The sequence below is a fragment of the Brachycentrus maculatus genome, unplaced genomic scaffold (genome assembly GCF_059751285.1).
Source record: "Brachycentrus maculatus isolate JH-2025_06_01 unplaced genomic scaffold, ASM5975128v1 h1tg000766l, whole genome shotgun sequence".
NCBI lineage: Eukaryota > Metazoa > Arthropoda > Insecta > Trichoptera > Brachycentridae > Brachycentrus > Brachycentrus maculatus.
The window spans coordinates 103,511-175,599 of NW_028281495.1; the positions used below are offsets into that span (position 1 = coordinate 103,511).

Below are 72,089 nucleotides of genomic sequence, written 5' to 3' on the forward strand. Positions count from 1 at the left end.
GTTCTGCATAACTTGTTTAAACGCTTCAAGCTGACAAATCTTCTCGGAAAAATATTCCCCTATTATTTTATCCTTCTTTGTTTAAAGTTCAGAAATAATTAAAGCGTTATCTGGTAAAGCTACGTCTTGAGGAAATTTAACGAACTGTTTTGCGGAGATGGAGAACGTTTTATCTTTCCGAACAAAAAGTTCGCGAGCTGGTGAGTTATTGTAGCGAGCACAGAAAATGGAGGTTTCAAGTACTCGTTTGGTGTGCAAAGAAACCATTGCTACAAAAAAATATGTACTAATTTGTAATTACCTTTTTTTACAAAACAGAAGGTATTGTTTTATTCATTAATTATCAGCCTCCGTAGTGTAATGGTCAGCACGCTCGGCTACCGTACTGGAGGTCCCGGTTTTGATTCCCAGATAGGGGTCGAATAAATGTAAGTGATTTTTTGCCTCTTATATTAATTTAATATTACCCTGGACTGGTACCTGAAGCGGAGGGCTGATCACCTTTCTTTCATGTGTTAACGATCAAGAAAACATGATGCAGTGCCCTCTGCACCATTAGGGTGCGCTTAGGCGCACTCAAATGGTACAAAGGGCACTGTAAATCCTTGAGGATTAAAAAAAAATGGTAGTCACTTTATGGTAATATCTATATATTTTAAATTTTACTAGTTGTTTACCACTATTTAGAACTTCTTTAGTGTATCAAAATACTTGTCCACAAATCTAGGTCTCTCAATAAATTGTTATTTTACATTTTTTTTTATATATAGTAGATATAGATGAAGAAGAATATGGAAGTCTCGGTATTTATTTATTTATTTATTTATTTAAACTTTATGTACAAAAAATAAATAAGCACATTGACGGGCTTATTGCTAAAAAGCAATATCTTCCAACCAATCAAATACAGTGGTGACGACCTGTCATAGGCTAGTTAAGTGATCACTTTGTGTAACGTTCACCATTTTCTGCCATGATTGACAACCACACTACTCAAATCTTAGAAGTAATACATTTATGACGTTCCATGACGATCCGTGATTACGGAATTTCGAATTATTGACAAACTGATATTACGATTATGTATCATTGTATTTTTGGCATCTCAACATAGATCAAGAGTCTATAGAGTCTATAATTGATTTATCAAAAATTTAAAATAATTGCTAATTGAAAATAATTATTAGCTATTTAAATTTAACTATTTAAATTTAACAAAAAAATTATCATCGAGATTCTCGAACGATTTTTCTACTCCAAAATGCAACACCAAGCAATTTCAGCAAAACTTCAAATATTTGGCAATCAAACATTTCAATAAGCTCCCTAAAGAAATTTAAAAAAAAAGATGATATAAAAATACTTAAGAAAAAAATTAAAGCTCTATACATTTAAATCTTGAAAAAATACACAAAAAAAAAACTATTATATCTTTTATTATACAATATTAAACTACGCGTGTAAGTCCCTCTCCAAGCACAACAGCACAGTCTCTTTTATGGAGAGGTACAGCGAATCGAAATAGAAAAGTTCTCCATATGTATAAATGATTCAAATGTATTATGTTATAAATAAAAACGTGAATTTATTAAATGAATAAAAAATTTAAAAAATCGGGATAAGTGAACAAATATTTGGACACACTCAAAATATAGGAAATTTTTCAATAAAAATTAATAGGCAGAGTTTATTTTTTCGTTTTCCCTTTAAGTGACGCGCGTCTTAGTGAAATTTGTTTTAATGTGTATAGGGAATTTAAATTACCTTTCTGAAAACAAATACAATTCATTAGACTTAATTTACGCGTACTAAATAACGCGGAAGCGGTTGAAGGCTTAAATTACCAAGTTTTCTGAGCTGTTATTTTGCGAATCACAAGGTGACATGGGCAAAATTTCCCACACACAATCGTTAGGTTATACTTTTATTTATTTGTTTTATCTTTGTTTCAAACCGTATGTGAGGTTGTCAAACCTGTAAGGATGAAATAAAAGTAGAAAAAAACATGTTTTTTTTTTATAAAATAAATAAAGACGTTACATTTAACATCTTTTATTTTTGGTACTTTCCTCCAACCGGTTTTGACAAGAATCTTGTCATTTTCAAGAATATGAGTCATTTTCAAGAGTATTTTTTTCCTGAAGATGACAAGTTTCTCGTGGGAACCGGTTAGAAAAAGGTACTTAAAATAATAGTGGTTAAAAACAAAGTGATAGTTTTATTTTTATAAAATGTGCCACAAAGCATCTTGGAGAGTGCTATATAGTTTTCCACATACTTATATGTGAAAAATCTAATTAGTTGCTATTTATTATATTAATTTATTTGTATATTAAACAAAGTTTTTGAATATAGGTTTTGTAATTCTGGTATCATATAAAATGGATCTAAAATTTATCTACTACTTATTTAGTTATTTATTATATTTATGTTTATAAAAAAATATGTTTGTGTTTGTGTCTATGTGTGTATATGGGTGTGTCTATGTGTTTTTGTGTGTGGGTATGTGTATATTTATAAAAAAGGTATCAAGATTTTTTTTTAAGAATCCCTATACAATTTTTCGAACAATGTTTCTACTCTGTTCAACAAAGGCATTATTTGAAAGTAATGTACCAAAAAAGGTATTGTTACACTCTGAATGGAAAGTACAGTGATATTCTAAAATAAACGCATCAGCAATATATGAGTTTAAAAAAAGCAGGGTTATGTTTCGGGGGTATTAGTTGCAAGTACGAGCTTTCGGAGCTTTCATCAAACTCCCGCAAGAACTAAGTTTCAGCCGAAAGCCGAGCTTCAAACTTTGCGTTCAAAGCTTGTTTTTCGAGCGTATGATTGAAATGTCTATGCGAAATGAATTATTCAGCGTCATTCAAGCATGATAATGCTATAAAGGTAACTTTGTAGATTGACATTTAGTGGCTCCCGGACTGGAATTAAAGAGAAAAGATAACTACGCTGTGTGGATAACTATAATTTTATTTCTATCCGACTTTACACACTTTTTTTTTGGTTGTTAAGTATTACTTTCCTGAATATTTACAACATTTTGAGTGTGTCCAAATACTTGTTCACAAATCTTAAGTATCTCCAATTGTAGGAAATATTTTTTTCATTATTTTTTGACATCTCATCAAAGATGGAGAATCAAGATTCGGACTTCACATACTATAAGAGTTTCTGCTTAGTAAAAAAGCTTCTTTACATCTCACCAATAAATGTCTCTAGTGAAGTTCTAGTGATTAAGGAACAAGGTTTCTGAATTGGTTTATATACATAGAACATCCAAGAATTTGAGAATTGTGATTGTCAATAATGGGTAGAATTGGTGAATGTTACACGTGTGTAAATGATCACTTAAACCAGCTTATGACGGTTGTCAACCCCGTAAATGCCTATGCTTCCATATTCTTCTTCATCTTTCATGAGATGTCAAAAAATAATATTTTTCATATTATTTATTGACATCTCATCAAAGATGAAGAAGAATATGGAATTAATGGCATTTACGGGGCTGACGACCATCATAGGCTGGTTTAAGTGATCACTCACACACGTGTAACATTCAATAATTCTTCCCATCTTAGTATAGATGTAGAAGAATATGGAAGTCTCGGTTTTTACAGCGGTTACGACCTGTCGTGGGCTGGTTAAGGGATCATTTTGTGTAACATTCACCTTCCCTGCCATGATTAACACCCACACCACTCAAATTCTTGGAAGTTCTTTATATATGAACCAATTTAGAAACCTTGTTTCTAAATCACTAGAACTTCACTAAAGACTTTTATTGGTGAGATGAATACTTCCATATTTTTCTTCATCTTTTATGAGATGTCAAAAAATAATATGTAAAATAATTCCTATAATTGGAAATAAAACAGATTTGTGAACAAGTATTTGCAAACACTCAGAATGTTTTAAGCATTACTTAGTAAATACCACTATTTCTTAAAATCTACTGTAAGCAGAATGCATCGAAACACGTGTCACAGTAGATTTTAAGATAAAGTGATATTTATTAAGTAAAAATAAATAAATAAAATAAGGGATGTATAATAAACAACCCCGAATGCCAGTTTGAGTCAGAACCATGAATATTGTCTTTGTTTTTGAAATATCTCGGAGGATAATCGGAAAGTTTATTGCGTCTCCTGCTAATGCCTCGCGCGAGGCAGAATGAAATATTGCCCTCGCTGAATCGAGATTGTGGAGGAATATGATCATAATAATTGTAATTACGTTTTTATTGAACGGGGGATGTTGAGATTCGGGGATGAAATTACATTATGTTTAATGAAGGAAATCTTCTTTTCCTGAAGAAACGTAAAAATTAAGGGAAGTTCTTATAGTGAGACGACTCAATTTAAATTGAGTGAATGGTAACATTAAGTTTTGTTTTATTTATATATATATATATATATATATATATATATATATATATATATATATATATATATATATATATATATATATATATATATATATATATATATATATACATATATATATATATATAAATGTATATATATATATAAGAAAAATATAGTAGTTGGATATTTACAATGCTTATGACGTGTCAAAGGCTGGTTTAATTTATACTTATAATAATATATGGAAGAAAAAATTTCGTTTAAAATAAAAAAAATCTTCGGTCATGATTATCTACGTTTCGATTCAGTCAAAATTTTAATTCTTAAAACGAGAAAACATTTTTTACAAAATACTATGAAATAAAGAGAAAAATTATTTTCAACATTTTAAGTGTGTCTTAAATCTGTACTTGTTCACGAAATCTGGATTATCTCCAATTATAGGGGTTATTTTCATATAATTTTTTGACATCTCATAAAAGATGAAAAAGAACAATAATGGGTAGAATTGGTGAATGTTACACGTGTGTAAAGTGATCACTTAAACCAGCATATAACGGTCGTCAGCCTGGCAAATGCTTAGACTTCCATGTTTTTCTTCATCTTTGATGAGATGTCAAAAAATAGTAGAAAAATTATTAATGTAAATAAATAATTAATATCAAACAAAGTAAATTGTAAGTCAGTTTTATTGTAGTTTATAGTCTGTCATTGTTAATTCAAATTTAAACATGTATGTTATGAATAGATATTGAGTATTTAGTATCGAAATTGATTTATTGAATTCGGAATGCCTGGAGCGGTACATAAATTACCAATGTGTATGAGAAAATACCTTCCAAATATTATAATTAATTACATATTACTTAAGACGCGAATAAATTGTTATCGGTTTAGATAATTATATATGTTTTTTCTTTTAAACGTTGTTCAATAATTCCGTAAAATGGTGTTTTGATATATTAAGTCAGCATAGTTTAAAAATTTAATTTTTTAAAAGTAGATTAGCATTAATTAATTCAGAATTATTTTTAAAAAAATTAAAAAATTGTACGACTTTGAACCGAAAAATAAACAACGTGCGAAGGGGTAAATTGAGAATTATGCATGTAGAGAATTATGAGAAGTATATATGAAATGTAGAGGTAACAATCGTACATCGGATGCGGTATTCCTGCGGAGCAAGCTTGTCAGGATGACCGAGATAAATATTATAGATAAGATTAATGGCCCGAAGAAGAAAACTTGTCAGGGTAGACTTTTCGTGACAAACAACTAGGTGTAGATTAAAAAAAAATACGTTTTTCTGGTTTGAACGGTGTTCAAAGTGAATTTATATATATATTTATTATTTTCACCTTTAACCGCATGAAATGGTGCATTGGGCACCGCATAGAAAAAACTCAGTTAACATCAATCGTTAATTACTTGTAGGCTAGATGATAAATTCTGCGCTAGTTTGGAATGAAGACAGGAAAGAGAGCGGGGTTCGATTCGAGGGAGGGGAGTTAAATAAATTAAAGTGATTTTTTGCTCTTATATTTATTCAATATTACCCTGGACTGGTATCTGAAGCGGAGGGCTGAATATTTTTCCTTCATGTGTTAACGATCAAGATAATACTGTGTTTATACAATGCAGTGCTCTGTGCACCATTGGGGTGCGGATAAGGGTTTGAAGAAGATATTAAAACATTTTTTTAGTTACAACTTATCAAACGGCCCTCGTTTTTTGAATTATTTTAACAATACATTTGTAGTCGCTTTCTTTTTATTTTCGCTCAAGTATATCTCACGTAAGCGAATTAGGCTTCACGGGAATAATTCGGTAAGGGTTGCTACCCCTCTCGAGTATGCCATAAATATTCTTAAATGTAATATGTGCCAAGCGAATGTGTAAACCATACTTTAAGAGATGGCTGCTACTTGTGTCGAGTGTAAACTTACCCTTATTACTCACGTATAAAACGATCGTATTTGTCTTCAAATTTTTTATTAAAACTGTCCGCCGCTATAAATTATGTGAATCATGCATAATGCGATATATTCAGTAGATTTACGCAAGTCGGGCATAAATTCTAACTAAGTCGCTTAAGGATTATTTTCAACAACAAAAAATTATTAAGTTACAAATGTTTTTTCAGGTTAAGAGTCAATTTTCCTTAAAAAAATTTTAGTGTGCAAATTTTTTGTGCACAAATATCAGATTTTACCCTACATTGAGAATTTTATTGATATTTTAACATGAAAAAGATAAAAATAAACTAGATATTTTTAATCAGACTTGTCATATGATTATCAAGGATGAAAATGTTCCAAATTTTTCACCACATTTCTGAGATAATTAATTTTGAAACGTGTTTTGTTTTCCATTATCATGCGAAATGTTGATAACATATTGTAGTCTTATGGATTTTTTTAATTTGCAGCATTTTGATTGTGTCCAAATAATTGTTCACAAATCTGGATAATACTGCTGAGCAGTTATTTTTTACATTTTTTTGACATCTCAACAAAGATGAAGAAGAATGTTTCGTCAATTTTTCTAAATAATTGATTTTTAATTAATTTAAATAACTTTAGATTATTAACCCTAATTGTCTTTAAGTTCTGAAAATTATTTTAAAAAATAATAAAAATTTACTCACAGGTTATTTTCTTTTTTAAAAAGTTTTTAAACAAATGCTTTATTTAAGCTAATTAATTAAAATTATTTATCTTAAATTAAGTCCAATACGAATAAAAAATTAAACGGAAAATTCAACTGGGCATTGAAAAGGATTACGACCATCATAGGCTTGATTAAGTGACACACGTGTGATATTCATCAATACTACCCATGATTGACAAACACACTACAAAATTTTTGGAACTCCTAAGAGTTATCTACAATAAATATATTGATAAAACTCGTAGTTAATCTTGAAGTTTTAATCTTATTTATTTTTCATTCGTCTTAGTTTGTTCAAAAAAGGTTTTCATCTTCTTACATTACTTTTTAAAAATAAATTTTCCACTTTTTCTTTATATAGGATTATATGTATCGCTCACTCCTTTCAAGAACGTCATAAATAAAAAATCGTTAATATTCAGTTGTGTATGTTTTCGGAATGCCCAAAAAATGTACTATATCCCAGCAAAACAGGCATATTTTTAGCTTAATATTTACCCGCTGCAGGGCAGAAAGTGTTGTTTTTGCATTTTGTAGAAAAGGTCTTGTTTAATTATTTTTTTAAATAAACTAAATATTTTTCAAATAGAGAAAAAACCTTCAGGTTTTACCTAAAAAGATCTGTTGCACAGTAAAAAGTTCAAAAAGTGGCTTGATATTTATTTTTAATACATTTCATTATATTCTTAAACCTTAAAATCGATCTCCTGAAAAATCAAGTATTTTGAAACATGACGTTCTTGAAAGGAGTGAGCGGTATGTGTAGAATACTTTGTATTAATTTATTCTGTTTATATTTGTTTCCAGTTCTTGATTTCAAATATTAAAATATTTGAAAAATGGAAACATGCAATAAAATGCATTGACTGATTTGGTTGATTACATTTAAAAGTAACAACTTGTTGTAAAAGGGTATTTTTTAAATTTGATTGCCCGTGTCGAATTTGTAATGAGTGAAAAATCTGAAAATGCATTTTTAATTTTTTTCAGGAAATGAGCCTTGAAATTACAACACCATGGATCCTTCCGAGAGCGAAGAGCTACCCCAAGAAGATATTTTTTCACTTTCAAAAGAAATCTCTGATTTTGAAGACAACTATTACAATAACCCTCATCACCAACCAGTGCTACAAGACAACCAGAAGCTCCCAGAAGAAACCATCTTCAACCACGAAGACACAGTTTACAACCCCGAAGACATCGTTTACAACCCTAAAGAAGTCAATTTCGCTTACACCCTATTCAACCTGTCAACGTCGACAGCGTACAGCACCAAAGTAGAGATCTTGGACAACACTACAAGGGATTTTGGACTCAATGTGAATTTTACAAGGGTCGATGAAGAGTTCGAATCTTTGGCTATACGCGATGTGAGTCTCGTCGGGTTATTTTGTATACTGATTGTGGTCACCGTGATTGGAAACACTTTGGTCATCCTGGCAGTTTTAACCACTCGGAGGCTGAGGACTGTGACGAATTGCTTCGTCACCAGTTTGGCGGTCGCTGATTGGCTCGTGGGGATATGCGTCATGCCGCCTGCAGTTGCCCTGCACTTGATGGGTAAGACTATTTTCTATTTTCAATATTTCAGTTTTCAGTAATGGCTGAGTGGAATATGCGAAAGCTGAACATTTTCTACAAATGCCTTGTCACTGTCCCGTGTTTATCTGCTGTCTTGGTCGTTATTGACTTTTGGTTCGCAACTTAGTCCATTAAAAAATACTTTGAAAGAGAGGTATGTTAGAAAACTTTGATGTTTCTGTATCGGATCCAAGAATTCAGTTTGGACAGCTTTCAATATCAATATCAGCTTTCATGCTTTATTTCCATTTACTATTATGCATATTTCAGACTTACAAAATTACGCATCTCAAATCATTATCAAATGTTGTTCCACGTCTTATAGTATATAAAATGCAACTTTTCCCACTACTAAGCTCTCTTTTATGTCCTACACAATATCGCGGTGATTGAAATAACGCAGTGTCGAAGGAGCTGAAGGAAATCGTAAAAGAAACGTTCAAGGACTGTTTCATAAAGTGGAAACACCGTTTAGATAAGTGTGTGCGTGTTTTTTTTTTAAAGATGGGAATTGCATTTATTATTTACCTTGATTTTTATAAACAAGGTTTGAAGATCATTTAATGGATTTTAGTTTTGTTTTTGTCTTACTAGAAAAATATGTTAAATTTTAATCTGTATTGGGAACAGGAAGGATAGTCTATTGTGAACTAATCAGGTACTTCTCAGTATTTGCTCATTGACTGTTGACTGTCGTCAACAGACCTTCCGTTCCACTAGAAGAGGGTTCAGCATTTTTTATCTAAGCTTGGCTTATGGTACAAATGTCTTTCACTATTTTTACCATGTATCTACCAGTGACTACTTTGAAAAGGACCGAGATGTGTAAAAAAATATAAATAAAGTACATTTTGTTTTATGTCGTCAGTCTACGTATTAATTAAACAGACCAAGTATAATTTTTTTAGTGAGCTAAATATTCATTCGTCCCCTTGTAGTTTAGTGATCAGCGCGTTTGGCTACCATGCTGGAGGTCCTGCATTCAATTCCTAGGTGGGTTAGAATAAATATGGGTGTTTTCACTCTCATATTTATTTAATATCACCCTGACCTGGTACAAATAGCGCAGGGCTGATCACCTTGCCTTTATACAATTAACGATCAAGATAACACTGCGTCTCTAATATGCAGTGCCCTATACACTATTGGGTGCAGATAAGAAAAATAATAGAAGAAATATTCACTTCTACCAACAAAAATTTGGGCATTTTTAAAAATCCTAGACATCCGGCTTTGGATGGGTATATTTTTTTGAGTATTAATTTTTAATATATTATTTATAATTTTTCGAGTCCCGGTTCATGGAAGAATTATAGTTACCCTAGTCGTGGGCTTCTAGACTTGGTGATTTGCCCAATTTTACGCATTTGTACTTAGCCTCTGTTGTCAAACAGACGGTCGGAAGCTTCTGAAGTCGAACGGAAACAACCGAAGAGTGCGTACTCTAGCAAACATCTAAACTTAGTATAAATCAGTGAATTTCCAGATCTTGTTAATAACATTAGTCATTTTCTGATTAAAGGTACATATTTTATAGGGTTCGATAATTCTAATTTTCGTATTCAATGATCAAATTGAGAAAGGTGTGTTGAGATGGTTGGGACACATGGAACGTATGAGTGAGATAAAAACGGTTTAAAAAAATGAGGCAAATTCAGTTGGAAAATGAAGCACAGGAAGACCGAGGAAAACTTAACACAATCAAGAATGTCAAATACTTGAAAGCGGCTGAGTCAGGAGTCGAAATATATTTTATATTTATTTTATTATATTTTTGAAATTATATTTTCATATGGTGTACGGAGTGTGTGGAAGTTTTTGGTATCGTAAGGGAAGGGTCATTAATTATAACCTAACTATGAGTATTTCAATGTTTTAGAATTGGTACATAAGCCCTGAGAATGACAAAGTTCTTGTCGAAACCATTTGGAAAAGGAGTATCAATAAAAAGTGGTTAAAACAAAATTGTTTTATTTTGTAAAGTTTATAAAATGTGCCACAAAGTATCTGCGAAAAACATTCAAGAAATACTTTTATTTATTTTGACCTCGAAGCTAGGTCACATGCATGGTAAACAAACGAGCCAACCACAGTAAAAATAAAATATTTAATTCCACCCCGTTTTTTCAAAAAAATATATATTTCACGTTGTGTACGTAAATAATCCTCCCCCACCCTTCTGTTTGTTTTGCGGTTATATTAAACGAGGGTGCGAACAGACCCTTAAAATAGATTTGAGACTTTTACCCTTACCCGAAAAAGGCTAAGTCTCTGATATGTCACAAACCTTTTCGAAAACGTAGAATATTTCCAGATATTACAACCCTAATGGGACGAGGAAGTGCAAAAACGTAAATCTCCATTTTTTTAAAACACATTTTTTCTTATTTTATTTAAGAACTTTTGGAGATATTTTTAAAAGATTAGTTCTTCATAAATACTCGTAAAAGCAACGTAGTTCAGTGAATAGTATATTTTCCTACAGTGATGGAGGAATCGGGATTGATTACCTTAGGGATTAAAATAACAGAGGTGAAACATTTTGAGGATGTCCAAATACTTGTTTAAAAATCTGGATTAGAAGTTATATATATATATACATATATTTATATATATATATATATATATATATATATATATATATATATATATATATATATATATATATATATATATATATATATATATATATATATATATATATATATATATATATATATATATATATATATATATATATATATATAAAAATATGTATATATATATATATATATATATATATATATATATAAAAATATATATATATATATATTTATATATATATATATATATATATATATATATATATATATATATATATATATATATATATATATATATATATATATATATATATATATATATATATATATATATATATATATATTTATTTATATATATATATTTATTTATATATTTATGTATATATATATATATATTCATATATATATATATATATACTTATATATATATATATATATATATATATATATATATATATATATATATATATATATATATATATATTTATATATGTATATTGAATTGGTGAATGTTACACGTCTGTAAAGTGATCACTTGACTAAGGTTGTGACAGTCGTAAGCCCTGTGAATTCCCAGACTTCTATATTTTTCTTAATTTTTTTTGAGATGTCAAAAAAACAGAAGAGATTTATGCATCCAATATTCATTTAATATTATTTAATTTATGGGAACTTAAAGTAATAATTAATTGAGAAAGGTGTGTTGAGATGATTTGATGAACGTGTGGAATGAGTGAGTGAGGAAAGAAAGGTTAAACAAATGTATGAGGCGAGTGTTAGTGGGAAAAGAAGCAGAGGAAGACCGAGAAAAACATGGCACGATCAGGTATGCTAAATACTTGAAAGTGGTCAGGTAAGGAGTCGTAACAATCGGCGGGTATGTATGAGGAGATGCATGAACGTTGAAGAGGCGAAGAATATCTGCAAGGACAGAGTGGTGTGGCGCTCTATTCTCTCTGCCTACCCCTGCGGGGAAGCGGCGTGACGGTTAGTTAGTTAAAGATTTTTTTACATAGTTTTCAGAAATATATTTTAATTTAAAATTGAGTGAAACATGATACATATAAAATCGGTGTTTAAATGTTTAATTTTTGATGATTATTTGACCTTTTTATAAAATTAAAAATATAAACATTTGATTATTTTTTATACTGGAATCACATGGTAAAAGGGATGACTTTCACAAACAAAGCTTCACTCAAAGTATAAAAAATAGAATGAAATCTAACGTGTGTCGTTTTACACCCTTAATAAAACCAGGGGTATTTGTTAGTAGATAAATCGCTGATTCTTTATCTTATGGGAACGTTTTTTCCGACCGTTTGAAGTCAAAGTTACCCCTTGCGATTATTCAATTTGACAGCTTATCAGAAAGAGGCATACTGACACTAACACTTATTGAATTGGGTGCTTCAAATGATAAGTGATATAATTTCCTGCTACATACTGCGGATACTGCGGAGATCAGAACTGTTTACTAAAGAGGAAAGAAAAACATATAGCTCATGGGAAAACTAGCACCACACATTTAATAACATGCTTTTAAATAATTAGAAATTCACATCTCAACATGGATAAAAAGAGTTCTTCACCTTTTTTGATATGACTAAAAAAATGTTAAAATAACTCGTAAAAGGAGAAACTCCTAATTAGTCAACAAGTATTTGGACACACTCAAAATTTTGTGACATGTTTTTATTGTTAAATTAAAATTTATATGCCAAATTTCACTAATGCAATGGCATGAACCAAGTAAAATTTCAATTTAACATTAATAGCTATTACCACAAAGTGACTGCCGAATAAGTAAATGACATTACATATTTTTATTTGATTTTTGAAAGTAAGATTCTTACCTTTATTTTTATATACAACGCGTTTTGCTATAGTAGCGGGGGTATTGGATTTAATTACCGTGGGGTTTAAAAATAATATGAGTTTATATAATATATGTATTGAATTATTTTAAAAGTTGTACCAGTATTATTGGCTCTTGGAATCATATGAGCATTATAAAAACAAATACAGAAGTGTCCACCTAGAGTTGGAGTAAATTTAAAAATTTTAGTTAATATTTTAATTTTAAGAAAAATGTTTATTATAATTATATATAAACATTCTTATATATCGTGGTGAAATTACAAAAATATTTTCTCAAAATCGTGGCACGAAATTCACAAAATATTAACCCGTAAGCTGCGGATCGCATTTATTGTCGTTTTTTTTTAGAAGTACCGTTGACTGCAGATCGCATGCATTGTCGTTTTTAAACTTTACGTACTTATATCAACACCTATGGATAATTTTTTGCACAAGTTTGACACTCGAAATCGAGCAGCTTAGAGGTTAAATTAAATCGTATCAAAACACATTTTTTTAATCAGGTAGTTTATGCAGTATGTAAATGATACATTTCTACAAAATGAACTGTGGAGCTTTGTTTCCTCAACCCCTAGTTTATGTGTTATAATAAGTAATGCTAGAAAATTTAATAATACACTAGCAATATAATATCTCAATTTCGTGTGGTTTTCACTTAGTTAGAAGGTAAATGTGAGTCATACATGATATTTACTAAGGCGTTTTAATTTACATATTACTTGAAGTTAAGGTCTGCCTCTGTGGCGTAGTGGTTTGTAGTGTTTGGCTTCTTTGTTTGATTGTTCGGGATTGATTCAAACATAAAATGACGGTGAAATAATGAATGTCTAAAACTAGATTTCTTTAATTACATACGGTTATATATAAATAACAGGATAAGAGCACCAATAATTTATTAGAAAATGGAGAAAAAATATTGACAAACGAATCTGTTATCAAAAATATTTGATGTTCTACGCATTTCGATCAAAGGAACCTTCCTCCTTGAGAATTCGTTTATTTTCTTTCTTGAAATTGATAATAATAACACGTAGGTAGATATTCTACCTTGCTCTGCGAAGGTAATCAGTTATTGAGGATTTATAGGTACGATTTGCCTAATATCCCAGGATCACAGGTGTTTTAGGGGTTAAATTGACTATTAGCTCGAGATTCTGCTTAATATACGAGTATAATACTCTAAGACCCTTCACGCACGATCTTTACGAGAGATTAAACAATACTAGCTAATGCCGAAAATGCTTTGTCATTCCACAAAGTTAATGCCGAATCAATAAATAATATAATACTTGCTACATTCGTGATTTATATAATAATAAATAATAATAAAACCCTTATCCGCACCCCAATGGTGCATAGGGCACTGCGTCATATAAACGCAGTGTTATCTTGATCGCTTACACATGAAGGAAAGGTGATCAGCCCTCCGCTTCAGGTACCAGTCCAGGGTAATATTGAATAAACTTGACAGTGAAAAAATCACTTATATTTATTTTACCCCCCTTGGGAATCGAACCCGGGACCTCCAGAACGGTAGCCGAGCGTGCGGACCATTACACTACGGAGGCGGACGATTTATATTGTTGTTCAATATCATTAGATTATTTTAAATGAATTATCTTTATATTAGGTTGAGGAAAATGTAATTTCGTGTTTTTCGCTTTATTTCAATGCTTTTTAAGAAGTGTTACAATCACTTGATTTAAATCAAATGTGCACCGTTCTATTTGATAACTTGTTGCCAACGAGAATCTATATTAACTATATGATGCCATTTTTGTAGAAGCCCTTATCCCTAATGGCAAAAACTCGGACAATCAATTTTCGCAGGCCTCTATTGAGGCTAAAATTTGTACCCCCAAGCGCGTTGGCCATAACCAGGAACAGGTGGTAGTTACTTGGTGGATGCACAAAAATTTCCACGTTCATGCAACTCCCCATACATAACCGTTAATTATTCCAATTCCTTACTTGACCACTTTTAAGTACTTGAAATACTTGAATATCCCAAGTTTCATCCTACCACATTGTAGTGCTTACCACGCTAGGCTACCGTGCTGGAGGTCCCAAGCTCAATTTCCAAGGTCAAAATAAATATAAGTGATATTTTAGTCTTATATTTATTTAATATCACCCTGGAATGGTACCCGAAGCGGAAGGCTGATCACCTTTCCTTCGTGTATTTAACAATCAAGATAACACTGTTTCTATACGAGGCAGTACCCTGTTAATAAGGGCTAGAAGAAGATAAAAATACAGTGTCTGATATAAAATTATTTTTGAAAACTGGTAAAAGCAGTAGTGTCCTCAACCCCGAAGGATCACATGCGTGAAAAAAATCACTTCCAGATCAAAGAATTAAGAAAAGGTAGGAGTGATCTTTATATCTTCATGCACTTGTTAATCAAATGAATACCCTAATTTTTATAATTTAGCAAAAATTTCTGATTCCTAGTTATCAAAATATTTACCACCCAGTTTAACAGTATTTTAATCAACGTTTAAGGCCGTATCTCGAATAACGTATTAATTTAGTTTATGCATGTCTCGTGGGATCTGCCCTACATTTTGACTTTTCACTAATAGTAAATTAAACTTTATTCATGCGAAGTATGTTTCACATGTGTAAACTAAACAGTATAAAGTAGTATTTTATTATAAAACGTTTGAGATAATACGGAACGTGAAAATAAAGTCATGAATTAAAGTACCTATACAGTTTTGATCTTCAATTAAGAGGTAGGTGTAAGTCAGTCGCGGTTTATTATACGTACATGGTATTCGGATATTTTTATAGATATATCTAAACATAGATGAAGAAGAATATGGAAGTCTGGGCATTAAACCAGCCTTTTACAAAAGCCCCGCAAATGCCCAGGCTTCCATTTTCTTTTTCATCTAAATTGAGATGTCAAAAAATAATAAGGTAATAACTCCTTTAATTGGAGATAATCCAGATTTGTGAACAAGTATTTGGGCACACTCAAAATGTTGCTAAAACATATTTTTTAGCAAATTGCCTTATTACACATGTGTGTAGTAATTTAATACATTTAAAAGTATGGCTAATTGTAGCGTATGTGTGAGTATATATTCCATGTATTTCTGTCGTCCAACGACTTATATGGCGACAAAAAATCGATCGTGTACGATGTGCCTCAGTGATTGTTTAGCTGACGTGGAAATGGATTGGTTCCTTGGCAATATCCTGGGTAACCCACCATAAGAATACTAATGAGTCAACACATTCACCTTGAGAAAGAATACATGTATCCATATATGCAAGTAAACAAGGATACATGTATCCATATTGCATAAAACATATATATTATTTAGGTATTTTTAGATCTGGTGTAATTATTTGTAGAACTCCATTTGAGTTTAAACATTAAATGTTAAAATCGAACACTGATTTTTTGAGAATACTAAATTGTACAATTAAAATGTAACTTTGGTTTAAAATCACCATATTTTTTTTTCTTAGTATTAATCAGTCTTGATAAAGAAACGGTCAGCTTCGAAACCGGTAGACATTATAATTAGGTTATTATACAATATTTATAGTGATTTTGAACAAAGTTTGTGCTTCAAATATAAATTATGCTGAATTGAATTTCTTTTTTTTTTACATCTTACAACATTCTTGAAGAAAAATATAGTCTGGGCATTTACGGGGCTTGTGACCTTCATAGGCTGATTGGAGTAATACACAAGTGTAATAATCTTTAATTCTACCTATGATTGACAACTACGTAGCTCAATTTCTCGAATTTTCTAAATAAAAAATAACTCTTAAGTTAGAGATAATCCAGATTTGTTAATAAGTTTTTGGATACACTTAAAATGTTGTATATAATATTTTTATTGTTTTTTTTGCGTTTGAATTATTTTTGATAATCCTTTTTCATCAAGCATTACAATATAAGAGGCTTTTTTGCTGCACGTGTGTAGAATAAGTAGAAGACCGAGGAAAACTTGGTATGATCAAGTATTTCAAATACTTAAATGTATATAAATATGAGTCATTAGTATGTGTCATTAGAGTTAACCTATTTTGATAGAAGCAGCAATTCAAATACAAAATTATAATATATATAATGATTAAAGAAAACACTTCGTTTTTTACCACTTGAGTTTTATTATAGACTACATGTTTCAGAAGTTAAACTTCCATCATTCAGGTCTGTATAATAACAGTTATTATACAGACCTGAATGATGGAAGTTTAACTTCTGAAACATGTAGTCTATAATAAAACTCAAGTGGTAAAAAACGAAGTGTTTTTCTTTAATCATTGTAACATGTCTTACCACAAAGTTAATGCCGAAACAATAAATAAAATTTTAATATATATTTGTATAAAAGTGTATTTAAGTTAACCAGTAATACAGTTTTCTCAAAACAATTTCATTCTGATTAAAAAATCAATTTTTCTCATAGGCCTAGAGATTTCAGAAATATTGATAGCTTAGTGTCAATTTGATGTAGATACAAAATGAAAAATGTGCTTGTTGGACCGTGAAATTGAACATCATTTCCAATATTTCATTTAGTTAGAGATAATGAGTGAATGAATAAATATCTGATGGATCTCCACAGTTATAATTTAATTCAGTGACAACCCTTCAAAATAAAGCCTCGCTTTTTCATAATACTCATTTTATAGGATGAAGAGTAATCACCCGGTTTTTCGGGGACAATTTTGAGCGATAGACGAAAACATTTAAAAAATGCCATTAAGGGAAAAAAAAATTATTTACCAAACTTACCAGCCGCTTACCGCAGGGGTAGGCAGAGAGAACAGAACGCCACAGCAATCTGTATTTGCGAACAATCTTCGCTACTTCCATATTCATGCATCTCATAAATACCCAGTGATAATTCCGACTCCTGACCCGACCTCATTCAACTGTTTGTAAAATTTCATCATGCCAATTTTTTCTCGGTCTTCCTCTGTTTCTATTTACAACCTCATTCGCCTCACAATTCTATTCTTTCCTCACTCACCTATTCAAATCCCCAAACCTTTTCAACACACCTTTCTTAATTTTATCGATAATGCTTGTCTCAACCTGGTAATTTTTCCTTATGTCAGTATTCGAACATCTAGAATACACCGTTTTGTACCGTTGTACATATAGCCATCTACGGGCGTATTGAAAAAGTTATTTTAGTGTATTTTAGGTGAGGGTGTATTTAAATATATGTTAGATCTTAACTGTATTATTTCACATTCAAGGAAACGCAAGTAAACATGATTTTCAATTTTATACAGCATGATATTATTGATAGTAGAGATTCCAAGAATTTCAGAAGTGTGAAATGGTGAATGGTGCACTATGTAAAGTGATCACTTAACCTGCCTTTTATAGGTCACAAGCCCTGAAAATAATAAGACTTCCATATTCTTCTTTATCCACGTCGAGATGTCAAAAAATATAAAAATAACTCCATTGACCAAATTATCTCTTATATATGTTGTAGCGGGTACGCCAAGTTAAAGAGACGAATGCAGGATAGAGACGGACGAAGACTGACCATGAATGAATCAAAATGATTATCACAAAGATTGTAACACACAAATAGAGAAAATGTGGGTTTCTCCATTTTTTACTTGTAAAAACTAGTTACTCGTAAAAAATATTAAGTGGAGAAACCCAGATTTGTGAACAAGTGTTCGGATACTCAAAACGTTGTTCACATTATTATAAACTAAATAACGGGGTTCACTAAGCTTGATGATAAAAAATAGACTGTTGTCGGAATAGGTCCTGGCACCGAAACTTCCCGCGTAATCTAGACATCTCTATTCCGATAGCCCCGTTTAATTTGTTTTCATCTGAGATTAACCCAAATCAAGGATGAAAGAAAAACTTTCCAAGGATTTCCAGTGTTAATTTTGATCGTGATAAAGGACGACAGTTAACACTTTACCGCCCGTCGGCTCATTCACTGCGACCCCGAAATCTGAGACCCGCAGAATTTTTACATCGATTCGGTCATTGTATTATATTGTTATGGACCACAAAGGGTTGGCTTTGATAAATCCGGGGAGGGTATTGAAAACCGACGTAATGATCTGTGAGAAAATCGATATTGTATTTTTTACTTGATATCTAATACTACCCGAATGTCAAATATGGGCATTTGTCCACTACATGGAATTACACGGAATTTTACCGTCCGGCACGTCAGTTAGCGTTTTAAAACGATGATTGACTCGGATTGGCTTGTGCTTTTGTCCATCTTTCTTCGGATCGGTGCGTGAACACGTTGCGCGTAAATTCAATCACGCTGAACTGTCGTAGTCGCTTTCATTTTTCAAAACCGGACTGCCGCACGGTAAAATTCCGGGTAGTGGACAAGCGCCCTATGGAAACTAATTTACTATTATAAAACTAACCATCTTACCATCGCGCTATTCCACGCAGGGGTAGGCATAAAAAATAGGACGCCAAACAAATCTGTCTTTGCAACATTATTCGTTTGACGCAAATTCATCTGAGAGAACGCATTTCGAATGCATTAAATTATTGCCAATGCATCATCATAAAATGAAATATGTAAATATGTGTCATGGTTTTCGTCGAAAAAGTGTTATAGACGGGATTTTTCCTACAAATTAAGGGTTAATTACACTTACGGACGTATTAAAACGTACGTGATAAGAAAACACATAAGATCAGATACTGTGTATGCGTCTACTAACTGGAGGTTAAGTGCGATTAAGATTATTTCAAAACTTTGAAAATTCCACCCTAATTTCACCCCAAATCCTTAAGAAACTGTTATCTTGCTACCTACAAGTTGTAGAGAAGAAATTTTCTATTGTAGCATCTCAATTTGAGATGGAGCATCTGTGTATCATTTTAATACGATTGAAGATGGAAGGCTGAGCATTTCAGGGTTTACGATCTGTTATTTGGCTGGCTTAAGATATCATTCTATACAGCAATATTTAGGGGGGGTCAAATAAATATAAGTGATTTATTCAATCTAAAATTTATTCAATAATATCCTCGACTGGTACCTGAAGCGGAGGGATCACCTTTCCTTCATGTGTTAACGATAAAGATAACAATGCATTTATATGCAGTGCCCTATGCACTGTTGTTCAATTTTTTTATCAACTAACGTTTAATATTATAGGAATTTCCAGTATTCACTTGATTTAACCTTGGTTTTATTTTTTTATTATACATATTCATAAACTACTACCTGTATCCAAACCCAAGAAACATTAACATATATTTCCTTTCAATAATCAATACTCGCGGTGGTTGGGTGTGCCTTGCATAACGATATCCAAATTATTTAAATGCCTTACATAATTTATTCCACAGAGTCCGAAAGATTTATAAGAGCCTACTTAATATTAAAACCTCTTAAATCACTCCGATTATATATAAATTAAAATGTGATATTCTTTTTTCGATAATGATAGTACCTACCTAGCTCTGAATTTATTGCGACTTCGATTATTTGCATTTTTTTACATAATTTTACTAAGAAAATATTTAAAATATGATATTTTTGTGAATATTATATCCATTAATTGATTTTCATTGAAATTCTCAATCGATTACACTTGCCAACAATTTTCAACTTTTATTTTGTAACTGGCATGAAAATACCTGATCTTTATGCATTTTTCATAGCTGAATTAAAAAACGAAAGCAAACAAATGTAGCACGTCAGATTTTTTAGTCATTGATATTTTTAATTCTGATTTTAACTAAAATTTATCTTATTATACATGTAAAAATATATAATGCTATCGTGTACAATATTAATAAATTTATATATTTTCACTGTTACTCCATAATTATCAATACTTTTTTTGAATCCCTTAGACCTTAGACTAAAACATGTCTAGATACCAACCACTATTACGATTTCAACGCATCAGGTCCATACAAACAATAATATGACTGTAACATCAAAACTTGACGTGATACAAGCTTGTCACCTTAAAGACTTTGAATAAGAACGATTAACTAAGTCCAAATCAGTTATCAAAATTTCAGTGATAAAATTTTTGTTAGCCAGTGTTTTTTAATGAACTTTTGCGCACTATTTTCCTCTGTAAGGGTAAAATTTAAAAAAATATATTGTAGATTAACTCCATATTTACAGTAGCATATATTATTTGTCAGGTATCTCAACTAAGCTATAGCATTATCTTTTAAATGATGGAATTCTAAATTCTCCAAGGTTGGATTTTAATTCATTTAAAACCTAAATTATGTAAAACTTTTAACGAAATAAATTGAAATAGCAGTGATTATGAAGTTTAACAAATCTAAACCCAAGACTTTTATTGAATTTTTAACTATTATTTTCTTTATTAGAAATATAAGTCTATTCCTTCCTCTGACCCTTATCCACACCCAAGGGTGCATAGGGTACTGCATCGTATCGACGCATTGTTATCTTGATTATTGCATATGAATGCAAAGTGAAGTTATGCGTTTCAGTTACTAGTCCAGATAGATATTAAATAAATATGATAGTAAAAAATTAACTGATAATATTTTTTTGTCAAAAATATACGCGTATACATTTGTAAATATGTATGTACATAGACCTCTGTGTACATCAATACAATAAATACATTTCTTAGTAATATTTCAGGGAGTTCTTTAAACAAACTTTAATTTTAATTATTTTTATCTGTTTTTACATAATACACACACTTACTAGAAATGTGAAATAATTGTACAATTTTTACTATATTACTATTGATGGTTGATCGCACCTCAAGCAATGTAGACACCTAAACACCCTATCCACTACACTACCGAGGCAGATTTGTGTACTAATTGTAAAGAGTGTCTTAATGATCTCATCTGCTTAATGTACTTTCAAGACTGTATCAACCCTGATGCTCTATAGTGTCGTTTGTTGAATTTCAGATGTATTTTTTCTTATTTAGTCCGTACGACTTTTTGATACAAAATGTGTGCCCACGCTGCAAATATTGATAAATATCGTGAATTCGTCCCTAGAGCTTGTTGGGTAATCGATTTGAAACCTCCCCAAAGTCAAATCGAACTATGTATATCAGATTTGAATACACCGCCAACCGCCCCTAAAACCAATTTTCAAAGCCCAGGTATTAAATTATTATGTGGTAACCAAAAGTACGGAGGCCTTTGTAAGTAAGATTCGTCGGTTGATTTCCTATTGTCGGGACAGCGAAGTTCCCGCTGAAGTCCTTTGTGGGGAGAAACGAAAGCTCCCGAAGTAAAAAGCTTAGATTTTTTACAACATCCTAAGTGTTCGTTTTATTGTATTAAACACACTGTGCAATTCACCTTTTTTAAATTGAAAGTTTTTATGGCGTGCCGTTTTATATTTAATAAAAACTTGAAAAAAGGATAAATGAATTTGGAAAAGGAACGAAGATATAAAATACTCGAATATGTATCCTGAAACCAGGGAAAAATATAACGAAATTGAGTGAAAAAAATGTTGTTTTAAAATGTCATATTTTTATTTAAATACGTTGAAACGTTATATTGAACTTCCAATATATCTTAATTAAATTTATATATATATATATATATATATATATATATATATATATATATATATATATATATATATATATATATATATATATATATATATATATACATATATATATATATATATATATATATATATATATATATATATATAAATATATATATATATATATATATATATATATATATATATATATATATATATATATATATATATATATATATATATATATATATATATAATATACATACATATATATATATATATATATATATATATATATAGCTCAATCAAATCACTGATAGATACTGCCATGAACTCGCACACAATGCGACGTATGAATCATATCATGTACATGTATGTGATTTCCAAAATTAGAGTATGGTTGTGAATCATGGGTAGAATGGTGAATGTTACACGTGTATAAAATGACCTCTAAAACCAGCCAATTACAGGTGGTATTCATATTTTTCTTCATATATATCGTGATGTCATAATTTGAAAATGCAGTTTCCCCAAGAAATATGAGTATAAAAGGTTGATTTAATAGCTGAAAGGGTTGAGAAAAATCTGCCTAGAACAGTAGTATCTCTTTTTTTCAAGAAATATAAATTCTACAAAATGGCAGAAGAGTAAATCAAAATAAATCCATAAATCCAGTCGCATAACTCAATAAAAGCCCAATGTATGGGGAAATATTATGCCGGAGGAACGAAATAATAGCCTATCAGCAGCATTAGAACCGAACAAGGAAGAGACTCGCAATAAATTTAAGTTTTTTTTTCCAATCCGAAAATGCGAAAAATAAAAACGAATACATCCGGTGCTTCCTTCGTTTTACTCTTCCCAGATAATTGATTTAAAATACCACTTAGAGCACTCAAAAACATTTTTCTTGAAAATATTTTATTTGGATATTTAAATTGTATTAAGTGAAATTAGTTTGACAAAAAATTCACGTTTCTATCATATTTTAATATGTTTAGTGTTGGTCGTCACAATGTTAAAATTGAATTATTCGGCGATCCAAAATGAATAATCTGTAAAAATATTTTATGGAAAGATATACATGTAGTGATTAGTCATATTTTCTTTTTTTGTTTTCACCTTACGTTTTTTTTATATATTCTCATTTGTTATATTTTATACATATATAGCTGTTAGCAATCAGAGGGCAGATAGTACTTGAACATTAAAAAAAATATAAATTACAAATCAACATATAAAAAAAATATAAATTAAAAATGTTGATAATAAGGAAGGCAAAGGAAAAAAGGAGTTTAAGGAAGGAGGTAGTGGGAAAAACTAAGGGAGAAGGATTGATGGGCAGTTAGGATTCTAATGATAAATAGTAATGTCTCAGACGTTTCTTAAAAGTTATAAGAGAAGATGCATTTTTTACAAGGAGAGGTTAATCTTTTTCTATATACTTTCAATATCTTTTTGTAAATACTTTTATGTAATATTTTTTATATACTTTTATAAAATATAAATAAAAATCGTAACACAATCACTCAGTGATCTCTTGCTGTTTTTTTTCTTCTAAAGGATCTTTATTGAGAACAGTTTTTTAGGGAAACTAACAGCATGACTTTTATCGAGTCAATAATTGTTTTAGAACTTTTTTTAATCAATAAACAAGCGAGTTTTCACGATAGGAAAATAATTAAACCTTAAAATATTTTTTTTAACATCTCATCAAAGGTGAAGAAGAATATGGAAGTCTGGGCATTTACGGGGCTGACGACCGTCATAGGCTGGTTTAAGTGATCACTTTACACACGTGTAACATTCACCAATTCTACCCATTATTGACAACCACACTACTCAAATTCTTGGAAGTTCTATATAGATGAACCAATTTAGAAACCTTGTTCTTGAATCACTAGAACTTCACAAGAGACATCTATTGGTGAGATGTAAAGAAGATTTTTACTAAGCAGAAACTCTTATACTAGTATGTGAGGTCCGAATCCCGGATTATAATCACACACATGAAAAACGCCAGAAAATATGATGAGATGTCAAAAAATAACATGAAAATAGCTCCTGTAATTAGAGATAATCCAGATTTTGTGAACAAGTATTTGGACACACTCAAAATGTTGTGAATCTTAAAATTAAATATCCACATTTTCTTATATGGTCAAAAACCCAATTAAATTATTAAATTTCTAGTTGAATAGAGAATGTATGTTTTTCAGTCTCACATTTCAAATTGCCCTAAAACTCATTATTCGCCTCATAAGTCGGAACAATGATGTTGTAATTTTTTTCGAATTGCTCACATTCGGGGCTTTAGCAACCCTATAAAGTTTCCAAAATGAATTTGAGTGGCTTAGTTGGAATCCATTAAATAGTCATACTATTAAATTTGAAAAGGAAATTTTACGTAAGGAAATTTGCGGTTTGACGTTATGTCTTTTATTTCGTGAAGAGCCCTTTGAAAGAAAATGAGATTATAAGCGTGAGCTTCGTTTGGGGTGTTTTTGATTCATTAATTTTTAGGCGATATTTAACATACGGCATTTAACAAACAGGTTCTATCCGTTTTTATAAATATTTTTAAAAAAATGGATCACATTTAACTTCGAATGTTTGGGGCGAAAAAATATTAAATTAAAAATATTCAACACTTCATCGTTCACCCTGTGTAATACCACTTTTAAAAACATTTATTTGTATTACTTTGTTCACGTTGTGTAACACCACTATAAAAAAACACTGATCGGTTTTACACAAAGTGAACGATGATTTTTAAGGCGAGTGTTTTATAGAACAATGTAAACAAGGCTTATATTATATAAAATTTTTAAAAAATGTCTAAATTGGTTTAAAAAATTAGTCTTGAAAATGTTTTTGACAAGTGACTCATGAAGTAAGTGATATCATTTTATTTACTGCACGTAATTTTAACAGCAGTTACATTGCGGTAATATCAATACCTTTTTTATTAAAAATTTACTTTTATTTTATTTCATTTGTTCGGGAATTGTACAGTCTAACATATAAAAAATGTATATAATAAACAATAGTTACATTAACAATATTTTTCATTTTTTATTTATTTATTTCATAAATACATAGATACATTCAAAGATACATATTCTTTTCATATTTACATTTACTATATGTATTACGGCTCTTTAGGCATGGCCTGTGTTGAGCCGATAATAATAAACACATAACATTAACAAAAAATAGTTACGCTAATAAAAATAAAGCTTATTAAACAATCCCACATTTATGTTATATTAACTATTAAAAAACATTCAGAGATTTAATAAAAGGTATGATATAAAAAATAGATTTTGCAGGAAGGAGAAGGAATTAATGAGGGTGGTTAAAAGATTTTTTTTCTAGGCAAGAAGTTTAAAAATAAGAATATATTTATAAATATATATACGTCCGTATACATACACATACAGAAATTACCACTATTTATTGAAATCGATTGTGACACTTGTTTCGACGGATCCATACAATATTCTGGTATGGTTTAAAAGGACCATACTATACCAGAATAAATGAGATAATACATTGCATATATCTACTTCTCTAGCCTTCTGTTCTTCACTGCTGGATAAGTATCTTCCGTATCCTTCAATTTCCTTCGGTCGGTTGCTGTTTGCAGCCAGTTTGTACCCCTCACAGTACCTATGTTATCTGACCATATTTATTGGGGTCTCTGCCTCTTTTATTCTCTCAGGGTCCCCAAATCAAAACATTTGGGGTCCATCTTGTATTGCAATATGTCCTGCCCATTGCCATTTGAGTCTTGCCACACGATCCATAATATATATTTTCCACATTTTAACCTTATTAACCTCCCCTAACAAACTTGTATGTAAAATAATTTGTAAACATCTTAAAATTAATTGTTTAAAATTGTAAAAGTGTATGATTACTCACTAAAATAACTCACTTAACAAACTAACATTACTAATAAAACTAACCCCACTAACAGGAATACTAACACTTGAAACTCAAATGTAAAAAGTGTAAATGAAAAATAACGCGACCCTGGTTATAACATCCTAAATGGGTGAATTAAAAAGAAGAATAAGATGATCCTTTATTTGCGTTCTGTTCCAGATTTCTCGTTTCTTATTTTATATCTCAAGCTTAAACCAAGCATGGATCTTTCCATGGATCGCTGTGTACACTTGAGCTTCTCTGCATTTCTCTTTGTCAGAGCCATACTCTTTGGTGCATGTGTGTTCACTGGCAGTATGAATGATTCGTACGTATTTATTTTTAAACAGGTCTTCAGCAGAATTTGTTTGAATTCGCCAAACTATACATAGAATATATACATACGAATACATATTAATACATATTTTATATACATTCATTAAAAAATATACGAAAATAATTAACTTTTTTTTGCAGAGCCCCACCAAGCTACCTTGTGTGTCTTGTCGGTGTGTTCATTTTACATGCGTTTTTTTTATCTATTTCTGATTTTCTACTACTACTACATACTACTACCATCACGCCGTTTCCCCGCAGGGGTAGGAAGAGAGGATGGAACGCCACACTCTTCTGTCCTGACATACACTCCTCGCCTCCTTCACATCCATACATCTAGTCATACATGCCCTCCGATTACGCAGACTTTTGACACCGCCAGATTTTAGGTTCTGATTGATCTGATCGTGCCAAGTCTTTTTCGGTCGTCCACGTTCTGTTTTCCCTCTAACATTCGCCACATATATTTTCTTAGTCATTCTCTCGCTATCCATTCGCTCCACATTTTCAATTACAAAAAATACCAAACCCAGATGTTGTATATTTATGTAAATAAAAAAAACGTTATTTTATCATTTAAAAAAACAGGTCAGAAATTAACGTTTTGATAATGATTTTTCTTTAAGATTTTTTTTGACTTGTGTGAAGTTTCGCCTTGTCACCAAACATACATTAAGGGCGGTCCACATTTCGAGGGGCATTAATAATCCCATTTCCCTACGTGACGTCACGTTTCATTTCTTCCTATTCCGATTCTCTGGAAAGATGAGGGTCGAGGAATAGTGAAACGTCGGGATAATTTGTAATAGATTTTTCCACAACCGGGTAGCGTTTTTAGGGTAACATTCCTTCCACACCTTACGGAAATTCTTAAATATCAATTGTGTAAAGCAAATTTTGGGTCGTAGTGGTTTTTGTCTCTTATATAATTTTTTTTAAATTAAAGAAAAATATTTTTTATATCCACCTTCGTGGTGTAATGGTTAGCGAGCTAGAGGTCCCGGGTTTGATTTACAGGGGGGGGTCGAATAAATATATGTGATTTTTCACTCTAATATTTATTCAATATTACCCTGGACTTGTCCCTGAAGCACAGGAGTGATCCTTGCCCTCATGTAAGTAATGATCAAGATAACACTGCGTCAAAACAATAATGTGTCCTATGCACCATTGGGTGCGGATAAAGGTTAGAAAAAGAAATGAACGAGGAGATGCTTGAATGTGGAAGAGGCGAATATTATTTGTAAAGACAGATTATTATGTGTTTCTATTATCTCTGCCTACCCCTGCGACAAAGCGGCGTGGAATGCCAGGTCATACTTTGCCCGGCTCTGGGATGCTGGGATTTTAAAAACGACAGATGCCTTATCTCATGTTGAGTCACTTTAATAGAAAATTTCTTTTCTATATACTAATTAATTAATAAAGGTAGTGCTATAATAATTTCATAGGGATTGGGGGTTGGGAATGCCTATTTTGGTGAATGTTTCATTTATAAATTGATCATTATTTAGTAAACACCACTATTTCTTAAAATCTAATGTGTCACGTGTTTCGATGCAATTTTAAAACATCGTATTTGATTCAATTAAAATTGGAAGATTTTACCGAATCAATAAATGAAATAAATTGATTATTTATTGATTCGGCATTATCTTTGTGGAATGACATGATTTTCTTATTAAAATTAAAGACTTGAATATACCACTTTAATGATTTTTATTTATATTTACGACTAGTTTCGAAAACGCCAGATGTTTTCATCTTCTGGTAGAAATTAAAACAAAATTTTCAAAGTTTTCATTTGTACCAGAAGATGAAAACATCTGTCGTTTTCGAAACTAGTCGTAAATTTAAATAAAACTCATTAAAGTGGTATATTTAAGTGTTTATTTTTAATAAAATAAATTGATCACTTAAACCAGTCGAATGCAGGTTGTTAACCCTGGAATGCTCAGTCTTCCATCTTCTTTCATATAAAAAAATGATAGATACTTCGTCTCACATGAGACACATATTATATATGAATATATTTACATGGCATACAGTTTCATACGAGTATTACAGTAAATATTTCTTAGTTGCATAATATTCGTGTGAGCTTTTCACTCTTTGAAGAGTAAGAAAAATCATTTTACTGAATATATAAGGCGTTCTTTTTAAAGGTTAAACTCGCAAAAGTTATTTAATAGCATATATTTTTCTGACACATTCATTTTTTACGTTATGTTCGCGTACGATAATTGAAAATGCGTGAAAGCCTGGATTGAAAATTTATTTCACCCATGGTACATTTTCTATTTTATTCATTTGAATTATTTTTCATATAAATTACTTATATATAAATATATATTAGTTTAAACATAACTTACATTTTTTCTATGCACCATTTTCTAAATTAATATGACGATATTACCATAAAACTATTTATTTCTAGCTGTACCCGGCTACGCTTTACTGTAGCAGCAACGTATGTAACTATTTCATTAATTAATTCGGCAGTCACTTTGTGGTAAAATCCATCCATTTTTAATTAATGTTTTACTCAGTAAATACCTTTATTCCTTAACATCTACTGTGACACGCGTTTCGATGCATTCCGCCTCATACGGTGTTTGAAAATGATACGGAATCGAAACACGTGTCACAGTAGATTTTAAGAAATAGTTTTATTTACCAAGTAAAACATTAATTTTAAAAAGTATGTAATTATATCTTTATAAAATTGATAAACTTTGTTTTCACTATTTTTTTATTAATTAATTAATTAACCTACATTGTCAATATTAGAAATATATCAATATTATTTCTATACATTTATGTAATTATATTTGTACAATTTGTTATAAATACAAGATATTCCTAATAAACTTTTAATGGAGGAGTTTTTCAGCAGGTTCTTAAAGTTATCATTTAACCTATGTATAAACAACGAAAAAAAATACATTTGTGTATTATATTATCATTTGATTTTTTTATATGGAGACCAGCAGTGTCTGAGTAGTGTTATTACGCGGTCTCGCAACGTGTTTCCGGTTATAGATCAGATAGTTTTCATCTCAGAGATTCGAAGCCGAGATTTTGTCCTAGAAATATCTGTTCTTGCCTCGATTCCATAAGTGGCTATTGGTCGAACACATGTTTTGTATATTTTCATTTTTCTTTCTCATGTGTTTGTTCCTCCGCACTGAATTTCTGAGGCATCCGGATATAGCTGCAGCCTCGTTGATTTGTTTTAGAGTCTCACCATAGAGATCACCGATGCTACTAACGTCAACTTCAAGAGACTTAAAGTCCATCACCTGTTCAACATTCCTTATGACATTATCCTTCCTTCTTAATTTCTTAAAAAATGTCCTTCTTAGGACATTATCAATGAGTGTTTGATAATATCCTAAGAAGACGAAACGCGTCACATATTAAGATAAACATAAATAAATGTAGAATTCAATCCAACAAAAACCTTGTTTCATTTTGAATATATTACCCAACAATTCAATATGGAATTCTACCAACTGCCTGAAGTGACAATAAATGATTTTCAATATTATTTTTCTACATTTCAGGTACTTGGCGTCTCGGATGGGTCCTGTGCGACATCTGGATCTCCATGGATGTCCTTCTCTGCACAGCCTCCATCCTGTCACTGTGCGCCATCAGCGTGGACCGGTACTAGCCGTCACGCAGCCGCTCAAGTACTCCAGGAAGCGACGCTCCAAGAGGCTTGCTTTGCTGATGATACTGGCGGTGTGGGCGGTGGCTCTGGCCATAACGAGTCCACCAATGCTGGGATGGTAAATTATTTTAAAAAATTAAACATTATTTATTATAACTGAAAACAGTTGGTAGAATTCCATTTTGATCTGTTGGGTAATACATCTAAAATTAAACACGGTTATTGGATTGAATTCTATTTTTATTTACATATCGTAGTCGTACAGGAGAAAGTGACAAACTAACAAAACGTAAAATGTTCAGGAGGGCCATGGATATATATTTATATATATATATATATATATATATATATATATATATATATATATATATATATATATATATATATATATATATATATATATATTTATATATATATATATATAGATATATATATATATATATATATATATATATATATATATATATATATATATATATATATATATATATATATATATATATATATATATATATATATAAATATATTTATATATATTTATATGTATTTATATATATATATATATATATATATATATATATATAACTATATATATATATATTTATATATATATATATATATATATATATATATATATATATATATATATATTTATAAATTTAGCTTACTCCATTTAAACAAGGATGAGATTCATTTCCAATTACTTCACTGGAAAGAGATCTTCAATTAATATTTTTCATATAATTCTATTTGACATGTTGAATATGAATTTTTTCTATTATTATTTATAATACTTTCATTCTCCTTTATAAAATACGATAAATTTATTTCAAGTTAAGACACATCGAACCTTTTTTTGTTTGTTGACAATCCATCTCCATTTTTGCATTGGATTGTCGATATCATGAGACTTAATGTACATTATTTTAGACCGGGTTTGTGACATAAGTATAACACGTTATAATTACACTGGAATATTATGTTTGGTATCGTATTATTTGTGACATCTGTCTCCTTTCTGAATTTCAAAGCTCTCTCACACACATGTCATTTGAAGGACGTAACGTGTAAAGCCTATGAAACATAGCATCCGAACGAAAGCTGGATAAATTAGGATCTGGCGTAATAATACACGACACATTTTAGATATAATTAATTTGTGTATGTGACAATTGATGTAAATTTTCAAACAACCATGTAAAAAAAATAGTGTTAGAAATAGGAGCAAAGAATACCGAAGAAAACTTGGTATTGACTGGTTAAGGTGATTACTTTGCACACGTGTAACATTCACCAATTCTACCCATTATTGACAACCACACTACTCAAAAGTTCTATATATATATATATTTATGAACCAATTTCGAGACATTATTCTTGAATCACTAGAATTTCACTTGAGACATCTATTGTGAGTGAAACTCTTTCATTTGTATGTGAGGTCCAAATTCTGGATTACAATCACACACTTGAGAAACGCCAGAAAATATTATTTATTTTTTTCTTATTTTGGCTTATAATTTGATCAGTTAATTTTTTTACACATTTTAGTCAAAATGTTGTATATATGTAATTTTTATTCGTTTTCCAGGTATGAAATAGAAAGAGGAGAATGCCGCTACAACCAGAACCCAGGATACGTAGTCTTCTCGGCCATGGGGTCCTTCTTCATTCCCATGGTGGTCATGCTGTATGTGTACATGAGGATATCCTGTGTCGTCGCGAGGAGACACAAGCAACTGTCCTCCACGACCATCAAGGGTCCGAAGGTATCGTCAATTTATATTCAACATATTTTATTTCATTTTATTTATTTCAAAACATATTACAAAGTCATGGTTACATATATACAGGGTATCCCATAATCCTAGGTACTCCTTTTATGGGGTATTAGGCCAGCTTATGACTCACCAAAAAATGAAAATATGACTTTAGTAAAAGTTCCTCAGTTTTCGATATATTTCCACTTTTCTGTATTTCTCGATCATCTACGCCTAGGATCAGTGTTTTGAGTGCCATTTCTTCGAATTTCAATATTTTAGGATCCTTATTTATATTTTACAATACTGAATAACTATTCTATTGATCACATAACAAAATATTTCCAAAACTTGCAATATTTTATCAGTATATTTTATATATTCCTAAAAAACTCTAATTTCAATATACATTGTTAAAAAAAAATGCATACGTGTGGCCCCTAGTGTGGTCGGTAGCGTTCTGATTTTGAACGTTTGAGATCTCAGCCGCTAAGGGGATATTCGCAATAACAGATCTCATTCAGGTTTTGGCAACGCAAGAAGCCGCACGTCATTTCACGCCCGATTTTTTTAGTATAAATTTTAGATTTTCATTTTTTTTAGAAGACATTAAAAAAATATTATTTTACATTTTTTTAAATTCCTTACCTTTCAACAGCTCTTCTGTTTTCAAAACCGTATTTATTTCGAAGTTCCTTTTTTTCAATAAGAAAACGACGTTTTAGAATAAAATTTATTTATTTATTTATTTAAACTTCATGTACAGAAAATAAATAAGTACATTGGCAGGCTTATTGCTAAACAGCAATATCTTCCAACCTACCAAAAACAGACTAGTCATGTTGATCAAAAAGTTTGATACCATAAATAGCTGTTTGCAATCAGAGGGTAGATAAATTAAGAATTAAAAAAAAAACATAAATTACAAATAAACATAAAAAACATTGAAAAAAATAAATTACGTTAAATGTTACCTGAATTCAAAGAAAGTTAAGTACTATTTAACGTATGTAGAATTATAAATTCTCAAATACTCTGGTTCTTAAGATTTACCCAGAATTCAAAACAAGAAATACACAATTGTACATTTTAAAAATACATCCTTATTACAATTTTACAAAATAATTTTGAAAAACATCGAATGAGGTAAGGCACTCAACTCTAATACAATTATACCTGATACACTTGCCTTTCATCATATCAAAATATACATAGGAATACTGAGTTACTTAGAGTTCGTAAATTTTATTAACTTCTGAAATATGAATAATTCATTCAGTATCATTTGAAGACGGTGAATGAATTTCGAAACGTTATATAACCGAAATTATTATCTTCATTCCTACTGAGGTGGGGGTTATATTACATCGTGGGTTTACTGGCAAATAACTTTTATTCGAAAATATATAATATATTATTAGATTAAAACCAATATTTTTAGCTTTTCCACTTTATTTTTATTTGACCAGCGACCGGGTTTCGTCGTTACAGACATCATCAGACTGGTCTGATGGTAACGACGAAACCCGGTCGCTGGTCAAATAAAAATAAAGTGGAAAAGCTAAAAATATTGGTTTTAATCTAATAATATATTGAAAATGCAATTCCATCACGAAGTGTCAGTGGATAATATAAATCTACAAAAATATATAGTTTCTCATATTATCTTTTGACATTTCATCAAAGATAAAGAAGAATATGGAAGTCTGAGCTTTTACGGGGCTGACGACCGTCATGGGCTGGTTTAAGTGACCACTTTACACACGCGTAACATTCACCAATTATACCCATTATTACAACCACACTACTCAAATTCTCGGAAGTTCTATATATATGAACCAATTTCGAAATATTGTTTTTAAATCACTAGAACTTCAATAGAGACATCTGTTAGTGAGACGAAAAGAAGTTTTTTATTGAGAAGAAACTCTATTATTAGTATGCAGATTCGACTTTTTTTTTATTTACATAAATAGTACATTTACAGACATTTTTTTTTAATTGCAGAAACCCACCAAGCCATCTTGCGTATTTTGTCGGTAAAGTTTTTTTTACGTTTTTTCATTGTTTTTATCCATTTTAACTTAATATACATACAAAAAAGAGAGAAAAATTAAAAATTTAAACTTTTTTAATTAAATTAACTCTTGATCATTTACCCATTCCTTTATTTTGTCTTTCATCTATATTTTATTTTGACCCTTAACCTCCGTCGGCAACAAATTGAAAATGTTCGGAACGATATATTGCAGTGTTCGACTCCCATATTTATTGTTAATTCTTGGGACTATCAAACCTTCGTTGTGTATAAATGATGCATTATTATAAAGTTTTCAACATTCTGTAACCTGGCAAAATACACTAAGTAGTTTGAAATGTCATATATATGTGGTTTTAAAAGTAAATTTAACTTTAAGTTCAAAAGCGGGTATTTCATTCAGGCTAAAAGCTTTGAATAACAGAGAAATCAAAAAGGGATTTTAGAGTTAACATTTTTTGCCAGCATACCACGATATGATGTACTTATCAAAAGATTGCTTAGCGATGAACGTCGTACTTACTTGCTTAAACAACGCAGTTTATTACATTACTTTTGACATCTCAACATAGATGAAGAAGAATATAGAAGTCTGGGTATTAACAGGGCTTAGGAACGTCAAAGGATTGGTTAAGTGATCACTTTACACACGTGTAACATTTACCAATTATACCCATGATTAACAACCATACTCAAATTCTCGAAACTTCTATTTCAAACTCGTGACATAGTACATGTGAGTTCACAATAGCCATCTTTAATATTTTGAAATACGGAAACCTTTTTAAGAAAAGACTCTTTCTATTCGTATGCAAGGTCTGAATCTTGGATTAAATTCACATACTTGAGCCCCGCCACAAAACGTGATTTAAATTTTTATGTAGCTTATAATTTGACCATTAATTTTTTTACACCATTTTTATATTTTATTTACAACATTGAAAAAATATTCTTCCGATCGTGTGCTTTTTTAACCTTGCTCTATATTTTCCACCCGATTCGCGCCAACATTGAAATGTCACGATTGAATTTTCAGAAAATCATACGCTCAGCCTCGCACAACGTAATACTATAACAATTTAATAACGTAAAGGAACCCAGCTTCACACCGCTTCGGATAAATCCACCAAATCTCTGTCAAAGACTATTTGATGTGATTTTATGCTCCTTTAAATATGCCCATATTCTGTACGTGACGCCTGAAGTGTTCTTGAAAAATCTATCATAATATTACAGTAAAACCCCGGTATAACGGACTTATGTTTTTTTTTTTTTTTAATTACCTAACGTCCAAGTGATTCTGAAATCTAGCCACGGCTTATGCAATACCGTTTATCATGTCCTTACTTAGGCTTTAACTTTATAAGTTTCATGGCCTATGCCTACTCGTGAGTGGATTTACTCTATATGTTTAAAGTTACTGTAATTTCATGTAATTCATGAAAATTCTAGGCAAAAACACTTGCGCGGACTAATGGGAGGAGGGGTGTCTGTTATATTATATATATATATATATATATATATATATATATATATATATATATATATATATATATATATATATATATATATATATATATATGTATATATATTTATATATATAAATATATATATATATATATATATATATATATATATATATATATATATATATATATATATATATATATATATATATATATATATATATATATATATATATATATATATATATATATATATATATATATATATATATATATATATATATATATATATATATATATATATATATATATATATATATATATATATATATATATATATATATATATATATATATATATATATATATATATATATATATATATATATATATATATATATATATATATATATATATATATATATATATATATATTTATTTGGGAATTGCATTTATTATTTACCTTGCTTTTTAAGTACAAGGTTTATAGATCATTAACCTTTTGAACCCTAGAGGTCGGTAAACCGGCCTTATTGAGTAACGCATTTACCCTAATGCCCTGAATACCGGCCTCAATATCTATCCTCAATACCATACGGCCCGGAAAACCGGCCTGTGAAGAAAATACCGAGACGGTACTTTTGACTCATTTCTCTCATGATAAAAAAAACGGTTTGGTTTTCTAAGAATGCATATGTAATTATGAACTTTTACAAACCACACAAAGATGCTGGAAAACGAATTCAAACTTTTCATATGTTTATTGATAAATTATGTCATGAAATGATAGAAGTATATCGTGGAAAAGAAGTAGTATCTATCAAAAAAAACTTAAAAGGCTTATTGTTCCGTTTAACTAATGCAATATGTTTTTATTTGAATCTGTGTTGGGAACAGGAGGGATAATCTAATGTGGGCCAGTATAAGAATAGGTTTAAAAATATATCGAAAGTCATTTTTTTGAGAATATCAACAAAGTATTTAGATAGTTATGGTCAGCGTGCTCGGCTACCGTTCTGGAGGTCCCGGGTTTGATTCCCAGGGGGGTTTAATAAATATAAGTGATTTTTTCACTCTAATATTTATTCAATATTACACTGGACTGGTACCTGAAGTGGAGGGCTGATCACCTTTCCTTCATGTGCAATCGATCGAGATAACACTGCGTTTATATGAAGCAGTGCCCTATGCACCATTGGGGTGCGGTGAGGGATTTATTATTATTATTATTACTTAGATAGTTCGCCTCCGTAGTATAATGGTCAGGGCGTTTGGCTACCGTGTTGGAGGTCCCAGATTCGATTCCCAGGGGGATCAGTCTGATGATGTCGGTTATGACAAAACCCAGTTGCTGGTCAAATAAAATTCATGGGGGCAAAAACTACATAATAAGTTGTTATTTTTTCTATTTACAATTGACCGTATTTTTTGTCTGATATATTAGAAGTTCGTTAAATAGTGGTCCGTTATATCGAGGTTTTAGTATATACTAAGAAAAACGGGCAAAGTTATCTCTTTTATCCTTTTCTCCGTTTAGACAGAAATGGAATTCTAAAATTCAGACCGCCGCTACTGGTGTTTTAATTACGCTTGTATTTCTATATCAATTTCAAAAGACGACTTTTACAATTCAAATTTTTCGTCTCATCATTTAAAGATTAACCAACTGTTCTAGCGTTGCCTCAGTCGGCGTTTTGTTTTCATTAAATCAGAGTTATAATCATGGATGAAGAATTCAATGGAGGAATTCATTTTGAGATTGAAGAAAAATTCTTTTAAAAATGCGTTTATTTGATAATTAGGTGAAACAAGCCAACTGTTTATGATCCCTGTTTGTTGGATGATTTATGTTGACATGGAATAGGTACTATACACACACACACACACACACACACACACATACACACACACACACACACACGATTTGTTAATTGTTGTTGTATATTGTTTTGTAGTGGCTGTAAAAATCCCAAATAAATAAAATGATGAGAGAAAAATGGCGAAAGTTTAATTGCATTTTATTAATTTATTTAGAATTATTAGTATTTATTTTGTAAATTTGAAAGCAATTTATTGCATAAGTATATAAGTATACATATTTTTAAACTTGATTCATAAATCCATCACGATTTCTTATGGAAAAGATTTTTATACTTTACGATTCTAGGTTTTCAGTAACAAAATTAAAATATAACCCGTGTAAAACCTATCATGACACATAGTTCAGTCCTTTCAAGAATGTCATTTATCAAAATACTTCATTTTTCAGGAGATCGTTTTTAAAATTTAAAAATACAATGAAATGTACTTAAAATAAATACTAAGCCACTTATTTAACTTTTAACTGTGCAACACATCTTTTTAGGTAAAACCTGAATGTTTTTTCTCCATGTGAAAAATATAAAGTATATTGTTAAAAAATAATTAAATAATACCTTTTCTTCAAAATGCAAAAACATTTCTTTCTACCCTGCAGCGGGTAAATATTATGTTAAAAATATGCCTCTTTTGCTGGGATATAGTACATTTTTTGGGCATTCCGAAAACATGTACAACTGAAAATCAACGATTTTTCATTTATGACGTTCTTGAAAGGAGTAAGCGATATGGGATCGAATGCAGAGCGGACACCGAAATAACAAAAAAACGCGCTAATATTGTCAGAAATGAAGACTCTAAGGATCATATCTGGTAAGAGTCTACAAGTAAGAAACACCAGGATAAGAGAAATATCTCAAATCAAAGATGTCATTTGGTGGGGTAGACGACATGCATTAAGGAATATTTTTTCTAAAAGGTCTTAAATGATTTCCTATTTTTATCGATAGGTAATGCTAATATTAACTTCGTATTTTTCCTTATATATTATCACTATAAATTACATTCATAAATTTCCATAAACATGAAACTAGCAAAGAAGGATGAAAGACACAGAGTGAACGCTGTTGAAATGCGCTCCCTCAGACGAATGTGTGGAAAATTATTGTAAGATAGAATTAAAAACGAAGATATAAGAAAAGAATGTAAGGCTGTACGAGGAATAATTGAAAATATTAGGAAGAGTTCTTTACGGTGGTATGGACATATGCAGCGAATGGATAACGAGAGAATGACTAAAAAAAATATATGTGGCGAATGTGAGAGGGAAAACAAAACGAGGACGACCGAAAAAGACTTGGGACGATCAGATCAATCAGAACCTAAAATCTGGCGGTGTCAAAAGTCTGCGTAATCGGAGGGCATGTATGACTAGATTTATGGAAGTGAAGGAGGCTAGGAGTGTATGCCAAGACAGAAGAGTATGGCGTTCCATCCTCTCTGCCTACCCCTGCCGGGAAGTGGCGTGATGGTGGTAGTAGTAGTACATTGTAATATCACCATTCAAACACATTTCATACATCGGTTTTTTTAATCATTGCCAACCCGTATTTTTTTAACAAATGAAATGTTTAAATTCAAACGCTTTTTTATTATTTCCACATATTTCCGTTATTTTTCTTTCTCCGACAGACAAAGGGTGTCACGAAAACCACCAACGAGTCATCCCAATATCCTTTAATCCATGACTCGAAATAATGGTGGACTACTCGGTCACATTTTTTTTCTCAAATAAAACATTTCAGGGGACAAAAGATGACCTTGTTAAGCACAGCATTCAAAGAAAGTCATTATGAAAAATACTTTTATATTTGGAAACAAAAGTTTTTTTAATACCTGCCCTCAAGGAGCTTTATTTTTCAGTCACGATTATGAATATATTCTAGACGTCTCCATTCTACCTTCATTTTGCAAGGGTGACTTTTTATGAAAATGTGCCTTTATTGATTACATTTAAAAAAATCATTTGTGAAAACCTTTAAATAACTATTTTTTTAATATATTTTGACATCTCACGAAAGAAGAAAAATAAATATTTAAACGTTATATGTATATATTTTTTTTTCAGTTTTTCTTCAAATTTTCAACAAATTAAATTAAATGAGTTTTTGAAATACTAAAAAAGCATAAACGAAGCTTTTAATATTAATCTTACACGGTTTTCTCCAACCATAATTATAGATTTTTTGACATCTCAACATAAATGAAGAAGAATATGGGAATCCGGGCATTTAAGGGACAATTGATGTGAATTTTCAAACCACCATAGAAAGCAAATATTTTAAGAAATAGGAGCAGAGAATACCGAAGAAAACTTGGTATATATTGGTAAAGGTGGCCACGTTACACACGTGTAACATTCACCAATTCTACCCATTATTGACAACCATACTACTCAAATTCTTGGGAGTTCTATATATGAACCAATTTAGAAACCTTGTTCTTTAATCACTAGAACTTCACTAGAGACATCTATTAGTGAGATGAAAAGAAGCTTTTTATTGAGCAGAAACTTTTTTATTAGTATGTGAGGTCCGAATCCTGGATTATAATCACTAATTGATTATAATCCACTAATTGTGTAATAATTTGAGTGTGTGAGTCAAGTATTTAATTTTTCAACATGTCATTCTAGAGAGTTAATGCCAAATCAATAGATAATATAATTTATTTTGAGTGTGTCCAAATACTTGTTCATACGTGTTGGTTACTTCACTTTGATTTTTTTTTACTTTTTTTACTTCGCACAATCTCTCCAAGCATAACATAAGACGCTTTTTTTCGAGGTCAAGGGATCTTGCATCCCTTATGTCACCTTGACCATATTAGGTCTATTGTGACCTCCCTCTGTATTACAGATCACTGCCAAGACCTACGTGAGTCATGTAACTCACGACCTGTCTTGGTGGTAGGAGCTTTTTTTCTCGGAGTCCAGTAGAGATCCTTTAAGGATGTGACTTCGTTTGCGAGCAAGTGCGTCACAATTGTAGAGAATGTAGATTGGCGTTTCGTTATCCTCCATACAAAATTTGCATACTAGGGAGTCATGAAGTCCAATTTTTTTCATGTGTTGTCTCTGGTTAGAATCCTTATTTGTTTTTTGCTAAGCTTTAGAGCTTAAGACTTAGAACATAAGACACTTACATAACTTAAAGACTAAAAAAAAACTGGAGCTAGGAAAATTAAAAATGTTTTCTCGATTTTCCCTCTTTCATTACACATATGAAATAAAACTTAGTCCTTTGTATGAGTACCTACGGATGGAGAGCTTTTAGAGCTTAAAGATTTTTAATTTAAAGATGTAATAAGGGTGTTTAAACTAAAGCCTCTCTTACCTCATATAAGACATCAAAAAATTTTAAGTTTTCAAACCCATTTTTCATTGCTTTTCCCCTTCTAAGGGATAGTGCGATGGTGCCTACATTAAAAAGGGCTTTATACAAAGTTTTCTTTTACAATTTTTCATATCCTCCCCTCCAAAGTTTTCTAATAAATAATCTCTTCATGAAACGAATAATTTTGGCGAAATTTATCTTAATAAAAGTAATATTAAAAGACCCGGTAAAAATTAATAGCCAAAAGGTAAAGCGAGTTTTTTTGGTTATATCCAGGGAAAACATGGGTATAATCATATTTAAAATTACTTTACATTTAATCCTAAAAAAATATCAATGATTTGAAACCTTCCATTTTTATGTTATTTGAATGAGACGAGCGATGGAAGATCGAGGAAAAATAGGCATGATCAACTATGTCAAATACTTAAAAGTGCAATGAATTCGTGCACCATACTTATTTTTAGAATATGTCACAAATATTTCAGGTTGATGCATAATTCCATGTCTGGTATGTTCATCCTTGTTTAATATACTTAAAAAGATATTATTATTGTATACAACCATTATTATATGTTACCATTTATCATGGGTAGAATGGAGAATAATGCACGTATTTAAAGTGATCACTTGAATGAGCTTATGACAGGAAGAAGGACTTCATATCCTTCTCCATCTATTTTTGGGTAATGTAACCAAAATTAAACAAGATTATTGGTTTCATTATACATGTATATATTTAAATAAAAGTAGAATTCAATCCAATAAACTTGTTTAATTCTGGATACAAAACCCAAAAATTTAAAATGGAATTCTACCAACTTTTTGCAGTTACAATAAATATTCTTCATCTATGTTGACATATCAATATAAAGAACTTTCAGCTGGTTTAATAATTCCACGGATCATCTCATGAATAAAACTAAAACATTTTTATTTATTTTTATTTTTCAGAGGTTCTCTCGTTTGGCGTGTCTCCGCGCCGATTCAGAGACTTCGGAATCTCTCAATCAGCCCTCCAGTGCGATCCCTCAGAACCAGGCGACCCAGCCCCCGGGCAGTGCGGACACCCCTGCAGCAAACAATCCTCAAGGCAAGATCAAGGAGCCCTCGCAGTCCTACGAGCTGCTGCCCACGCGTCAATGCTGCTACAACTGCGAGAAGAAGAAACATCACCATCGCAACTGCAATTCAATGAATAGAAGCGTTACCAACTTCCAAATCCAAAACGACAATGAAGAAGTCAAACTTAAAAGAAGTGCTACCGTCACTTATAAGACGAGCAAAGTGTCTAGGATTTCTATCAGATCCAAGCAGCACTTTGTTAATGAACATACAGTGGAGCACCAAAACAACCGCGTTTCCTCTTTGCGCCGAGAGACCAAAACCGCGCAAACTCTGAGCATTGTTGTGGGTGGGTTTGTCGCGTGTTGGCTGCCTTTCTTCGTTTACTACCTATTAACGCCCTTCCTGCCCAAGCAGTACGTTATCCCGGCCCTAATGTCGTTTTTGACGTGGTTAGGGTGGTTTAATTCCGCCATTAACCCCTTCATTTACGCCTTTTATTCTCCCGATTTCAGGGTCGCATTCTGGCGGCTAACGGTTAAAAGGTGTTCAAAAGACAGCAGGCGAGCGGATTTCGCATTCCAGCATAAATAATTTATCGAATTTTGATCTGATTGATTATTAACAACATTTTGAGTGTGTCCAAATACTTGTTCACAAATCTGGATCATCTTATAGGAGGTATTTATCATATAATTTTTTTGACATCTCAACAAAGATGAAGAAAAATGTGGAAGTCTAAGCATTTACGGGGCTAATGACCGTCATAGGCATGCAAACAAAAGAGTTTCTGCTCAATAAAAAGCTTCTTCAGCTCACCAATAGATATCTCTACTGAAAATTCTAGTGATTCAAGTACAATGTTTAATGTAAGGCATTTACGGGGTTTACGACCGTCATAGTATGTGTATGTGATTATAATCCAGGATTCGGACCTCACATACAAATATAAGATTTTCTGCTCTTAGTAAGTAAAAAGCTACTTCGTCTCACCAATAGATGTCACTACTGCAAATTAAAGCGATTCTTGTACAATGCTTCGAAATTGGAACATATACATATATAGAACTTGCAAGAATTTGAGTCGTGTGGTTATCAATCATGGGTGGAATTGGTGAATGTTACACCAGCCTATTACTGTCGTAAGCCCCGTAAATGCCCAGATTTCCATATTCTTCTTCATCTATGTTGAGATGTAAAAAAAAATATGATTGATTATTAGTTGAGGTGTAAATTATTTAAGATAAGGTGGGGAAAACAACGCTCGAATAGTATGAGTAAAATATTAAGACGTTTTTCGACTGATTCTGAAAATGAACTAGTCAAATTTAATCGTTAGTAGTACAATACATGAATTAATAATACAGGCCGACATGATTTTCGGTATTTTAATTATGTTAAGCGTTCTTATCCAATTATGCTTTTAATCTAACCTAACATAACCTAATTAAACCATCTTTTATATATTCATCTGCGAGATAAAATTGATATAATTTTTACATATCGTACATCATTAGTGATTTTTTCTTTCAAAAAACCCTCATCTGCACCCAATGGTGCATAGGGAACTGCATCGTATTGATGCAGTGTTTTTTTATCATAAACACATGAAGGGAAGGTGATCAGCCCTCCGCTTCAGGTACCAGTCCAGGGTAATATTGAATGAATATCAGAGTGAAAAAATCACTTATATTTATTTGATCCCCTGGGGATTGAACCCGGGACCTCCAGTACGGTAGCTGAGCATGCTGAGTATTACACTGCGGAGGCGGAGTGATTTTTTACTTATCAATATTTATTTAATATCGACCTGTAAAGATGACCAATGTAAGACCTTGCCTTCATGTGAGTAACGATCTAGATAACACTGCGTCGAAACGGTACGGTGCCCGATGCACCATTGGGTACAGGTAGCGTTATAATAACTTAAAAAGGGGTATCATTTAAAAACCTGTAATTAGTTTTTTTGATATGACAAAACAGAATTGATGAAAAACTGTGGTTCGTATCGCGGCACCTCCCATGGCACAATGACGTTAGTGCCATTAGATTGTGTAAAGCATGAAGTCAAAGAAACAATCCATTCAAATTTACTGCTAGTTTTTGAAGAGTAATTTCCACGAACTAAATAGAAAAAAAATATGGTAACTTTTTATGAATTGTAAGACATTGTCATTTTAAATACAAAACACAGTTTTGAGTACAAACGATAGATTTATCAATTAAAGAAATAACGAATAACTATTTTTGGACATTCATTTCACGTATCTTCTTATTCGCGTATTTCAAAAAATATATCTACATTATTTCCCCTACATTTATATATATTTTTTCCATTTATACTGAAACTTGATGGCTTCGTCTTAAAATCAAGTATGCCGTTCAATTTACAATGGTTTTTATATCAAGAAAAAATATGACAGAAAAAACAACGATTTTATTGTAGAAATTTGTCGGCTTGTGTAATTTATATTAATAGCATTTCGTAATAAATCTATGTTTTCCTTTTCAGCTCTTTGTACTATATTAAGCTTTTTAAGAATTATGATATTCGTATTTTATGAACTTCAGTAACTAGTTAAAAAATAAATTATTAAAATATGTAGTACAATGTGAAAACTAAGGGGATTTAAGTATCAAATTTATCAGGTAAAAAATGTCATTTCTATATAATACCGTATTTAATTATCAATTTTATTTATTTTTTGTATATTAAAAGCATTTATAACATTGTGGTATGGTAATATAACGCTCTCTTTTCATTCATCGTTTACTTTGTGTAATACATTTTAAAGTCAATTTTATCAATTTAAATTAATGTTAAAGAGAGTGTTAATTTTATTTAATTAATTGACTCTGCAGTTTATTTTATTGTTTTAATTTACATTTTACTTGGTAAACAATACTTTTTACTAAAAACTATTGTGATACATGTTTCGATGCATTCAACAATGATGCTGAATGCATCGAAATACGTGTCAGAATCGATTTAAAGAAATAGAGATATATGTGCCAAGGATGATTTTAATTCAAAATAGTTGGTTCAAAATAAACCCCTTATGATGCTATAAATCACATATTTAAAATTTGTTTATTAACACTTTAATAGAATTTAAATAAAATTATAGTAAATATATAATAAATATATAAAATATCATCCTAAAAAACAAAGATTTAAGTAAGAATCTAAATGACAGTGTAATAAATAGTTTAAGAAGCCATAAACAACATCATTGTGCCACAAAACACGTTTTAAAAAAAACTGTCGTGTTACTTAAATCTCTGGTTTTAGCAAGTCAATAATCAAGTTAGTACCTACTTACATAAATGTTTGAAATTTTTTATTAATATTTCATTGAGTTGAGTTCTGCATGCTAAGAACTAAACTGGCTGGTCCAGATTGCAATGGATTTGACACGATTGCTTACTGTTTTTAGAATTTTTATTTATTTATTTAATTTACATAAACGTAATGGGGGATTTTATAAGTAGGTGCATAGAGAAAAAGATAGAGTCTAGCGAAATAAATCATAATATTTTTTATATAAAACGAAATTCGATGTAATTACAATATTCAACTTAAAAACGACATATATTAGAATACGAATTATAATTAAATTTTATGAACTAAATAGAATTTTGATTTCATTTACATATAATATCGCGAAAAAAGTGAAGTGTCTGTTTTCAGGAGCAAGAATTGAATAAACCAGTGGTAAAATGTTCATAAAAATAAACACAAAATGTACCCTATTGTAAAATTTGTTCAAATTCAAATATGACAGTAAGACAAAATCTATACACAGCTAGAGAAGTGCCATAATTTTAAATAAAGCAGATTATTTGCTTGTTTTTTAGTTACTTAGAAATTAAGGTTTTTAAGTTTTCAACTTTTTTAAATATGGTTATATTTTTTATACAATTTCTGTACATTTCTACTAAGTACAATTTTGTAATTTAAGTTGCGGCAAGTCTCTCCAAAACGAAACAATTTTTCAAACCTACCAGAATGTCTCAAAACGTTGTATGTTCATAATTTTATTTTAAAAGATCAATAACGACGTATGTTATTAACATTATTTGTATTTTTTTTATGATAAAAACAATATTTCAAGAAACAAGGGAAAAAACAGCCCCTTTCCTAATAGGCGATAAAGAGGTATTTTATGGGGTACAAGAAGCCTAAGGAGAAATAAGTAAGGCCTGGAATGTGAAAAAATATATTTAAATATTCCTCCCATCTCTCAACAAGGAGACATTCTGGCAATTTCTTTCACACTGTCGATGAGAAATTTAGCTGGAAGGCTCTAGACTAAAAAATATTGAGAATCTGTGAAATAATCGAGACTAGAGTTATTTTTTTACGATGGCAACACCAAATTATATTGTCGCGTTATTCGAGCATAGCGTGATCAATTTGAGCGAGTACATATAACATACTTGTGAATGCTAATTTGTGTTTAGACTTATTTTTTCAGATTAATATCTTAATAAATAAATATTTTAAAATGTTCAATGAAAATTACACAACCCCCCTATATTATTTTACACTTATTTTTATATACTATTATGTCTTCAAAATCTTAGTAAGACTATGGTTTTTGAATTAGCGAAAATACTAATATTATTACACTTTTCTCATACACGTTGTCCGCCTCCGTAGTGTAATGGTCAGCACGCTTGGCTACCGTTCTGGAGGTCCCGGGTTCGATTCCCAGGGTGGGTCAAATAAATATAAGTGATTTTTTCACTGCAATATTTATTCAATATTACCCTGGACTGGTACCTGAAGCGGAGGGCTGATAACCTTTCCTTCATGTGTAATCGATCAAGATAACTCTGCGTTTATATGACGCAGTGCCCTATGCACCATTGGGGTGCGGATAAGGGTTTTATTATTATTATTATTTCTCATATACGAACATTTCCTCTTTCATGTAACATAAACATTCTTGTTTATAATCATTTGATTTTCAAGTAATCGCTGAAATTATCTATACATCTGTTAATAATTCAACTCGACAACTTATTTGAATCTCTTAGGATCTCTACTAAAATCATATATAAAACTCTTTTTTTTTAAATAAAAATACATAACATGAATTTTCGATTCACGAATTATGATTTTACTGAACTGAAATATAAATTTATGAATAGTGATAGCTGTTTCAAAGTAATAGCAAATTCTTCTTTTTCTTTTTCTTCATCTTGGTGTAGGCCTTGTAGACTGTTTTTGAGATGGCTTAACCTCCCGCGATATCGATTCCCGGCTGTCAATCCATCTCTTTTGTGGTCTGTCCGGAGTCGTCTACCTTGGCCATGCAATGCAATGTGGGGGAGTTTGGATGGTTCCATTCTCCTCACATGTGCGCACCATTGTCAATGCAGAAGTCACAATGCAGAAGCATTGCCTACCCCATCTAACGACATCTTTGATCCTGGTATTCCTTATTCTATCAGACACTTGCCAGAAATGTTCTTAGAGTCATCATTTCTGACAATCTTAGCGCGTTTTTTTTTACTGCGGTGTCCGTTCTGCATTCGATCCCATATTTCGTGATGAATCGCTAAGTTTTATATATTTTAATTATTATAACAATATGTTATTATAAAGAAATGATAATTAATAAAATATATTTGCTTAATCCAGGAATCAAACCCAAATGCATTTTGTGATAAATAACATAAGTCAATGTGAATCAAATATACCACTCCACACCCAATTTATTTTAATATCCTATAGCAAATTGTATTTTTAAATTAAGTTTCATTTATAATATTACGAGTAAGACTAGCCGAAATCGGCTTAAAAATTTTTCAATGTATTTTAACTTTTTTCAATGAATCTATGAAAACTTATTCATACTTACCATCCATGGGCCATTCAAGGTATTGGAAAATTCCCAGAAAACTCTACTGGGAATTTTCACATACCTTTATATACAAAAATTACATAACGCAACTTTTCAAACTACCCTCAAACACCCTTAGGAAAGGATTCTCTTTGTACTCAGTAAATGTAAGCCGTACTTCGAAAATAATAAAAAAATATTACCATTTTCTTTTTTTGTCATTTTTTAATAAATAATACTCAGGGTTAAAAAACTCAAAGGTATTATGAATTTTCAACAGCTTATCCGCACCCGATGGCGCAGTGATGAAGCAGTGTTATCTTGATCGTTAAATACACGAAGGAAAGGTGATAAGTCTACCGCTTCTATAACTTATTTCTATTTCATTTTACTAATATGATTCCCGTCAATTTACATATTTTGAAAAGTAAAAAAAATATACATTGAAAATATTGAGAATTAAGATTTTATTTTCTTGCCGCCATAGCGACGGCATCCAAATAATGCAACAAATTATGCATGCCGCCTCTATGGCGTCACTCGAGTGCTGGGGGTTAAAATGTGCAAAGCCAATTCATTTATTTTTTTTTGCAATAGGATGCAATCATAAGTATTTAATTTTTATATAAATGTAAGAAGTTTTAATATTCCACTTAAATTTATATAACAATAATTACAATTTTGGTATTCCGAAGTTTTGGTATTTTTATTTACTGCCTCGGAACATCATGTTTTAATATTTATTAACGGTAATAGAAAATTAAAGTATGTATATATTAAGAAGAAATTGTAGAAATTGAACGACGGTCATAATTTAAAAAAATCGAAATAAGAAATACAAGTTGTATTTTTTTTCATTTTACGGGTACGTATTTATTTAATATACTAGATGTAGTCGACTACGCGTCTATGGCTCAGTCTACTTAAATGGAAAAGAAAGAAAAGAGAAATCACAAATTTATAATTTGCCTAATTTCACAATGCTTGCGGGTGTACAATATTTTAACAGCTATCAAATAGCAGGCTATTTGCCATGATCAACGTTTAGTTCTGTATAAACGTGTTTTATTATTACGTTCAACAGATGGCGCTGCCATTCCCTCTTTTCATAAAGAAACATGTTTTTCCTTTTAAAAAATTACAAATATAATCATTTATATAAAACGCGAGCGTATTCGAATGTAACGCTGTGTCAAAATTCCAAAGCAATCAGTGACTAACTTAACGAGATTTAAGATTTAGAACAAATGAATATTTACATTTTTATATATATAAATACGTAAAGTTTTTGAGTTTCTTAGTTTATAATACATATAATAAGTCAACAATAGTGCTTATAATATTTTTAAATCACTAGCAAAATAAATTTGTTGGACTATCGAGCAGACATATTTGGTTACTAATTGCGAATAAAACCTTTATTAATAATAATTAATATTTAAGTATGTACCTAGATTTAGTAAACGTTATTTAATTAAGAATATTAAGAAATTGTATATTTGTGCTTGAATCGTGATTTTCTTTCTTTTTTAATTGTGATATAGATTTAATGTTTGGTGTTATTTATTGCATACTATTTATTTCATAAAATGCATAGTTTATATAATTGTGAATACAATGGAATCTCGCTCGTTTTGTCTAAGTAAATTGTTTAAATTAAAAACGTCATAAATATCAAAAACCATTTGTTTATTTTTGTGTATTCCTTCTATATTGTCCCTGAGAATAAACCGAATAGTTGGTACACAAAACCAAGATATACCACATTAACCAATTTACTCTGATCGGTGCTTTTTAAACCCCGATCAGTAGTTTAATACTGGAAGGGGCGGGTAAGATCCGGATATTTAGAAGATCCTAGTTTGTTCATTAAATTCGGATGAACTGAATCGATGGATGTTTATCGATTATCAACGAATTATTGATTCACGAATTCACTAATAAATTGTGGAGTGAGATAGAGATCGCTGCTTAATTTTACTATCACGAAAACATACTTTTTACTGCAATTGTAAATGGTACCGATAGACGGTGACGACCAGCGACCTAAAAAAGGTCATCAAGATAATAATTTTTTAGTAAACCTTAAATTTTTCTCATAAAATTCTTAGAGATCTTTTATTTTAACTAATGGATCCACAATTTATCAGTAAATCCATAAAACAGTAAATTTGTGAATCGGATCTCCGTTAATGAACGAGATTCACTGAGAATCGACTTTACTGATTTGAATATAATGGCCCGTAGAGTACTGGGTCAGTACGACCCCCTGCTATTTAATCGAGTATATTTGAATTTACATTAATACAAAATGACTTGATCACTATGACATTGTAAAAGAACGGGTTATTAAGATCCGGTCATTCACTGACGACCCACATCTACTTGAGACCAGCCTTTGGGAAAACTACAGCATTGGTTTTTCCCCCTTTTGAGAATTTAACCCCCTGCCACAAATCCAAAAAAATATAAAAAATTTTACACAAAAACAATGAATTGTCTTGGACTGGTCAAGAATTTTGCCAGACATAAACCTAATTGAAAATCTATCGGCAATCTGTAAGAATCGGGTTTCCAAAATTGATTGCACTGCTGTAGAAAAGCTCATTTTGTCCATAATTCAGGTATGGTTTGAGACGTGCCAAAACCTTATACAATAGATGCCAAGAAGAGTCAAATCTTTGATTGAGCCCAAATGAGATGATATTAAGTATTAATTTATGATGTAACTAATAAACAAAAGATTTTACAAAACTTTTTGCGAAAATACAAAAAAAAAGTTTTGTTTAAAAAAAAATTCTGTTCAATACTGTATATAATATTCCCGCACATTTGGAAAATCCAATATGTGCAAGAAATCGTGTTCGGATTTTTTTTAATCTAGTGGTATTAATGCAATTCAGTCGTGAAAACGTTCTAGAGAAAAAAAAATAAAGGGTAGGTACCTTTAAATTCTTTTTAGGTTTAAAATATATTTTTTACACTATGGCATCTATACTAAAAATCTATGACCACTCCCCGTGTAGTCTATGGCCACTCTACTGTCACTTTTTTCATCAATATCGGCGGAGGTGTTTGATATGGTCGGGGATGCAAAGTAAAATAAGCCGAAAATGGAAGTGTTCAGATCAGAAGAATTCTACATCTTTGTTCAAGACGATGTGAGCTTATGGTGGAGCAGAGTAAATGGCGAATTTCTCTCTAAATCTGGTAAGTTTTAGCGCAAAATATGTTCGATAACAACGATGTGTCAAACGTCATTGCTGAAATCAACAATGATTTTGATATTGTAGATAACTATTACCCTTTTTTCGGTATATATAATTTTTAAATACTTTTTCGTTTCTCTTAAGAAGTCTTTAAGAAAGTTTGTAATTTATTTATTCCAAATCGATGTGCAATCCTCTAAGGTTCATGTAGCGTATGTATACAGTATGAAGATGCGATGAATTAAATAACATGACAGAATGAAAAGAAGTTACAATAATAATTTGGATCTTGGGTATCTTATCTGTAAGGTATGTAAGTATTCGGCTCTCCAAACTTAAAACACAGTAAGGGACATTTTTTTTGTAGTACGTTTTTTCAAGTCCAAAAATGCAAAAAAAACTTACTACAAAAAAAATGTCCCTTATTGTGTTTTGAGTTTGGACAGCCGTATTAAGGGCTGAATATTTTCCAACCAATCAAAAACAGACTAGTGATATTGGTCAAAACGTTCGATACCATATATAGCTGTTTGCAATCATAGGGTAGACAGTGCTTGAACATAAAGTATTAATGAGAAATAAAAGAATCAAAAGTTACAATTTACTGCTGTATTAATTAAGCACCTACTTAATCGTTCATAATATTAAAATCATTCTCCCTCAGGGGTAAGCAGAGAGAATAGAACGCCACACAACTCTGTCTTTGCTAACAATCTTCGCTTCTTCTGCATTTAAGCATGTCCTCATTCATTTTTTTAACCCTCATCTGCACCCAATGGTGCATAGGGCACTGCATCATATATAAACGCAGTGTTATCTTGATCGTAAACACATGAAGGAAAGGTGATCAGCCCTCCGCTTCAGGTACCAGTCCAGGGTAACGTTGAATAAATATTAAAGTGAAAAAAATCACTAATATTTATTTGACCCCCCTGGGAATCGAACCCGGGACCTCCAGAACGGTAGCCGAGCGTGTTGACCTACGCTACACTACGGAGGTGGACATGTCACTACCATAGCACTATTCACACACTTATAACCAGGGATATTTTTTTAACAAAAAAGGTCCCGGAACTTACTTATAAACTCCCGGGAAAGGTCCCGGAACTCACTAAAAGAAATATTCAAATATCATTTAAATATTCATTATAATACCATTTTTTAACATTTTGACAAATTATATAAATATAGATTGCAATGATTGAATAAAGATTGAAACATGGAGTTGGCAAAAGAAGGATAAAAGTAGACTGAATGCAGTCGAAATGCGATCTCTCAGAAGAATTTGCGACGAAACGATGTATGATAGATGTTCGAATAATGAAATAAGGCAGGAATGCAAAGCTAAGACAAGCATCATCGATGCATGTAGAACGAATGAGTGAGGAAAGAACGGTAAAACAAATTTATGAGGCGAATGTAATTGGAAAAAGGAGCAGAGGAAGACCGAGAAAAACTTATCACGATCAGGTATGCCAAATACTTGAAAGAGGTCAGGTTAGGAGTCGAAACAATCGGCGGGTGTGTATGAGGAGATGCATGAACGTGGAAGAGGCGAGGAATGTTTGCAAAGACAGAGTGGTGTGGCATTCTATTCTCTCTGCCTACCCCTGCGGAGAAGCGGCGTGATGGTTAGTTTAGTTTAGTTTGTAATTAGGTAAGCACAAACATTGTTTTGTCAAGTGGATTATTAGAATATCGGTGAAAACAGGTGCTGGAATGCCGTTCCACCGTGTTACTTTAAAAAAAGCCCTGCTTATAACTAAAAATGTTTTAAAAGGGTTATCAATTCAATTAAATAAACCACTTTTTTTTCAGCTTGGGATTTATCCGATATTCAGGATATAGAATGCCTCGGGACTACTCAAGCAATCATTGGAAAGATAGAACATGAGGCTGTTTACGAACCGCGCTTGATGATCGTAAAGGATTGCTCTCCTGTCGGAACGCTGTATGACGATCACGTCATCTATAAAATCAAATCAATATGTCTCTTGACCCTTGGCAGTGATGATGTGGATTTGAATCTCATCCCGTGTAAGAAACATGGCAGTTCTGCAGCTGTCAAGACGGCTCCGTCTTCAGACTCAAAGGCTAATAAAAAGGAGGGGAAGGGATTGTTTGAAAACTCTATGTTTGTCAATAAAACATGGGGAGCCGTCAAAAGTGCGGGAAACACAATTAAAAATACAACTCAGCATGCGGCTGCCATCGCTACTTCTCAAGTAAGTATCAAGAAATCATACTTTAACCTTTTGACATATATTATTTCAAAATGAGTGTAAAAATATCTCTGCTGCGAAATTTACTAGGCTGGAATACATCTCGACAACACTCGTGGTGTACATTTCAATTCTACCCAACCCCTACCAAAACCTAAAGCGAAATTATCTACCCCCTAAAGCGAAATTGTTTTACTCTCAATATTATTAATATTTAAATATTTTTAAAATTTAAAGCATTACTTTGTGGCTAGTCATTTTTACTTATTTATATTTTTTTTACAAAAATGTTTATAATATTAGTATATAACCACTCACCGAGATTTGTATGTCTACCGGTTTCGAGACGTACCCGTCTCTTCGTCAGGTCAATCACTACCACAGCATGCAAACAATACCACTCTTCACCACCATAGCACCATTTTTAATATTTTACACACTCAAAACTACCTAACCACTTACACACTCAAAACTACACAAAATGTCTAACACATGTGATTTTTGGTTAAAAGTTTCAACACAGACATGCGTTACGAGCCGAGGTTAAACATGCACTAGCTGCGAAATTGTTTGTCTATTGAGGGGCAGCGTTATTTCATAAAATCAATTAAAAAGGTACTGTTCAAGCCCACTATGGTATACATTTACTCGCCCCCTAATGATGTCTCTCACACACCATGCAATCCAGGAACTGAATTTGGAGACTTCACAATAATTTGTTGCTTAATACAGACAGGCGCCGTGGCGTGGCGTAGTTATGCTTAACTGCGAAACTGGCTTTGCGGGTTCGGTCTCCGCCAATTGCAAAATAAATTCCAGAAATGTTTACTTTCAATTGATCTGGATGCTTATGATGTATTTTTCACATTTACCTTTCCCATCCTTACTATCCTACCTGCAGACAAGCCCCTAAAAGTAAAGGCCTTGTGGGGTATTTCTGAAAAAAAATTAGACTAAAAATCAGTATTTATAAATGAAAATGGAGTTCTACAAATTAAACGCCAAGATTATAAATAATTATTTTAAATTTTTTACTATTCTACCTGCAGACATGCCTCTAAAAGTAGAGTTATTTCTGAAAAAAAAAGTAAACTCTAAAAATCAGTGTTTATAAATGAAAATGGAGTTCTATTCTATTCTGGAGTTCTAGTCAAATTTATAGATACTAATTGTAAATTTATTACATTTAAAGGTGAAGCAGACGGTGAACAAGGCCCGAGATTCGAAGGAACGTGACAGACTTGAGAAGCGAATATCTGATGAGCTGCACAAGATATTTGACGACACTGAGAGCTTCTACTTTTCCAAGACGGCCGATGTGACCAGCTCCCTGCAGAGGATGGGGCAGTTTGGGGAGAGTATCGGCCACACGGCAAGATGGAAGAACGCTGATGACAGGTTCTTCTGGAATAAGCACATGCTGAAGGATATATTGGACATGGGCGTGAGTTAATTCAATTACTACTTTTTTTGAGTTATGCATATCCTTGACAATTTTAACCCATCTGGCTCGAATAGGGGGATAGACATCCCCTAAAAACTTAAGTATTATAAGAGCTACTTACTCTATAATTTTTGTAATCTCAAAAATAAAACAAAGAAAATTTTCTCTTGATCAATGTACTCGGCTTTCATTTTATCTGATTTCTGGCATCTCGCTTGGGATGGCGCATTCAGTCAGCGTCTGACAGCGCGTTGAAACGGGCATAGCACCTTTGAGTCAGTTGGCGGCAAATTGGTACTACTGCAAGCTGCGTACTACGATTTCTATACAAATATGAACTGGGGTCTTTTGGTACCCCCCTTCTTGTCACATGTAATTTTTGCGTGATCAGTACGGGAAAGGTTAATTTTGAAATATGGTTTTATATGTGTTTCTTCTTTCTTCTCCGTCTTAGTCCTCATGACTGAGGGTTGTGACCCTTGTCAAAGCAATGACTTTTCTCCAGCTATCCCTTGACTGCGCCGCACGTAGCGCTCCAACCACCGAGGTGCCTGCTGCTGTCTTAACTTGATCGGTTCATCGTGTGGGGGATCTTCCTCTCCCTCTCTTCCCCTCCAAGCTACCAATCACAACCAGTCGTTCCAGGCTATCCTCAATACCATACTCAACGTGTCCAAAGAACTGAAGAATCCGTCGTGTACAGACATTGGCCAGAGTCAAGCTATCCATGTGTAACTCCTGACGAATGGACTCGTTGGTCCGTCTAGCTGTCCATGGAATTCGGAGCATGCGTCTCCAACACTGCATTTCGAAAGCGTAAATTTTTCTCCAGCTGCTTTTATGGTCCATGTTTGGCAGCATAGAGAACAATGGAGTGGACCAAACTCCTGACAAGCTTTAAATACATATATCGTAGTCGTACAGGAGAAAGTGACCAACTACTAAAACGTAAAATGTTCAGGAGGGCCATTTAAGTCACTTTTGCTTGGCAAGAAAATAAACATCAATGCATTTAGTCATTTTTACCAAGTCAATATATTATACTTACAAGTTTAAAATCCTTTGGGACGTTTTCAGGGCAATATTAAGCTAGTAAGATATCAAATAGTCAATGATTACAGTTTTGTAAAAAAATGCACTTGGTCACTTTCTCCTGTATGACTACGATATATGTATTTAATGCATACAAAAAAGTGTGCTTGGATGAGAAAAGTACAAGCCGTTGCACCCAATGCTAAAAGACAAAATAGAGGGTCTTTTTAACCGGATCCACGCGGCTCGCATAACCGTATGTGTTTTCGCAAAATATGCCCCATACGCGGCAACAGATCCCTGATTTTTCTTGCGGTTGGTAATTAGTCTGCGCCATAATCATGCTCTATATCTGTCTCACTCTCGACGCTACGCATCGCTTGTGGGTAAGAGTGACACATGATGCGTGCTTTGACTTATTTATGTTACGATCTTATTTGTTTATATTACGATATATTTCAAGATCATGTGACACAAGTGTATTATAGAGTACCAAAAAGGCATAATGAATCCCATTGAACGTTTTTGTTTAGGAAAATAAATCGTTTCTTAACTAAATGTATGATAAAAGTAATCATTTAAAAAACGGCGAAATACCGCCGCGCACGGGCGTCTCTCAGGAACAAAGTTAATGCGGTTAAAAGGTTAATACCAAGTTTTGTGATGGGTTTGTGTTGTTGCAGAGCCCCCACTGCGACCCCTGGATAGTGCCCATCATCCAGGGGCACGTGAAGGTGCGGCAGTGCGAGGTGGATGCCATGGAGTGCTCCCGCCACCTCAACACCGAGTCCCTGCGCGGCAACCCGCAGGACCACCGCGAGCTCTTCACGCTCAGCCTCATATCGCGCCGATCACGATACAGAGCGGGAACCAGGTGTGGGAAGAGATTGTTTATTTGAAGTAGACGGAAAAGAAAATGCAAAAATAATTTAAATTACAAATTAAGACATTGGAATGAAAGAACGCGTAACTTTAACTTACACGTTCTTTAATTAATTTAATTTAATTATCAAACTATTGCATGGCGATGTTTTGAAAGGAACTCAAATTTTTCTTGACAGTATGACAATGTAAATTCATGCCATTAAGGTCAAGTATTTTTTATTTCACAACATTTTTTAAAAGGGTAAATTTAATTTCCTGTAAAGCCTCTGTTTCAGAGGCTTGTGCGCCTCGACTTTATGTATTTAGGTAGTAAGTATAGGGGTGGTACATATGAAAAATATATATCACCCAGACCAGAAAATAAAATCACACAACCTGATGGTGTAAGTGACGACGAAACCCAGTCACTGGTCAAAAAAAATTAATGTTTTATTATAAAGAATTGGAAAAATATTTCTTTACTTTATTTGTAATCGGCAGAAATTGAACCTATTGTGGGGGAATGATGGATTGCACAGATTACGGTGCGCTCCCAAACCTCCACTTATTTCTCCTCAGAAGATGTTTTTATAAAGGGATTGCAATTAAATTAGATAATCGCTTACTTGATCCACATTTAATTCTGAAATATTTAACAATGATAGAAAATACTTATGGCGACGTTATATTAATATAAAAGAATGATCACTGACCACGTTACACTTTTGATTTTAAATATTTTATTGAAATCACTATGCGGCTAATGGTAACTGTAGATAGACCTGGTCCCGGTAGTGGCTGGATGACAAGAGAGGCCGAGCTCCTGGTTGTCAGTCTATTTAATCTTTCCGGGTGTATGGACGTAAATGAACGTCAGACCGAATTTTCCTCAAGGGAGTATTGACGTTAATGAACGTCAAAGTCTATCTGTCAGTTGGTATAATGTAATTTGTATAGTAATGATATCTGTGGATATTTGTATTTAACTTTGTCATAAAATAAAACCTAGAGATGATGACCTTTATTTTTTATTAAAATTATCTTTACATATTTTCCATCTTCATAATACAAAGATTTATTTAAAAAAATACATAGTTAATGTAAAAAAACCCCACTCCCCAGAGAAAGTTGGACATCAATTATTGTACTCCTGGAAAGGTTAATGCTTCGATTTCGTTCTACGCGTGATGACGTCACGCTTGTCCGCGGTGACGTGGTGACGTCACTTTCATCCGCGGTGCACTTGCCTATGTTGCCTCGTTCTTTGGATGCCGTTTGTGTCATATTTGTCTTTGGTGGTCAGGGCTCGTCGAGGCACCGCACTATGATGCTGGCTTACCAACTAGAGATAGAGAGGGTCTTCCCAAGCACATCACAGTGCTTGTTATATTGCAAATAAGATTAATGACACTTCACCCAGCTGATGATTTTTTGAACTTTTTTTAACAAGCTAAATTTAATTGTTTGTTTTGACGCCACACAATTTCAGTCAAGGATCGACCACTGGTCTCAACTGTTGTCCTCAGAGAAGCAAAATTTTCCGGATCTGTGAATTGGCAATGTTATTAAATTTGTCTTTGTTTTCGCCAGGTACAAGAGACGAGGTATTGATGAGAACGGCCACGTAGCAAACTACGTAGAGACGGAGCAGTGCCTTATGCACCAGACTCATCGAGTTTCTTTTGTGCAAGTGCGCGGATCCGCACCTCTTTACTGGAGCCAGCCGGGACACAAATATAGACCCCCGCCTATATTGTACAAAGGTGAATTTTGTAATATTTAAGTAACCAAAAGTATTCTCAAGTCTTTCTCCTTCTATGTTCTCAATCTGTGTTCCGTATACTCAAGGCCACGTTTTTTAACCTTTCCCTCCCGGTGATATGTATTTACTACAACTCGACTTTAAGAATGAGAATATCAACATCAAATATAATAGATACGGGCTCAGAATTTTTGTATTCCTCTTGATATAATTACATATTACAGTATTGTAATATAAAGTTATTAATTTGCAGTGACAGAATGAAATAATTTGTGAAAAACATCGGAGATATAATCACCAATACAGAAACGTTTCTCAGTGTGTGCGTGCGTGCCGTTCTTTGCGTATACGCGCATGTGTAGTGTGTTTAGCAACACTAGTTGTGCGCAGATCGTCGTACGCGACGGTCATGTCGCTACGCTAGCTATTGCAGCTACTTGCGAAGTATTTTTTTCTCGTTTTCAGATACTTACAAGAGCTAACATTACAAAATTGTTATATTTCAACTTCAACCATGGTCAATAAAAGCAATATTTAGGAATATTCACATTTTTGCGTTTTTAAATCACATTTTCATTTGGTGTACAAAATACATACGCGGAAGTTTTTTAGCACCGTAAGAGAAAGGTTAATAATATCCTTCTAGTGGCATCTGTGAGCAAAATCCTATAGTTATATTGCTCTGACTGATATTTTTTGGATTGAAAGTATGAAGTACACAAAGGCTCTTATACGAGTCATCCGTGGCGAATGTTAAATGTCCTTTTGCAATTTTGCACAAATTTTATTATTGAAATGTAATTTTTTTTTGTAGGTGAACAGGAAACGCAGACCGCATTTAATAAGCATTTTGACAGCGAGAAGGAACTGTACGGGCCAGTTTGTATCGTCAATTTAGTGGAACAGGTCGGAAGAGAGAAGGTTATCTGGGATGCCTTCAGTGATCATATTTACACATACAATTCCCCCGACATCGTCTATGCTACGTTTGACTTCCACGAGTATTGGTAAGCATTGCATAAAATACATGAAGAATAGATTGTTGCTAAAAGCAATATGGTGGATGCGGCACATTTTTTGCTCATACTTTATAAATTTGATAAAATAAATCTCAAACTTTGATTTTAGCCACTTTTAGTTTTGGTACTTTTTGCCAGCCGGTTTCAACGAGCGACTTGTCATCTTCAGAAGTTGACAAGTTGCTCAAGAAACCGGTTGGACAAAAAGTGCCAAAAATAAAAGGGTTTAAAAACAAAGTTTAAGTTTTATTTCATAAAGTTTATAAAATGTGCCACAAAGTATTAAATCGCTCACTCCTTTCAACAACGTCACATATCAAAAATTGTCAATTTTCAGTTGTGCATGTTTTCGGAATGCCCAGAAAATGTACTATATCCCAGCAAAAGCGATATATTCTAACCATCAACATTTGTAAAATTTACTACGGACCTCCGATCTGAAGGGAACATTGAGGGAACTCATGTTAAGAATATGTATAGTGACAACTAACATGTCGCTCACTCCTTTCAAGAACGTCATAAATCAAAAATGGTCAAATTTCAGTTGAGCATGTTTTCGGAATGCCCAGAAAATGTACTACATCCCAGCAAAAGAGGCATATTTTTAACTTAATATTTACCCGCTACAGGGCAGAAAGTGTTGTTTTTGCATTTTGAGGAAAAGGTATTGTTTAATTATTTTTTTAAACATTATAAATAATTTTCAAAAGGAGAAAAAACCTTCAGATTTTACCTAAAAAGATCTGTTGCACATAAAAAGTTCAATAAGTGGCTTGATATTTATTTTTAAAACATCTCATTATATTCTTAAACTTTAAATACGATCTCCTGAAAAATCAACCGTATTGATACACAACGTTGTTGAAAGGAGTCAGCGATATGTAACCTAATTTTGTTTAAAAGTTAATAAAGTATACAGTACTGTATCCGTCTTACAACTCAAGTACTGTGATATCAGATTTAAATGTAAAAAGTTGTAAATAAAATGCCTTATACTACTTCATTAACATTCTTCAGTTAATCTGAACAAGCCTCAGCCCCAATTAATTTGGGATTCAGGGTTTCCACTGCATATGAAATAATAATAAAAATAGAAAAAAATGTGGTAGAGTATTCTGGGATAATCTAAATAAAACAAAGGTAGGTTTTTATGTATATTTTACTGTGATGTTTGGGTTTTTGTAGAAATATGGCCAGACCCAGCTGCCTCTTCCTTTTTGGACGTAGAATTGCCCAATTTCTGATGGTGTGTTTTTTATTTCAGTCGAGGAATGCATTTTGAAAACGTGTCTATCCTCATAAACTCTCTTTCCGATATTATTTCGGACATGGGCTACTGCTGGAGAGATCCTCAGGGTTACATTTGCAAGCAGAATGGAGTGTTCAGAGTCAACTGCATCGACTGCTTGGATCGGACCAATGTGGTTCAGGTAATCACCATATTTGTTCTTTTTAATCTTTCCCTCCCGGTAATATGTATTTACTACAACTCGACTTGGAAAAAATGAGAATATCAATATAAAATATAATAGATACGGGCTCAGAATTTTTTTATTCCTCCGTAGTATAATTATGTATTCCATAAAAGTATTATAGTATAAAGTTATTCATTTGCAGCGACGGAAACAAATAATTTGTGAAAAAATCGGGGATACAATTACCAATACACAAATGTTTCCCGTGCCATGCTTTGCGTATTCGCGCTTATCGTAGTGTTTTTAGTAGCGCCAGTAGCGCTCAAACCACGGAGGTGCCTTCTGCTGCCTTAACTTGATCAGTCCATTGTGTGAAGGATCTTCCTGTTCTTCTCTTCCCCTTCACGCTACCAATCACACCGAGTCATTTCCGGCTCTCATTTCAACGTACAACATGTCCAAAGTACTGAAGAATCAGCCGTGTGCAGACACTGGCCAGAGTAAAGACGTCCAAGTCAAGTTGTCCATGAAATTCGTAGCATGCGCCTCCAACACCGCATTTCAAATGTGTCAATTTTTCTCCTTTCTGCTGCTTTTACGGTTCATGTTTCAGCAGCATAGAGAAAAATGAAGTGGTCTAAACTCCTCACAAGCTTTTTCCTTTAAACGATTTTTTATTACTTATTCATTAGTATTATTTATTGATCAAACACTGGATCATTTACCCTACGGATAATATATCAATATTATAGGTGTTTCAACTTAAGATGAAACATCTAAGGTTTTTTTTATATGAAAGAAGATGGAAGTCAGAGCATTCTATGGCTTACGTTATTTTAACTAACCAACTTTAACTAACATTAACACATTGTAGTCGGGCGCTTCGAACAATAGACTCTTGCCTATATCGGACGTTTTACGCGATTACCGCAAAAAAATATCGCTTTCTTAAAATTTCTAAACCAAATAATATTTTCGATTAAAATTTTCAAAGAAATCATATGACATTTGATCATCAAGAATAAATTAAAATCATAATTTTCAATCAAGTATTCCGTATTTCACAATTTTAGAAGCATTGTAAACTCTAAAAAATAGTCTTCCCCTCCGAGGTATCATTCCCTATACAATGCTAATATATTCAAATAATAAAATACCAAACAGTAAACAAAACAGTGGGAGGGTATGAAAAATAGTCCAATACGTGAAATGACTCAAACTAAACTGGAGATTGAGATCGCATAAAAACTCTAGATTTTTGGCGATGCCTTTACAAGCGACACACTAGCCAATCCGGACAAGGCATCTCAAATAACGTCAACAGACTGTCGCCTAGCACCCAGGTAGCAGATTACCCTTCAACACGTTTTATTTCACGCTGATAACAAACCCGTATATTGCCGTTTCCAGCCGATAACCGACAGTCGACCAAAACGGCAATTGCCGTGTCCCGCAGTTGACCGACGGTCCGCGAAAAACGGCAAATGCCGGGTCCCGACGACAATGTGTTTACTCCTTATATTTTGTATTACAGACGGCTATCGCCAAGGCGGTGTTGGAGATGCAAGTCACCAGGCTGGGACTGTCTGGTCCTGACTGGCCACTTCCTGCCGGTCTGCGCACTGCCCTTCATGACCTGTGGGCTGATAACGGTGATGTCATCAGCCGTCAGTACGCTGGGACTAATGCATTAAAGGTCTGTACAACCCATTAATATCAACATAAGAGAGAGTACGGGTATAATCTTTGGCTCTACCGGACCGAGTTTCTGCAGGGTATGCTTAGGTACAATACTTTTAGTGACTAGAAGAAATGTGTTTTTGATTATACATATTTATCGATTGTTACGCGGTATGATGGATAATCCTGGAATTATGCAGAGCATTGATCTGTATGTTCCCGATAGTTATCTGAGTCAGCATCTGCATAGATTGTTTCACATTCAGGACCAACTTCCGATGGTTATGCCTGTAGGAAGAGCTACCGGTATGCTGAACAATATCACAATGGATATTGATCTGTTCTATGTTTCTGAGGGCGTTTTCCGAAGCGGGATTCTTCTACAACTTTATAACAAGAGTAATTTTATTTACTTTGTAATTTGTGTTATTAATATACATATATGCCTCAAATATAAGTTTGTTATGTAAATGTTAATTATTTAATAAATTTAATTGAACTATTGGTATGCTATAGGAGATTTGATAACCGAGGAATCGTTACAATAGACCTATACTATCACAATACGCAGCGTGAGTGAGATGCAGGTGTATTTTTTACAATTGTGGCAAATTGATAAATAAATCGTTTTTTTTTAGGGTGACTATACAAGGACTGGGGAAAGAAAATTTACTGGCATCATGAAGGATGGAATGAATTCGGCCAATCGGTGAGCAAAGATTACAACTAACATTATTTTCTTAATTTATTTATATTTTATTAAAATTATTTTTAATTTCTTCGTTATATTTTTTATTAAAAGTAGTTTTTTTAAATACATTTTTTAAATTTCTTGTAATAATTTTCAGTTTTTTTAATAGGACAAATTTTTATTAAATTTTCATGTTTGTCTTTTATTTTGGGTTGATTTCTTTGGATTTTTTTTCCATAGACTGCTTTTTATATTGTTTGAGGTTTAGTATTAGTTTTCACTAGACTTCAAGTTAGTTATTCGATTTTTTCATTATTTTTATAAAAGAGGAATAACCCGCAAAGCCTCTACTTTTAGAGGCTTGTCTGCAGGTAGGATGGTAAGGACAGGGAAGGTAAATGTGAAAAATGCATCACAAACACTCGGACCAATTGAATTTAAGTATTTTTTCAATTCATTTTGCGATTAGTCTTCGTTAAATAGGATTTGTATATCACCGGAACAAATGTATGAAAAAATCTGACGGAATTTCGGATACTACTTGCCCCGTTTTAATAGTCATATAACTCTGGCCTTCTACAGATACAAGATTCGTATATCACCGGAATAAATTAATGTACAAAATCTGGATGGATTTTTCTATACAACTTGCCCCGTTTTAATGGTCGTATAACTCTGGCCCTCCACGGATACAAGATTTGTTTATCACGGAAATAAAAGTATTAAAAAATCTAGACGGATTTTTTGATACAACTTGCCCCGTTTTAATGGTCATATAACTCTGGCCCTCCACAGGTACTACATTCAGCATTTTGCGGACGCGTTTAGACAGTGCGTGCTGAACTTAGTGCTGGGGAATCCGGTTAGTGATTCGGACTTAGATCGCGAGTTAGATGCGCTGCACGCGTTGCGGACCGTGGGTGATATCGCCTGCGAGGTCGCGCCCGTCGAACTAGCCCCGCAAGCAGCCTACTTGCCCGGGTATTACATCCAGAGCTCTCGGGACCAGGTCATGCTACTTAGCATCGCCTGCGGGATGTCCAGGTCAGAATATTTGACGCTAGAGCATCTTTCATCCATTGTTTCACTAAAATACTAAATCGCTTCGGGCAAAACTTGCTTTTTCTCACACAGAAAAAAAATCTGTTATTGGGATGCATGTATAATTTTTCTGCTAATAAAATCCTAACACTTACGAGAGCCTGTCTGTGCAATTTGGGAGGAAATTTTCTGCCATAGATACCGCGGTAATAGCGAGAATTTTGTGTGTTACAATTAACAAGATAACTAAACCGCTTACATTTCGTTATATTTGATTTACTCTCAACCAGTATTGTCAGCGTGTAGGCAAGCTAGAACTGGTCTGTAAAGAAAATGGTAAGAGAAGATCATTTGTATTAGAAAATCTTACTGTTTCATTCAGTTTGTTATACTCTTCTATACTCTTTGTTGTCCCGAAATATATTTGCCATTGTGCTGTACTTTATTTTACACATTGTATTTGAATTGTACCGTAGAACGGGGCTACTTGAACTTTGATGTGTTACTTGAGCCCAGTACAAAAATATATTCAAATCTGTATTTGGTCTACAATAATGAACGTATCGACATGATTCATTGTTTCCCTGACAGCTGACACTTATTGTCACCATACCACGATACAAATATTTGTTTTCTACTGGGCTCAAGTAACACATCAAAGTTCAAGTAGCCCCATTCTATGGTAAATGTTTTTTTGGGTTATTTTGGGCGTTGTGTGTCAATAATATGTATTACCATAATATCAAATGTATCAGCTATGATTAAGCTATGATTAAGTTTGTCAAATATTTGCGTGGTCTCCTTGTTTATAAAACAGTTAATTATTTACATATTATGTTTTAATTTACATTTAGACCTGAAGATGGAAGCATAGCTTCCTCGTCATAAAATAAACTCCAGTGGCAAAAAAACAAATGTTTTTCATTTACAATCTCATCAAATGTCTGGTTCTGTTCCCCGTAGCTACTACCTGTCCCGGTTCAAGGACGCCTTCCGGCAGGCCACGGTGGACCTGATGCTGGGCAAGGCCGGCGCGGGCGAATTTCGCGCCGGGGAGCCCGGCGAGCCCGAGCCCGGCGAGGACGCGCACTGCGCGCCCGAGCACGTCAAGCACCTGCTCGAGGACTGCAAGAAGCTGCTTGTCAGCGACACCTCCAGCGTGCTGCAGGCCTGGGGGCTCATCGACGGGGACCCGGGGTTAGTAGCGCCTAACGATCTCTATGCTCCCGATAGTTACCTGATACAGCATCTGATATACCTGCTACATACATCGCTCACTCCTTTCAAGAACGTCATAAATAAAAAAACATGATTTTCAGGAGAATGTTTTTAAAGTTTAAAAATATAATACAATGTATTTCAAATAAATACCAAGCCACTTATCGAACTTTTTACTGTGCAACAGATCTTTTTAGGTAAAACCTGAAGGTTTTTTTCTCCATTTGAAAAATATTTAGTTTATTTAAAAAAAAAAAAAATAAACAATACCTTTTCTTTAAAATGCAAAAACAACACTTTCTGTCCTGTAGCGGGTAAATATTAAGTTTAAAAAATGCCTCTTTTGCTGGGATATAGTACATTTTCTGGGCATTCCGAAAACATGCACAACTGAAAATTGACCATTTTTGATTTATGACGTTCTTGAAAGGAGTGAGCGATATGTATATATATATACCTTAAATGTAAGCTCGCCATGTATGTTTTAATTATTTAATTGAATTGACTTGATAACTGAAATGTCAGGGCAGACAAGTGTGGCGTTCCATATTCTCTGCCTATAAAAATGCCTTGATCGCAGTACTAGTAGTATGGAGTAAGATACTATAACTTGACTGTTCATTTGGCAGGACAGGAGATCCGAACGAGACTGAGATGGACACCATCGTGATTCTCACCAGAGACAGCTATCTCGTGGCCGACTACGACGACCAATCGGATCGCGTCACATCCTTCCAAAAGCTGGATCTTAAGGACATCACCCTCATGGAGTTTGGTGTAATGGAGAGCTCTTCTCAGGTACCTTCCTCAGCTTCGGACTGGTATTCTTACAATGAAGCTACCTTGTGTTCTAGCATAATGACTTTGGACTAGTATTTTTACAATGACGCTACCTTGTGTTAATGACTTTGGACTGGTATTCTTACAATGAAGCTACCTTGTTTTCTATCATTATGACTTTATTTATTAACACACTGACAGGAAAGGTATGACTATAAGTTCGGTTGATGCTTTAGGACGGGAAAGGTATTTTTCTTTCTATGCCGGCTTCATTTCAAAGTTAGAAAAGAAGGAATTATTTCATGTATTTATATGAATTTTATGTACCAACCTCTTAGTTAACCCTTCCCTTACGGTGCTAAAAACTTCCGCATGCAACGGTGATACTTATTTCGTCCACGAAATGAAAATGTGGTTTAAAAACGGGGAAAATGTTTATTGACCAAAGTTGAAATTAAAATGTAACAATTTTGTAATGCTAGCTCTGGTATCTGAAAACGAGAAAGAAATACATCGCAAGCAGCCGCAATAGCTAGCGTAGTGACGCGACCGCCGCGTAAGATAATCTGAGCACTACTGGCACAGTAAACATGCTACGACATGCGCGTATACAGAAAGCATGGCACGCACGCACACTTTGAGCAACATTTGTGTGTTAGTGATTTTTCCCCCGATTTTTTCACAAATTATTTATTTCCGTTGCTGCAAATGAGTAACTTTATATTTTAATACTTTTATGTAATTTATATTACATAATTTATTTTACATTACAGAAGAAAACATCAATTTTGAGCCCGTATCTATTATATTTTATATTGATATTCTCATTTTGAAATTTGAGTTGTAGTAAATACATATCACCGGAGGAGAAGGTTAAAAGCTTTGTTTACTTTGTGTAATATACCACTTAAAAACACTACCACATGTCGCTCACTCCTTTCAAGAACATCATAAATCAAAAATTGTCAATTTTCAGTTGTACATGTTTTTGGAATGCCCAGAAAAAGTAATATATCTCAGCAAAAGCGGCATATTTATAACATAATATTTACCCGCCACAGGGCAGAAAGTGTTGTTTTCGCATTTTAAAGAAAATGTATTGTTTAATTACTTTTTTAAATATACTAAATATTTTTCAAATGGAGAAAAAACCTTCAGGTTTTACCTAAAAAGATCTGTTGCACAGTAAAAAGTTCACTAAGCGGCTTGATATTTATTTTTAATACATTGTATTATATTTTTTAACTTTAAAAACGTTCATCTGACAAACCTAGTTTTTTTGATTTATGACGTTCTTGAAAGGAGTGAGCAATATATTATATCAATTTTCACGGTGCTTCTCGTGTGAGTTTGTCACTGTATCTAAGGTTAAATCAACCAAGAGTAAGTTTTTTACCAGAGACCCTTTTATCTAAATGTACGCAAGATCCTTACAATACAGTAACGTAGTTCCAAATAACAGTAGTACAAGTATTTTGATTTATGACGTTCTTGAAAGGAGTGAGCGATGTGTGGGTATCATGGCCCAGCTCAGCTATAGATGGTCTTCTTTACGCTGTGATGCGTTGTTTTCAGATGTCGCTGACTAGCCTAAAGTCCAACCTGTCGCTCGGGTCAGGGAAGCGAGCTTGCGATGGCGCGCTGTGTGTGCGTATCCACTATCGGTGCGAAGGCCAGGACGGTTATTTCCACACTTTCCGCTCCACCAACCTCCGCTTCTTCAACAACATGGCCGTCTTCATCAATACCAATGAGGAGATTCGCGGTAATATTGAAGTTGTAATGTTTGCAGCTAACTCCTGTTAGTGATGTCATAATTTATGAAAAGGTTTAGTGGCCATTATCCTAGCTGGCTCAAACAGGAGGATCGAAATCCCCTAATATGAATTTTAATTCCAATGGAAAATATTATTGTTAAATGCCTTGCGATAATGAATTATTTAATTATCATAAATAAAAAAACACGCACATTTTTTCCAAATTAAATCTTCATATCATAATTTAAAATTTAATATTGCACAGATGTACAACAACAGCAGCGTTAAACCATTATACGTCCGTAGGTAATTTTTTTTTAATTAACCTCCGGAAAACTTAAAATCTATAAAAAAATTATCAAACCTTTAAAACTAAAATAAAAAAACTTTATAAGACTCACCCCTACCTAGACTCCATACCAAAGAATATATATTTTTTTTAAATTTACTTTGTATATTTTTAATTTATTTTGTTTAAAAAAAAAAATTATTGTAAAAAGAACTCCCTCTCTAAACACAAGTATCTACTTTATTGGAGAGGTAGAAATATTATATTTGAAATGTACTGTATATTTACTAACTATTTTGTATTATTTAAATATGTATTTTATTTATCAGTGAAAAGGCTAAACAGCAATAGCATTTTACTAGTTTTTAAGGATGTTAGGCTTGAAACGTTGCTAAATGTTTTGTACTGCAATGATTTGTTTTACTCTGTTGTGCAATGGTAAGTTTTTTTACTGTTATGTTATGAAACTAATGAAGTTATGCTTTGTTACAGAATCTCTCCGCAGCGTCATTGAGTGTTTCGTGATTGCCATGGATGTGGCCAACCTTCCCCGAGTGCCGCTTCATCAAACGGGAAAATTGGACAGAAGAAAGTCCAAGGTGCGTCAGTCTTCCGGTGGCAGCCGTGGTCGTGGTTCCCTGTACCTGGAGCTCTCCGGATTGCCCGGAATCACCCGGAACTTGAGTGAAACGCAACTCGCTATTAAAACTGCAGGTAAGAATTATATTTTCTTAAGGTGGAGACTGACCGGAGCATTTTGTCATAACGTAACACGCTACGATGCGAGCATTCAGGCAGTCAGTACACCGAGCCGAGCGCTCCATCCATAGTTTCGGATGCTCGGTGATGCTCGCCGCGAGCGACGCTACGACGTTATTTTACAACGAAATGCTCCGGTCAGTCTCCACCTTTAGGAGTTATTTTTTTATTTGTGTAACGCAATATAAAAATTACTCTTGCAAATAGAGAAACCCAGGTTTGTGAGCAAGGATTTAGACACACCTAAAAATGTGAATAAAATAATCTATTTAAATTACAAGCTGCATAAAAAAAATACAAATCATGTTTTTAGGCATCTTTCGGTGTGTAAAATAATCCAGTTAGGATCTTAACTACATCTAATTAAAAAAGGTCTCTGCTAAATAAAAAAAAATCTCAAACCAACCATTGATGGTCCCATAGATCCTGTGAACTCAAACATAAAGCATCATGAGATTTATGATATATGTGTGTGTGTGTTTTAGTAGGTGTTGTCAATCATGGGCAGAATGGTTAATTTTATCACATTGCTCACTCCTTTCAAGAACGTCATAAATCAAAAATCGACAATTTTCAGTTGTGGGTGTTTTCAGAATGCCCAGAAAATGTACTATATCCCTGCAAAAGAGGCATATTTTTAACTTAATATTTACCCGCTACAGGGCAGAAAGTGTTGTGTTTGCATTAAGAAAAGGTATTGTTCAATAGTTTTTTTAAATATACTAAATATTTTTCAAATGGAGAAAAAACCTTCAGGTTTTACCTAAAAACATGTGTTGCACAGTAAAAAGTTCAGTAAGTGGCTTGATATTTATTTTAATAGATTGTATTATATTTTTAAACTTTAAAAACGTTTTCCTGAAAAATCCAGTATTTTGATTTATGACGTTCTTGAAAGGAGTGAGCGACATGTGTAAAGTGATCAATACATTGTTGTTGGGCGGTTTTTTCATCATCCCTGACCCCAATACTAATTAGGGTCGTCTAGTAATCACAAGTAACCGCAAACCCGATTCCGATTTGTATAATGTTTTTTTGGCATCTTTCACGTTCTACCAAAAGTAAACAGATAGAACCCATATGCTCTACCAAAAGTTTGTAATAGATGCTTTAAGGATTTCCCTCAAACAATGCTCTAACCAGCCTATGACAGTATAACCAGTCATAAGCCCTGTATATACCCAGACTTCCATTTTCTTCTCCATCTTTGTTGAGATGTTTAAATTATATTTTATATTGAGAGAATGTATGACAGAAAATTTTACATATTTTCATCTCGTTTTATTACTTGAATCTATTCAAATGATATTATTTTCCAGGCTCCAAAGCCCTGACAAACATGTCTGAGCAGTTCTCCAAGCTGAATAAATTCAGTCACACATTCAACAGTCGCGGAAGAGGAGACTCTTCGAAACCGGCCAAGCCGGAGTCCCTCAGTATGACTCCCCGAACCACCTTCTCTTTGGGGAAGTCTTCTCTAAGAATGGCATCAAAAAAGCACACCAAAGGCGCCCTATCCGATTGCACCAGCTCCGACAACTCTTCGGATGACGATGAAGGAAAAACCAACATATTTGAACCGACTTTAGACAATTTTGAAAACTGCGTTCGATACGTAGGCGATAACCCACTCCTGAAATCTACGACAGATGCCAAAAATGACGCAAGCAAAGATATTTCGAATACCGATCAATCTGATGCGAATTCGGAAGCTTACCTCATCGAAAACCCACTGTACTCTTCTAAAATTGATACACAGACATCGGGTCATGATGTTTACAGCGCGGAATATTTATCTCAAGCGGATATGGACCTGCCGACTTGCCAAATTGACGGTGTTAAGATACGACCGAATCTCAAACTTGATACGGCAAATTTGGAAAGTCTTGCATCCTCTAGTAAGGAACCTAGTTCGACCGGCAATCAATTCCACCCTCCCAGCACTACTTCGCACAAACTGAATCCGTTCGATATCGAGGACAATAATGTAAATAACAGGATGGGATCGGAGTATTTCGAAGGCACGGAAACAGCAAGAAGCACGACGCCAGAAATCACCATCAACTTTGAGAGCGCGTCGCAATGGGAGAACTACGATTCCAAATCAAAGGCCCAGCCCCCCTCTTCACTAAAGCTCAACCAAAAACTCTCACATAGCTCCGGAGAAGTTGACGTCAACACGACCGGCATTGATGACATGGCCCTTCTACCCAGTGGCGAATCGAGTAAATTTGAATCCAATAAAGATGGGTCGGCTCCCGTGAGGTCCAGTTCACAGCACGAGATCAATTTGAACATCAGCCAGTCGCAGAGTGAGAGCGCCCTGAAGCAGCTGAAAAACCTGACAAGTCCTGTTGCTAGTGCCACTAAGGATCTGGTCATGTCTCCGTTCTCCAAATTCGCTAAAGGGATGCAGAATCTGGGAGCTAATCTTGACCCAAGAAAAATGAAGGTATACTAGGAATATTTTGTTGTTGTTGAATACTTATTTACTTAAAATTGTATATACTTAAAATTAATTAAGTAAGTGCTTTAAAATACTTAAAATTCTCAAAAAAAATATTTAGAATCTCCTTAAACTGTCCGGGAACGAGTTTCTGCGGCAGAACTGTTTCAGGGGAGTGTTTTTTTTTTACAACAAATTTAACAAAATTTGATTAGGCAATCTGACACTTTTTCCAAAAGAAAGTAAACCTTCGACGTAACTTTTATTTCTATCAAAATGGAAATTTGTATTGTTTCAAAATTTTGCAGTTTATTTATACCTTTTCGTATTAATAATTTTTAGTATTTTTACTTTTTTTGTTGTTATATTTTTGATCATTATGTATTGAATGGTTTGCGAATCTGAAAAATTATTATTACTTAAACATGTACGACGATTGCGCTATATGCAAAATTGTTATCATTATTAATGTTTTTTATTTACTCATTTTTAGGGTGGTCCGATGGTCAGACAAATAACTGAG

The 72,089-nt window shown here is 32.7% G+C and overlaps 1 protein-coding gene and 1 pseudogene across 2 annotated transcripts in view; both read left to right on the forward strand.

The window, feature by feature from the left end:
• The first annotated feature begins 8,059 nt into the window (after positions 1-8,059).
• On the forward strand, positions 8,060-42,762 carry LOC148300252 (putative G protein-coupled receptor No18; annotated as a pseudogene).
• An 8,216-nt stretch (positions 42,763-50,978) lies between these two features.
• Positions 50,979-72,089, forward strand: part of sp3 (phosphatidylinositide phosphatase spermathreecae) — a 21,320-nt gene continuing 209 nt past the window's right edge. The window contains exons 1-16 of one of the 2 annotated variants that reach the window (XM_088275048.1): positions 50,979-51,148; positions 52,966-53,372; positions 54,562-54,813; positions 56,529-56,719; positions 58,300-58,472; positions 59,286-59,478; positions 60,755-60,920; positions 62,440-62,601; positions 63,224-63,294; positions 64,072-64,320; positions 65,281-65,514; positions 66,165-66,333; positions 67,891-68,080; positions 68,854-69,075; positions 70,440-71,572; positions 72,060-72,089. The exon at positions 72,060-72,089 is cut by the window's right edge and continues 209 nt beyond it. In XM_088275048.1, the coding sequence (XP_088131174.1) occupies positions 51,052-51,148; positions 52,966-53,372; positions 54,562-54,813; positions 56,529-56,719; positions 58,300-58,472; positions 59,286-59,478; positions 60,755-60,920; positions 62,440-62,601; positions 63,224-63,294; positions 64,072-64,320; positions 65,281-65,514; positions 66,165-66,333; positions 67,891-68,080; positions 68,854-69,075; positions 70,440-71,572; positions 72,060-72,089 (3,939 nt within the window). In that variant the 5' untranslated portion in view covers positions 50,979-51,051. The remainder of the gene's footprint in view (positions 51,149-52,965; positions 53,373-54,561; positions 54,814-56,528; positions 56,720-58,299; positions 58,473-59,285; positions 59,479-60,754; positions 60,921-62,439; positions 62,602-63,223; positions 63,295-64,071; positions 64,321-65,280; positions 65,515-66,164; positions 66,334-67,890; positions 68,081-68,853; positions 69,076-70,439; positions 71,573-72,059) is intronic. The other variant, XM_088275049.1, reaches the window with a different exon arrangement.